At 39.5% G+C, this 60,948-nt stretch overlaps 1 protein-coding gene across 1 annotated transcript; it reads right to left on the reverse strand.

Annotated features, from left to right (window-relative positions):
- Nucleotides 1-8,236: 8,236 nt before the first annotated feature.
- COX16 (cytochrome c oxidase assembly factor COX16) lies at nt 8,237-60,676 on the reverse strand (the record flags this gene model as incomplete). Its single annotated transcript, XM_082000836.1, has 4 exons — nt 8,237-8,353; nt 22,332-22,394; nt 46,398-46,475; nt 60,617-60,676. The coding sequence occupies 4 exons, from the start codon at nt 60,674-60,676 to the stop codon at nt 8,237-8,239; spliced, it is 318 nt and encodes a 105-aa protein (XP_081856962.1).
- Between the last annotated feature and the right edge of the window lie 272 nt (nt 60,677-60,948).

The following is a 60,948-nucleotide window of genomic DNA, read 5'->3' on the forward strand; positions in this document are numbered from 1 at the left end:
GAGGGGCAGAATCACCTCCCTTGACCTGCTGGCCACGCTGCTTTTGATGCAGCCCAGGATATGGTTGGCCTTCTGGGCTGTGAGCACATATTGCCGGCTCATGTCCAGCCTTTCTTCCACCAGTACCCCCAAGTCCTTCTGGGCATGGCTGCTCTCAATCCCTTCATTCCCCAGCCAGTACTGATACTGGGGGTTGCCCCAACCCAGGTGCAGGACCTTGCACTTGGCCTTGTTGAATCTCATGAGGTTCACATGGGCCCATTCCTTGAGCTTGTCCAGGTCCCTCTGGATGGCATCCTGTCCCTCAGGCATGTCATCCACACAACTCAGCGTGGTGTCTTCTGCAAACTTGCTGAGGATGCACTCGATCCCACTGTCTACGTCACTGATGAAGATATTAAAGAGTACTGATTTGTTTTTTTATTTCTCATTACTTACTCCAATTTGATTGGTAATAAATTAAACTAATTTCCCCAAGTCGAGTCTGTTTTGCCTGTGGGTGATCTCTCCCTGCCCTTATCTCGACCCACGAGCCTTTTGTTGTATTTTTTCTATCCTGTCCAGATGAGGCGGTGAGTGACAGAGAGGCTTTGGTGGGCACCTGGTGTCCAGCCAGGGTCAACCTACCACCAACCTACTGGGTTGATTGACATTTTGCAGCCTGTTCATTGAGAGAGATCTATTCTGATAGATCTTTACTCTTACTGAGAACACTTTTTGTGAAAAATTTTGGAAACTGTTGAAACATTTTGTGCTGACAGTCTTTTAAGTGAAAAACACGCTTTTAAGATTGGTGGTGGTTTTTCATTTCCAGAGTTAAGCTACCTGAGGAAAAATAATCAAGAGTGGAAAAACATGAAAAGCAAACTAAAACATTGCAGTTCACCCAAATAAAAGTATTTCTAAAACCACTAGCTTGCAAAATATTATACTTGACTTTTCATTCTGACTTGAGTATGTTTTAAACTAAAAAGTTTTTCCTGAGACAGAAACAATTTTCCTTCCTACTCTATCCAGAGGGACCAGTCAGAAAGAACACTTTGTTTTCTACTACTATTTTTGTCCCTAAACCTTTTTCTTTCCACATTTGTTCTTTTATTTTATTTCCTTTTTTTCTACTTTCATTTTCTTTCCTTTTCTTTCTTAAAATGCCCTCTCTATTGCAAAAGAGAAGAAACTTGAGCCTGGAACCCAAGACTCTCTGCTTTTCCTCTCCTCTTTTCCTCTGTTTATTCAGAAGGAGTATGAAATGAGCTATATTAAGCTGAAATTTTATTCTGCTGTCCTCTGTTCAACAAAAGATAGTCCACTAAAGCCACTAAATCACAGATAACACTTTTCTGGGCAACATTATTAGGAACTGACATCTGGTGATGGATAAAGATCTCATCTTTTAAAGAAAAAAGTACATTTAATTTCCTTTGTACATAAAATAGAGAGAACAGCATTGTGTATCTAAAGATAAAAAGAGACCCATTGTATGCTGGGTGCCATACTTAAGGGGGTATAATACTGGTTCTGTGATTCTGAGCTTACACTTTACAGGACATCTTCAAATTAATTCAGAAACCGCTATTCTTCAATTCTTGGTAGAAAATGAACTTTAAAAAAAGATGGTGACATTTTACAGCCAGCTCCATTAGAAAACAGCAGCTCAGAGACTGAGATGATACTTTTTAGGAAGAACACTGGAAGACGGGACAGAAAGAGAAGAATGGATTTGTAGGGCAGAGAGATGCGTTTAACCGCTGATCCTGCCTGGGATTAAGCCATACTCCTGGGAGCCACCAGGCCTCCTTGAGCTTGATACCATAATGGATTTGGTACTGAACATGCACAATGGTGTTGGCATTGAACATCACGGATCTCATCAACCCCCTTGAAAAAGACATGCTAAATAAATATGGTCATTTTTCCATCAACTGAAGCACACCAAGCCAGACTCGAGGTATGGTACCTGAATTTCTTCTAGAGTGGCACTGGCAATACACAGGACTCCCTTATTTCTGGCTTTTGTGTGTTTTTTTTGTTTTGTTTCACAAATGACCTGTGACTACAACACATACTCTACTTTTCACATTTGCAATGTATAACCATATTTTACATGCCCTTTCTGCAGCACTACTGGCTGCTGCTTTGGTTGAATTTAACACACCTGCCAAGCAGCACGGAGATGGTGAAGGTGAAATTTTAATTGCCTGTCTGTGTCAAGCAAGACAGTTAAACATGCAGTTAAAGCACATGTTCAACAAGAAAATATGGTCAGTCTGATTCCAGTGGTATGAAAGACTGCTTTAGTCTCCTGGGCTGAGGAAAAGTTTAAGAAAAACATCTGCATGGAGTTTTTGTTTCTAAGTTCTAGAGACTATTTGTGCCTTGGCTGAGCCTGGATGTAAGTCTTCATAGGAAAAGAAGGCCTAACAGTGAGCAATTATCTTCCTTTCATTAAAACCTTCTAGTTAGCTAGTCTAAAATAGAGTGGAAATATTTTTGTGAACCTTATTCCACTGAAGGATGAAAAGAGGTTTTCCACTGAAAACACAGAACAAAAACCAGCCTTTTTAAACATAAAAGTTTATGGAATATTCTGTGACCATCTTCATGTAAAAATAGTTATTCTGCTTTCCCTACAACTTCAGATCATTCCCTTCTTCTCTGTGTTTTGTAGCAAAGGACAATATTAGGCTTTCCCCATTTCTTACAGAAAGAAAAGCCTCTGGAAAGCACAAGATATAAAAATGAAACTTGTCCTGGACTTGTGCTGGAAATTCAAACACAGCAACTCAGAGCAAATGCAAGATCATCACAAACTTGATCTATGTAGTTATTTCAGAAGGTGAAACCCATTGTTTTAAGTTTCACCTATACACCTCCACAATACAGTTAAACAAAAAGTGTCCATGTAAAACATCTGATGAACAACTGACATTTAAATCACTCCAAGCTGCTGTTTCTCTGTGAAGAAATGGATTTCTCCCTCTGCTTTTTGGGACTGGTCCCCAGCTGATGGGGGGTATGTTTGAGTTGTTTTTCAGAAGTTTCTGCATTCTATATTCTGGCCTAAAACTCCCATCACTCATCTCTCATTACAACATAACCTACCTTTTTTGGGTACCTGGAGCCACTTTCAAAACCTTGGAGGATCACTATTGGCAAGATTGTTCTCTCCATCTTGATTCTGTAAGTCTTTAACACCCAGCTGCTCATCCAGATGTTTTTAGGAGCTTTGAAATTCAACTGCTATGCTATTGAGCAGGTCTTCAAACCTTTTTTTGGATCACAGTAGCTACAGCTTTTGCTATAAGCCTCTCCTTCATCTGTGTTACAGCTGAACTAAGATAACGAGCATTTTCTATTTTGGGTCATCCATGAACTTGCAAATTCAAAGTGCTATAGGAGAAACACACTCAATAAGCAGGATCCACAGGGCTGATCTCATACAAAGATCTGGTTAGCATTTTGGGCTGCAGATAGCTGCCTCTGGGAACCATCCACTTGGACACCCACTGGTGCTACACTGAGCACTCCCTATCCCTGGAGACAGGTGCCCCAGACTCCCTCCATGTTTATGACCTACTGCTTTTTTGTTATGGAAGACCCCAGAGACCAACCTTGCCACAGTTTCTTTCAGAGATGAACACTCTCCTTTACAGAAAAAACAGGGATTTTGAAACTGATTTTTCAGTCTACATACACACAGACACCTAGCTAGACTTCTTTCTCTTATTTCTAATTTCAGCAACACTGACTAGAATACCTGGCTTCTTCAGTCCTGTCTTTCACCCCTTTAAAACTTCACACCTCTCACTAAAGCCTTGTTTTCCTTCCCCTAAGACTGGTATGTGCCAGTTACCAAAGAGGATGCAAAAACGTCAATCAGTGTCTCAGACCGACAATTGCATTTAATTACCTCTGACCCCCCCCCAGTCACTGATGTTTAGAATAACAATTCAGGAATTCAACAAGGCTGTTCTCACATGCCTTAGAGATAACCAGAAGTGCTGTGACACGGATTTCAAAAGGATAGTTCAAATAAGCAGCCAAACTAAGCATGAGTCCTGAACCAATCAAAGTTTGCCTCTCTTGCTAGCATTGTGAACTGTAATTCTCCACATTTCTGGAGTGCCTTCTACTTCAGGATGCACGACAACTTAAGAGACTTTAATTGACTCTCAACATGCCTTTTGTAAGTATTATTTCCAATTCACTGGCTAAGAAAAGCACAGCATAAAACATGAAGCCATTGACCAAGTGCATGGCAATAAAGAGAAATTGCTGAAATAGCTCTCCCGATTCTATGAAAAGTACTCTTATGCACCTCCCAAAAGTTATTGTTAGGTTGGTTTTTTTTTAATCCATAAATGAGTCAACAGAAAAAAAAAAGTGGGAATTTTTTTTAGTTGACTATCAATACATATGGGCTATCTCTTAAAAGGGAAGTTGAAGAGAAGGGCAAGTTGGAAAGTTTTCCAACTGCATGTCAGTGTTTCTCAGAGATGCTAAGATAAATCCATCACTTTCCAGAGATGCCACTTCAAAGGTAGTTACAAACATGCCCTCAGAAACTACAGGAAATTCAGTGCCTCTAAAAAAGGGAGCTATGGGGGGACCCCACAACCAGCAAGTGACCAACTAAAACTGGGTCCTAAGTTCTGACAAATAAAGTGTTCTCAATAGACGTAATTATTTACAACTACTTTCCAGACCTGCTGAAATAAGATGACCATTCCCAAAATAGTCTTTGCGGGATATCAAATTACTAAAAATACATAGGATATTTCAGTGAGTGTTTTGTTCCTCAAGAAAACTGATAAACCTAAGGGCTTCATGAAAGAGAAATATCCTCCTGGCAGAAGGGGTAGCTTTTCCTGCACATGTTGTTCCTAGAAAGCTAAGCGTGTATTTCAGGAGTAGTGCTGGTCCATGTTGTGAGCCAACGTTGCAAGACTGGGAGCTGATCATGCCTTGACATATGCAAAGCAATGGCAACCTCCCCTCTCCTTCAGTCAAGGGTGGGAAAAGGAAGGTGTGTATCCTCTGGAAGAGACACAGTGAATTTGCAGAGTCCACACAAGATGAGTCTATACCAGAGAATGTAAAGAAACATTTCCAGTAGTCCAGCTAATACCGTAACAGTAGCAGTGATGCTGCAGGGGCCTTGACTCAGAGAATACTCTGTCAGTGTAGTCAATACATCGATGTCCTTTGAGCAATCAGTCTTGCTGCTGTCAGTGGAACTGCACCACAATTTGAATTTAAGAGTTGAAAAAATGCTTAACAAGGTACATAGTTTTAATTACTCTTTATTTGTCCTATTTTATAGCTTATTTGCCAAAGAATGTTGTTTTATCTTTTAGTAAAACTAATGACAAAACAATTAAACCAATTTCCTTCTTGTCTAGGTGTAGTACAGCTTAATGCCTCCATATTCTAGTTTTTCAGTTGTTTCCCTATAGCATTTATGATTACCTCACTCCTGTATTGCTCCTCTTGTTCCTCTCCTGGCTGGTTTAATTTGCTAGTATATTTATTTAGAACCAAATATATATATCACACACAGAATCACTAAGGTTGGAAGGGACCTTCAAGATCATCAAGTCCAACCATTAATCCAGCGCCACCATGCCCTGAAGCGCCACATCCACACGTTTTTTGAACCCTTCCAGAGATGGCGACTCCACCACCTCCCTGGGCAGCCTGTTCCAATGTTTGACCACTCTCTCAGTAAAGAAATTTTTCCTAATATCCAATCTAAGCCTCCCCTGGAGCAACTTGAGGCCATTTTCTCTCATCCTATCACTAGTTACTTGGGAGAAGAGACCAACACCCTCGTCGCCACAACCCCCTTTCAGGTAGTTGTAGAGAGCGGTAAGGTCTCCCCTCAGCCTCCTCTTCTCCAGACTAAACAACCCCAGTTCCCTCAGCCGCTCCTCATAAGACTTGTGCTCCAGACCCCTCACCAGCTTCGTTGCCCTTCTCTGGACATGCTCCAGCACCTCAGCACCCTTCCTGTAGTGAGGGGCCCAAAACTGAACACAGTATTCAAGCTGCAGCCTCACCAGTGCCGAGTACAGGGGCACGATCACTTCCCTGCTCCTGCTGGCCACACTATTTCGGATACAAACCAGGACGCTGTTGGCCTTCTTGGCCACCTGGGCACACTGCCGGCTCATGTTCAGCCGGCTGTCAACCAGCACCCCCAGGTCCTTTTCTGCCAGGCAGCTCTCCAGCCACTCCTCCCCAAGCCTGTAGCGTTGCATGGGGTTGTTGTGGCCAAAGTACAGGACCCTGCACTTGGCCTTATTAAACCTCATACAGTTGACCTCTGCCCATCGATCCAGCCTGTCCAGATCCCTCTGCAGAGCCCTCCTACCCTCCAGCAGATCAACACTCCCACCCAACTTGGTGTCATCTGCAAACTTACTGAGGGAGCACTCGATCCCCTCATCCAGATCATCAATAAAGATATTAAACAAGATCGGCCCCAGAACCGAGCCCTGGGGAACACCGCTTGTGACCGGCCGCCAGCCGGATTGAACGGCATTCACCACAACCCTCTGGGCTCGGCCATCCAGCCAGTTCCTCACCCAGCGAAGAGTAAACCCGTCTAAGCCTCGAGCCGCCAGTTTCTCCAGGAGAATGCTGTGGGAGATGCTGTCAAAGGCTTTACTAAAGTCCAGGTAGACAATGTCCACAGTCTTTCCCTCATCCACTAGGTGGGTCACCTGGTCATAGAAGGAAATCAGGTTGGTCAAGCAGGACCTGCCTTTCATGAACACATGCTGGCTGGGCCTGATCCCTTGGTTGTCCTATGATACTGAACAGGGAAACACATGGCTCCAACCTTGTTCCAGATAACATGCAACACTTTCTGATGGTCTTCGCAACTCTATCAGAAGAAAACGTGTGCAAAACATGAACAAGATATTTCATGTAGTGCTTTATGGATTGCTTTACAACTCTCTAAAAATCAGTGTTGATTCTTCTTCCTGAGAGAAAGACTGGACCTCATCACTGAGAGACTGAAGAAAGTAAGTGCTGAAGGAAGATTTACATGAGGACAAGGAAGCTACCCTAAATAAAAGGACATTTAAATTGCATTTGACATATCTTGCAGAGAGGAATAAGACCACACCTCTCCCAAAGACAGTTCCAAAAGGATTTACATATAGGTGTAATGCTTTGAATCTAAAATCTACTGTTAATCTGTGATCTACTACTCCATTCCCCTGAAGAGGAGTTTTACAAGTCTGTTGTAACACCTTATCAAATGCTTCATTTCAACTGAAAAATTGACTAGATGATTCTTCATTGAACTGTCTCAGCAGAAGGGTCCTGAATGTTGGCATGGTTTCCTCTAAACAGAAACATTTAGCACAAAAAAGACAAATATAAAGAGACAAGCATTTCAGAAGAATTCATCAAAATTAAAAACTTCTGTGCATGAGCACAAATATACATGTAATAATACATGTAAGATGAGCTATATAGTGGTTCAAGAAGATTCTGCTGCAATGCTTGCTCACAGGGAAACAGCACACCTCTTAGTGAGGAAGAATTCTTCCAACTTAAACTGAGAAGTTCCCGTGCAAAGGTCCTGCCTGCACGAAGGTATCAATAAACTAATCACAAAAGTCTAACCACAGCTAAACAAATGTTATTTGACCAATGTACACTCTGTACATGCCGCTGTACAGTCCAGTTCCTGGAAATGAAACACAAGAATATTATTTAGCCAAAAATGGACTCACTGTTCTGAACAGCTCATATGCCTGTGGAGTCCCTTCCAAGCTTAAGAGCTTGAAGTCATACAGGAGCTCCCTGAAGTAGCATTTATCCGGTCACACACATCTAGATGACAGCACTGTTGTTCTCATTACAACAACTTCTGGTGCTGACAAGCGACTCCAGAAATGTTATTCCTTGCTGAAGCATCTCAGTTTTGAACAATAGAGACTGAAAAACAATGGGATATTCTCAGTAGAATGATCAGCTATTTTTTTAATTGAGAATTCATATATACAGCTTGTGGAACTCTGTGCAAATGGATGCAAACAAAGAGCTTCATATAATACAGTGCCTTTTGGATCGATCTCACAGTTACTTATATATACACTGGCATGAATTGCTCAGTGCAATCCCCCCCTCCCATGTCTGTTCCCAACACTGGATTAAAAAATAAAAGTCCAGCCTGAGACATTTTTTTTTGCAGAGGCACCAAAGTAGGCTTGCTCAGTCACTCTGTCTTGAGACGGGCAGCCTCCCGACGTTGCTTCTGAACAGTCCTGGAATCTTCCCACAGACTGGGTCCTCTGATGTTCTCCCAGTTATCTAAGTCAGACTTTTCCAGCTTCTGCAGATAAACAGCAAAAATAACAGTGTCACCTTGACAGCCCCATGATTTAAAGTATGTATTATTCTAAGTTGTTTTATTTTTGCAAAAGAAACTCAGTATCACTATTGCGTTGATGAACTTTCATCTACCCTGCAAGAGAAGTTCAACAAGGAAAAAAAAAACTTAGGAGTTATCCACATAGCTACGTAAATGACTACGGTGGGCATTATTGCATCTGCTTATCAAAGGAAAAATAACATGTAGGACAGGAAGCATCTGAACACGACTGAAGATATCTTGTATTCACTTTTTCTTTCTTGTCTCACCGTGTTTTCCAGATCTGTTCTTCAACTGCAGGTCTGCCAAGTACTGAAGTAGTAGGAGTGATAAGCATTGGTATAGCTCAAACAGAAGATTAGTAATTAGTGACCTGAAGTATCCTGTCAGCACAGATATAAATCATACTGGAAAAGATGAATTATCTAACACAAATTGTTACGGTAACAGTGCAATCCCCTTCAACGCATGTAGTTTTAGCATGAGAGAGTTACGTGATGTTTTCTGCTGCCTAGTTTCTCATGGCACCCAATCATCACAGATAGGTCTCTCACGAAGTCATAACACGAGATACGCTAACTGGCCAAACTGTTACATACTTAAAAACTATGTAGATTTTAATTACCTCTTTGCCTGCTCCTATCATCCCCACTCAGAAGTGCCAATGACTGTAGTATTTATCCAGCCTTAGAGGTGCACAAAATTGAAGAACAGGCACCCTCCTGACCTCACCTACCAAGTGCTGCAATTGAAGACGGCAAACATATCTTCACAGCCTGCATCTTCACAGCCCTACTGGCAGAGACAAGGAAGTCCCTTCCCAGCAGACACAGACCTCAAGTCTCACATACCAGCCTGCAGTCTGGACGGTACATCAGACACAATGGAGCTCTGACAGCAGGAGATTGAGGAGGGGGTCTGCACCACTGCCAGAAACTGGGTTATTCTACATGCTACTGAAGAGGACAATACTGCATACCATTAATGATACATACTGCAGTGGGATTTAAACCTCTGATTTGTGATCAGAGCCTTGTGTCAGTAAATGCTGTAAAAATACACCAAAAAATACTTAACCCTGCCCTGAGCCTGTGGTCTAATTTGCCTGCCATCAATCATCCAAATAAATGGCAAATACGGGGATTTGAGGGACTTGAATAATAAGTCGCAGAATAATTCAACAGCTAGAACAGAACAGACCTGCTGCTATTAGTTCATATTATGTAAAAGTTTTCTGCCACTTCTACAGTTGAGGAAATTGCAATGAGGTTAGTCAGATATCAAAAGAAATTAGGCAACGTTCAACAAAAGATATATGAGAACACATGCACGAACACAGCAGACTTTCACAAGGTAGAAGCACCTGAATTTTTTATATAGTGGAGTTGGCATAGGTCTTTCTGAAGAATTTTCTTCGCTACTTTATACATCTTATGATTAGCTGGTACTTCATTTCAACTGGAAGGGATCTGAGCTGACACAGAAGGAGGGAGAAGGGGGGAAGGTACCCATCATCCCACACAGCAGTGACTATCCACTCTGATTGCAAATTTGGAATTTAACATCTGATTCTAATGGAAGCTTCAAGGAAACTACACTGAAAATAACCTTGTGCTTTAACAGAAGGGACGCATGATGATTTTATTAAGCACAAATGTACCACACAACTGAAAAAGGATCAACATTTAAAATACATACAACAAGACTTGTAGTATCTAAAGATAGGCTACATAAAGAAGTCTATCAAGAGACATGCATACTGGGGATCTTTAACCAAAGTTCATATTAATCTGTCCCTGAAATTTCACACAGGTTTTTCAGAGAGGAGGTTTGTCCGAAACAGAACATATTTCAAAACAAGTTAAACAACCCAGTACAAGAAAGTATTTGGCAGGTTCCAATAAAAAGCATAAAGGTACCTGGAAAACACACTGTGATATACTGACAATAAAAACCCCAAGGGTTATGTACAGTAAATGGAATTGCCTCAAACTACAGAAGAGATGAGATCTGTTGACAGAATTTTTTTTTTCAATTAAAATATAAAGAATTAAAGATTCTAATGAATACATAGACTCTATTGTTATTTTTAATTCTCATTATATTTAGCGAGATCATTAACATTTTGTGTTATGTATAAAGATTGCGTTTGATACCTTTCTGCAATTCAAGAAGAAAGCACCTTCCTTACTGGCACATGACAGTATCTGCAAAAATTAGTAGTTTACAGGACAGATACATGTTCAGTCATCAGAAGGCAGCATGATTAGACAATTCAATTTTCTAAACCGATGTTATCAGGTTTTGAAAGATTAGAGGACTCCTGTTGCATGTGGATAAGCATAAGAAGGAGAATCACTGGTGAAAGGGGACCCGAAAATCTGTTCTGCAATGTTTTCCTACTGTATAGCTATTTTTACATGTATCTACCTGTGCTGGTTTTGGCTGGGATTGAGTTAATTTTCTTCATAGTAGCTAGTATGGAGCTATGTTTTGGATTTGTGATGAAAACAGTGTTGATAATAAAGGGATGTTTTCATTATTGCTGAGCAGTGCTTACACAGAGTCAAGGCCTCTTCTGCTTCTCACACCACCCCACCAGTGAATAGGCTGGGGGTGCACAAGAAGTTGGGAGGGGACACAGCTGGGACCCCAACTGACCAAAGGGATATTCCATACCATGTGACATCATGCTCAACATATAAAGCTGGGGGAAGAAGGAGGAAGGGGGGGGGGGTGTCTTTGCGAGTTATGGCATTTGCCTTCCCAAGTAACCATTACGCGTGATGGAGCCCTGCTTCCCTGGAGATGGCTGAACACCCACCTGCCGGTGGGAAGCGGTGAATGAATTCCTTGTTTTGCTTTGCTTGTGTGTGCAGCCTTTGCTTTATCTATTAAACTGTCTTTATTTCAACTCATGAGTTTTCCCACTTTTACCCTTTGGATCCTCTCCCCCATCCCACCGCGGGGGAGTGAGCAAGCTTCCGTGTGGTGCTTCGTTGCTGTCTGGGGTTAAACCACAACAATACCTGACATACAACTAAATAAAACCTAACCTTTTCGCTTGGTCACTGACATGAAAATTCTTACAACAGTATCACCCCAGAATGGCTACATTAGATATAGGCCAAAGATGCATACATAGCTACATTTTAAATTAATCTTAGTGCCGAGAATAAGACCAAACTGGCAGTCCTTCTATTGATTAAGTGCAGCACAAGCTGCAAAGTTACACAGCTCCTTCAGATTGCCTGAGCTGTACAGTGAGAATTCAGGCAAGCGGCTAGTTCTGCTCCTCGGTGAAGTCAACCTCTTTCATTCAAACTGGTTGGGTCTTTTTAATTTCTTATTTTATTTCTATTTTTCTTTTTAGCCACATGGACTCTGCCCACCTAACTTCATGGAGACATCACATAAAGATGGTAAACTACTTCCAGGCTTTACTAAATTGAAATCCACCTGGACTGGCAGTCTAAAAGCAAAAAAGCTTTTTCTCCCAATTCAAGTGTACTAAACAGTCACTCACTGGAGACTACAATGAAATGTAATCAGATCAGACCAATACCACTATTCCTGCTCGTCTCAAATAGCCCAAAGGATATTGAAAGTTAGCTGTTTAAAGTAAGATCAGTGTAGTCCATTAAATCTACTGATTCACTTCCTAAATCAACTAAACTGCCTCTTAAAAGTACGGGATTGGCAGAAGCTGTAAATTCAAGAAAAAAAATGCAGCTATGCAGACAGGCACAGTGAAAAAAACCCAACATTAAACTGTTTGCCACACACTTGACTTTTAAGACTTCTGTTAAACATCTTGCCTGGCACAAAAGTACCATTAAGGATGTAGAGAGACCTTCACTTAATTGCTGGTTCAAATGCCTGGCTTGATATTACGTAAAAGCCATAATCCTCTGTCAGCCTTAAAATAAAATAAAATTTAAAAAAAGAGTTTGAATTCTGCTCTTGCAGGATAGTCTTCATACCACAATAAACAAGGTGAAACCTGCAGAAATTCATTTAGAGCTATTGGTGCTCAGGCGGAGTTAATTCAGGGTGGTCACTTGCAAAAAACATTTGGCTTTAGTCTCAGTTTCCCACATGTGAAAGGAGGGATAAGAAAATCCTGTTTAAATTGCAGCCTGATGTAGTAGGTTCTGTGATGAGCACTGCAGAAAGAAATTACTCTAATTCAGAGAGACAATTATTTCCCATCATTATAGTAAGCAAACCCATTTGCAGAGAAAAGATGAGCCAGGGAAGAATATCCTCATGGCTCTAAGATGCAGTGAAAGAAATGCATTAAACCAGTCTCTTTTTGCAAGGGTGTCAAAACAGCTTGAAAAGCATAAAAGATATATTGAGGAACTCTGTGATGACATATAGATGCACAGGTACAAAATTAAGGCTAACACTGAATCTGCTGTCTTGTGCATGACTGAAAATCTTAAACCTTATCATCACACTGATATGGCCTTTTGACATCTCATTTTCTTAATATAAACTTGGTGTTACTTCCTTTGTTTAGGACATGACATAATTTAATATCTGTGATTAGTGATTTAATAATCTGTGATTTAGTAGCCCATGATCAGTGATTTAATTCTCAGATTAAAAAGAAGTATTTTTTCCAACTAGAGAATTTTTACTTTTTATGTTTTTAGTATACAAGCAAGTCAGCAAGCTGCACACTATGGCCAGAGTAAGGGGATTTTTTTCATGAAGGGAAAAAATTGGTGGTTTTTTGCATGTAAGCATCCAGAGCGCTGCTTCTCTTTTTGGCTTTGCCAAAGACTGGCAAAAACCATAATGATGAAACCAACAGAGGTTTTGTTGCTACCTTCAGTGGGATCCAATACCATTCATTTATGGCACAATTAAAATTAACCTATGGTGAAGTGGTTTAAGAGACTCCGTCCCCATATGTTATTTTCCCTTAAATTATGCCAATTCAGCACTATGTGGGGCTGTGCCCCAGTCACAAAAATGACATAGATTAGGAAAACAAATACATATTGTTTATGAATGAATCCTACTTAAGTATAAGACTATGCCAACACTGGAACTGGGACAGCTGAAGGAATCATTGGGCAGAGAGAGAACAGAATCATCTTCAGGTAGCTACGTTGTAAAAGGTGTGTATCAAAGAACTGCACCACCAATTTGTCTGTGCATCACTTTCCCCAATTTGAGGAACAAGAACGGGGCTTGCCTCCACCTCAGAGGTATCATAGAGTTTAATTAATGTTCGCAGAGTGCGCTCATAGTTTTGTGTGAGGATGCTACAGTGATACAAATTACTCAGTAAACCAAACAATTACAGCACTCAGTTAAAACTACATGATTACAGAGTCTGGAATTTTTAAAATAACAGAAAATAACATTAGGCACATAGACTTCCATCTAGGAATTAGGGTTTGCCATCATTTCCTCACAACAGACAAGCAGTTTCCATTCTTAAAATGAAGACCGTCTTAAAAACCACATCAAATCTCAGAGGATAACCCAGTGCCATTTATGCATTACACCTGCAGATCACCCAAAATGGACTTCTTGGTTCAAAGGATTCACAAGGTCTATGGGTACAATCAAGAGAACTCATGCATGGGTCATTTACTTTCAGCTTAGCTTCTTTTCTCGAGCAAAAATGAAACTCTGAAACATCCAATGTAAAGAATAGCGCAAGTGCAATTGTATGCCGTCAAGATCAAACATCCAAAATTCAGCAAATTCCACTTTCAATTAAGCAATGAAGTACATTTAGGATAGTTTTTATTTCCCTTGTATATGGAAGTTTTATCAAGTTATGGTTAATGTGCCCCAGAAAGAGAAGTGCTGCTTATTAAGGTTTATTTCTGAATTTACAGCTTGGGAGACTTAGCCAAGTTAATAGAACCAAGGAATTTCCCCACTTTGAGTGTTTGATCTTGCCAACTTTGTATCATATTAAACTCTGTAAAGGTACGTCCCAGTTACTGCAGCAGAACCCTCTAAAAGAGGAGCAGCCAGGGACTGACTTTTAGGATGTTTTCAGGCTCTTTTTCAACTATATAAAGGTGAGCCTGGCTGAAGGGGGTACATGCATCTTTTACAGTGCAGGAGTGCAGTAACAGTGAAAAATGACAGTTCTGTGGCTGGTAGGAAGAGCCGCAGCATGATTTCCACAGCATGACCCTACCTGAAGCACACAAAAGACTCCTGACACCACAGAGACGGTTTATTTCAAACATCTTTCTAGGACTATGAATACTTGGAAGTGTGGACAATTTGCGTCTATCCTGGCCCCTGTTAGTTCAGGTAACATTCATACAGAGTTAGTGTAGTTTAGGACTTTTGTTTCTTATCTACACTTTTCCTGCTGGTTTTCCACTCATCTCTCTTCCAGAACTTGCTCATCAATTTATATACTGAAACAGAATGCTTTTCTCTGTGTAGAAACTATGGTTTTGGCTAAATGTTAACAGAGCAACTTCAATCCTCTCAGACATAGTTTTTTTCAGTCACATCAATGGCTACTGTTTGATTTGTGCTGTTGGGAAGATTTCTCAATAGGAAAAAGAAATCCTCCTGTTTCTTCCCTGTGGCTAACATCCCCTGTCTATTTGATGAGGATAGTAACATGAGTGTTAGTCCCCCAGTATATTGCCGGTGACAGTAAAGCTACTTCTCAGCAATCCTGCTAAATGTACAGTACACAAATAACCTGCAAATAAATCTACCTTTCATTCTATCAGAACCAAAAGGTCTTCAAAATCAAATCAGAAAGACTTCTATCTGAGAAGAATCAAGACACCCTACCTAAACTCTTACAAGAATGAAGAAGAAGTTTTAGAAGGTAAAGTCTGGGGTCTTCCTATGGTTGGGAAGTTATTTTGAAGTGCATCATGCTTAAAGACTCTTTCTTTATTTTCACGTTAGAGCTGTAAGATGGTACAGCGGGATACTGATTCTCCAATGACTTGCTGGAAACATGCCATGAACAAGACAGAGTATTACATATTGAATTGCCAACAGCATTTCTCTCAGCCTCTGAACATCTCACTGATGTCTCCCAGCTTTATTTGAGCAAAACTCAAGCCTTAGCAGATGTATGATGGAATTGGGGGTTGAAATAGGGAACTTTTCCATTCAATTTTTAAAAGTTTGATTATTTAGTTAAAAAGTGTGCAAACTCCATCGTCAGTCTCCACCCTCATCTCGCCTCTCATTTTTTGATCAGTAAGCCTCTTTTAAGAACACACAGTGGCACACTCTCTGACAGTAACTTGCTACTGCAGAGTACATTTGTACAGTATAGTTGGAGCATTAAAGAAAGATAGGTAACAATAATTTGAGAAGCAAAGAACACGTGAGAACTGTGTAACAACTTTTTCAAGTATTTCAGATTTAGCCTGAGTGTCCATGTGGGCATCATCTGGAAGTATGCTGGCAGTCACAGAATATTCCAGCTAGATGGAACTGCCCCCCAAAAAAGAAAAAAGCTAAGCAAAACAAACAGGAGGATATTGTTGCAAAAAGCCACTTTGCCTGGTTGCTGAGACAAAAGCTTCCTTCAAAACTGTTTTGCTGTATCCTCTTCAGAGGCAGTCAATGAGAGGAATGCATACAGCCTCAGCTGTGTAGCGAAATGCTGATACACTATACAAAAGTTACTTCAGAGATATTTCACACCAAACATCTAGCAATTCCCCACTAATATGACAGAAGTGCTTAACATTTCCACCTAGTCAGCTGCGTAAGAAAATGTTCCCAATACTACCTGGTAGAAGCTAGCACCATCCCTTAGGATAATAAATTAAAGAATTCAGCCATGCTGTGTGGATGCCACTTTCCCTACTCAAACTTTTTTTTTTTTTGGTGACTGTGGCAACACAGAGCGTTGGCCCTAACATGGTAAGAGTTGGTCAGTTCCTCTGGCATTAAAAAAAAAGAGTACAGGGAGCACAAGCAGGTACAAAGGATTCTATTTTGGAGCGAGGTGAAAGAGTGAGGAGAAGAGATTATTTATAACAGGCATTTGTACGTTCTGACCATCCTGGCTGTCCAGTTGCACTGTTAACTGCCTCACTTCGTTTTCTGTCTGCGAGAAATATGTATCTTCTTAGGGGATAAGAGAAGTGCAAATGCAACACACAGGAAAGAAAGAGCTCACTGTCAAGGAAAATCCTATGCAAAGAGATATGTTATAAACATGACCAGCAAAGAATTTACAGGACTATTTAATAGAGATAAATTCCAGAAATAAGATCAGTAAAAAGCAAGACCCTGTGAACTTTCCTCTGGAGGCTAAATATCCATCTTCCTGCAAGAAGGCTTTTCCACCAGAACTCTTCCTGTGCCATACCCATCACCAAATTCCACCTTCTTGTGTTTCTTTGATCACATTTTGAACTATGGCACACAAGACTCTTGAGATGTCAATAAGAAAAGTGGCAAACTATAGCTTCGTTATGGACCGTACATCCACTCAGAATAAAATGGCTAGCACAAACTATTTTAATAAAATTCTTTCGCTGTCTTACACATGGCAGTTTCCATTAATGCTAAACTAACATCACTTTGTCCTTCTCTACAAAACATTAAGTGATGAAGAGTCATAGTGAGATACAAAATCTCAAGACCATTTTACATGTGAATAAACTGAAATGCAAGAAACTCCACTCTTCTCAGACACAACCTAGAGGACAGTTGGAATCTCAGGGATTCCATGGCTGGACCACACACCGACCAAGAAGAGAGCATGGAAGGGCCAGAGTGATTAAAGGGGGAAAGAAGACTATCTCAACCTCATTTAGTGTCACAACAGTCGCTAAGGAGAGACTTTTTTCCCCAACATCTTTGTCATCCCTCAGGCAGCTCAAGGTATTTAGCCACTAATATCTTCACAGACACTGAAGTAAATCAATTCAATACCCTAATCTGTTAATTCTTAAACAACAACAAAATGGGTAATCATCTGGTACTGATAATGGCAGCAACAACACACTTGCAGATTTCAACTACTGGCATTCAGGAATTACCTTCCTTATAGAGTAGTCCTCATGTCCACACACTTTGATGCATCGATTTAATACTAATTAATTACTATGTTACTACACTGTCGCTTCCTGAAAAAAATGTTTCATCCATTCTGCTGGCACTACAATCCCCGAAGTTAAGTCAAATGAGCATTAAGTGGCTTGAATCTTTTTTAGAAGAACTTATTCAAATTCTTCTTTTAAGACAATAAATATACAAGGCCACCTCTCCATATATTTGCTTTTACTTTTTGAACTGTCCTGAATGAACATTTTAGTAGTGCAAGTACAATACTTTTTCTGTAATTCTCAGGACAGTTACACAGCTTTTGTCCACAGCTAATGTTGATCTTTTGTGATTTATCAAATTATGAGGAACAAAACCTGCTTGATATTCATACCCTTAAGCCAAGAAAGCAGTGTTCTCTAAACTGACTATTTGCAGGCCAGTGTATTCCCTCACTTATCCCATTCTGAGTTCAATAGTTTGCAACCAGTTGAAGGAAAACTTTAAAAAGTTTTACAGTTTTGATATTCTGAAAGACAGAGCGCCCCTTTTTCTTGCTGTTGTGTTCAAATGATGTTCCCATCTATGAATAATGGACCTTATTTCTAATTTTAGTATCTTCGCTGCAATAAAAGTCTTCAATAGCTAGCACTTTCTTCTTATGAAGGTATTTATATATAACTAACATTCTTTTTGGCACCTTTAAAAAGATTTAAATCTTTAAGTTGCTTTTAAGAAGAGTCCTAAATTAATATATTCAGCCTCTTCTGCAAGCTAGCTCATTTTTAAAGCCCTCTGCAAAATGTGGACAGCAGAAGCAGATCCAGTATTTCAGTACTAACCTCATCAGTGCCACACTCTGAAGTAAAATCACCTCTTCCTACCATCTACCATTCCTGTTTATATTCATAAAGACTGAATTAGCTCTTTGTGGAACAGCATCACAGTAGATCAATCTGAGTTATTTATTCACTGACCCCTAAATCTTTTCCAGAGTTGCTGCTTTCCATAACACAGTCAACTCTGGCCTGCATTTCCAGTTTTTTAAACAAGTAACTTTGGCTACTTTAAAAGGCACTTTGCTCATTTAATGGGCCCAGCTTATCAAGTAATATGAACAGCTCTCTGTCCCTGCCTTGCCATACTTCTACTGTTTCAATACTTGTGTGTCACTCGCACATCAGTAATGATTTTACAATTTCTTCCATATCACTGAAAAAAGTACTCAGTATTGCCCAGATATGTCCCAAATCTCACAGAACACTTAAAAATGCCACCTTCCTGCCCAGCAATGATTCCCAGATTGAGATTTTGAACTGCCTTTGAAGTCTTCCAAGCATTTTTATTGGCTATAAACCATCAGAGCCTAATAGATATTAAAAACCTCTTGTTTGGTTATTAAGAGGTTCGGAAGTACATCCTTTGCCTCTTCTGATTTGAATACAAAGGACTTTTTTCTCTAAAAGAAATACTAACATATTTTTTGAATATTGCTACTTTGCCAATGAGGTTACTCATGATTTTACATCCTCATTATTTTATTCTTAGTTTGCTGCAACACCATCCTCTTACCCGTATCCCTGTCAGCTTACTTATCAGACAACTCTCTGATGTCCTCAGGGTCTTATCAATCTTCTCTGCTTTATAACTTCTCATTTACTGTTTCCATAGCAATGCTTCACACTTTTTATTTATTGTGATATTTTTTTCCTGTGCTTTCAGTTGCCACTGGATATCACATATTTGATTCAAACTTAGCTGATTTTTCCATTGTAAAACATTAATAAATTCTTCTTAAAGATGTTTTTCTTTGCTTGAAAAACACTAAACAACAATTCTTTATTTTGAGGTCTGATGTAACTGACTGAGGCCAGATTTTTTAGTGTGTACTAGACCACTAATTTCACAGAAGTACAGAAACCAAGTGCTAGAATAAGGAATGTTATTCTGAGATTGCATTTAAACCAATGAAAAGGAATGTACTGTGATTGAAAAACATCCATAAGAATGTTTTTCACTCATCACATTAATCATTTTTTTACTCCCTCTTTCAAACAATATTTGTGTGCTTTCAAATAAAATACTCTAGGCTTTTGTCACAGGTCAAAACTTGACATTTTTTACAGTGTGTTCTACAAGACCCAGCTCAGCAGTAGAACTACATTCACATTAGTACCAGTGTCACTAGCGGACAGAGGCATGATTTATTAGGCAAAGGGGAGCAGCAAGGACTAATGGGCCATATGAGGACACAGAAGTGTGTGAGAGGAATGCATAAACAATGGAGAACACATACAAAGGTAGCTTCGTCCTTTGTGGCATGTCCCAAGGCACAAGATAAACGGCATTATTAACAGATCTGAGAGATAAGAAATGCAGTACAAATTACACACGCAAATTCTTTCTTCCTCAAAATAGTATCCTGGTCAGAAATTCTCCTCTATGAAATAAAATTAATTTTGTGTAGTTTGAGAAGATATAATTTAGTAAACTAGAAGATAAGAAAATATCTTTATGTTAATTTCCTCACAGTACATTTATTAAATCTATGATTACAACTTTTTTCATCACTACCACCACCACCACCACATTGGAGAAAAAATGCAGACTTCAACATGTTTGAACTATTGGAAATGTCTTTATCTTTTGCAATATGCCCATAAAGCTGTATGCTTATAGCAGAAATTATGACATTCTAAAGAATTCAGTATGTATTCCATATGTACATTTCTGTAAGGACAATAAAATATTTTTTAAAAGTCTTAAGGAGGGCCAATAGACATTTGCATGCATCAGGCAACCATGCTTCAAAAGAGCTGGCTTGGTATCCTCAGTAACAGCTGCAGATATAATGCTAATAATATTGTAAAATAAGGCTTTACATATGAAACCAGCAATTTTTTTTAACTGTCCTTGATCTCTTATCATACCGTATTTAGTAACAGCCACCAGTGTAATCCTCCAATGTGACCTATATATAGAATTAGAAGACGTTCTTAAGAGCTGTACTTTGAACAAGTAAAAAAAAATAAAGGGGGAAAAAAACCACCAAACCCCCCTAGCCTGGAACACATGGGGTCCACAGAAAACTACTCTCCTATATGTCAGTTGTAACTCAGTGATTGGTTAGATTTTTTCCACCACAATCTAGAGGTAACATTGACTAAAAGTGTCACACACTCACTGCAAAGCCTGCGAAGTATGTGTATGACTGCTGGTAATTCCACACGTGTCACTGAAGCAAGAAATTAATGGGCCTAGTGCTTCCAAGTTGGTGCCCATAGTAAAGCATACATTGAGATTAGAGTTCAAAACAATAGTCTGAATCTATTTTCATCATGTGGAAATGCAAATCCATGTTTTGCTGAGCTGGTGTACTCTCTACAACACCCAAAACACTACTACTATTTTTTTTATTTTTTTTTTTTTAACATACTAGAAGAATTTCAGCATGGGAGTTCTGTGCAGTTTAGATTAAGAAAAAAATAAGATTGCTTCTGTGACTTCTGTCCATCAAGAAGGAGCCTCATTACCCAAGTAGGCTTGTAATATGTTGTTGCCAGTTGTATTTTATTACCATTGATTTATCCATAAAGCTAATGCAATTATGGCCATTTAAATATTATCCTTCAACTATTTACTTACCTTCTGGAGAGAAAGCAAGGCAGATCTGAATACAGAACAGTTGATTCTGAGGTTAGGAAGTGAGTTAAACAGAGAGATGTGGTTGTTTTTACTGCTTGTGGTTCTTCCACATAAATAAATTAGAGCAGCCTTACAGTATATTCTATGGAAGTCAGAGACACAACAATCCCAGAGGCAATCAGAACTTAATGGATTTGGATGTTTTGAGTTTCCATTGGAGCTTTCCATATGTACTCTGGGATCAAATCTTTTTACTCTCTACAGCATAAAACACAGTTCTTTGTAGAAGCAGGACAGCCCAAAACTGTTTGCAATAACAGTAAAACACTATCACAAACCTGGCAGGTAGGCAGATGTTCTGTGAAATTAGGCATGTAATAATATGAAAAGTTTTATTTTTATTTCAGACAAATCACAGAAGAGTAATATAATAGGAAGGCTTTATTAGCAAGACCATGTACTGCCATTTGGACACCTAAGTATGAGAGCTATGGGTGCAATCAAGTTCTTCAAAGGCTTGTGACAGGAATGTAGTATGGGAAGAAAAAGAAAACCTGTGTTCAGCATAGAGACCACAGAGACAGATAAAGTGTTAGCTGGACATTTTAGTAATTTTAAAACATTAAAAATTATCTTAAATAGCTTTATCATTTGTTTCTAGATACAGGGAGGCTTTTTCCAGTTTTCCTAACATGGCTTTTTGGAGGCCTGAAGATTTATGAAACCTTGGATATTAAACTGGCCAAAACAGCCATTTTGGAGCTCAGTAATGTTTGAAGAAAATGCGTTGTTGAAGAAAGTGAAATACTTCTTTATGAAATTTTCTGAAATAGTGAAAAGAAACCAGCAGTTGTTTGAAAGATACACATAAGTTTCAGAAGCAAGAAATAACAGAAAGCATGTCAAGCACATTGTTCTGTAATTTGGTCTAAAGATCATCAAAACTCATGCAGTAGAAGTTCTGACAAATATTTATATACATTCCGTCTAAGGTCAACATTAGCTCTACATTTATAGACTAGGTTAACCACAGAAACAGTGCTATTTGTACCACTGTAGTTGGCACTTGGACATCAAAGTAAAGCTGTGTTCAGAAAGAAGCACTGCATGTTCAAAAACCTTTCTTTACATAAAACCTTGTTTTTATTGGACATCAGTGAGTCAAAGGCAGATGGCTGATCTAATTTTAGTTAGGGACACATACAACCCACCAGCGGCGAGGGTAATCAAGGGTAACGAAGGTTATGAGCCCCAAGCAATGAATTTATTTTACCTCGTATTCAGATTCCAGTGTCACAGTATTCTGTTTTAATTTTTCTTTCAAAGATGGATCAACCTGCAAGACAAACAAGAACACAACAAAAATGTTTGCTTTTAAGAATTTTTTTAAAGAAATCTTAACCTTAAATAAACTAAATATTGGTACATGCAAGCCCTCCACTCCTCTAAATGAGTGTATTCAGATAATTTTTGATAATCTGTTTGTTCAGATACCAGGGTGATGAACACAGTACAAGAACTGGGCTAAAAAGAGACAAGTCTACAGCAAAACTTTTCAAATCAAAAAGGAAGCACATTTGTAACTATCCCTGCACTTGCATTACCTTAGATATTTAAATCTGTAACTGTTCAGTTTGAAACTGTCAAACTAAACAAAGCCTTAAACAAATGAAACATGACCAAGAAAAAGAAATTTGTGATCACATTACATATTTTACTCCTGAATGTTGTGTTCAGTTAACAGGTATACAATATATTCTGGTTTTCAAAATCTAAGCATCAAACTTCCAATTTTCTGGTTGCACACACAGCTCTTTCCTAGTTTTGATTCTGTACCGACACTGCTGGCAATTCCTGACACCTTTCAGAGAAGTTTGTTCAAAGAACAAATCTAAGAACAGCAATGTCAGTGAACCACAGCAGATGTGTTCCACGTTTTAATTTCTTCTGAGCCCAGAAGAAGTTATGTTCATCCCTCCTTTTGCTAAGTAACATCTGTCTCCCACAGGCCTAAGAGTAGCAAAGGGGAAAAGGGTAATTAGCATTCTTCATGCTTAGTGAAAGCATTTTATGTTCTCCTCAAACAGACATCAGCCACATATGCAGCATTCAGACACAGTCTTTAGGCTAATCAATTAAAACATCAAATAAACCTATAATGAGAAAACATTCTCATTTTTAGACCCTAAATACAGCCAGTGTTAAACAAACCAGATGTGTAAGGAGACTGGTAATGTGTTTAGTTCTATATCCATAGTACAGCAGTCCAACTATGACTAGTTCAGTAAAGAAAAGTTGTTATTCTTCATTTGCTGCTTCTTGATCTGAACGAAAGGGGCTCAGTTACCCTTGTCACAACCAACCTCAAATGTCTATAAGCAGTCTAAAAAGAAAAAGGAGGGAATACAAGTTATAGAATTTGCCTGGTCGATGAAAAGATCTGCCCCTACGCAAGCTCCTGATCCTCAGAGGTACTTAAAATACACACCTATGTATCTGTATTGATGGGAATTGCTCTGAGGAATTTCCCTAGGCCATAATGTTCCCTTGATTACAGACACTGCCTGCTAGTTAGTATGCAGCCTGTGAGACCTCAGTTCCTACGGATGCTCAGACAGACAAGCCTAACACCATCTGTGCATGGCCAGAGGTTTGATTTCCCTGTCTGATCAGAGATCTGACCATAGAAATACATGCATTTGCAACCTTCAGACTCGCTACACTTGGGAACTAAGCCAAAACGTCTAAAGTGGTTAAAGTTTGTACAGGATACAGCTCCCACCTTCTTTGTAATAAAAAAAAAAACCAAACCCCACCCTGTAAAACAAGGTACTGTCTCTGTACTGGCCCTCTACAGCAAATAAAAAATGAAATGCTACATCTCTGCCTTAGCATTCAAGGCCTCCATAGAACTGCCCCTCATGAAGATGGATTGCCTCTCTCCTTCTCTGACCACAACCTCCAACACCAGCCATGCTTCCTTAGAACAACGAACCCATCCATCACATGTGTAGAAATACAAACTCTTTGGGCAGCCAGACAGGCTTTGGAGCTTGCTTTCACAAAGGTAAGAGTGATTGTGGACCTCACTGTATTCAGAACTAAATGCAAACACTATTTGTTATGCTTGGTGTTCTTGCAATACACATATGGACAAGGGGAAATAAATGCTCCAGCAAGTAAAGAAGTAAGAGAGTTTTATTTCCTCCTATCATTTCCCTTTGTTTAATAATAAGGCACCCAAGATAACACGGTTGGAGCAGCATTTTTACTTAATTAACCACAGCCAGAATTTAACTTACAAAGACAGCTCAATATCCCCATTATCAAGTTTTATTTTAGCAATTTTTAGTGTGTCTGTTTAATGCGTGGTGTTTGCATGGCCACATTTGTGTAAGGTAAAGGGAAACAAGCAGTGAAGTTGCTGCTGTGTCTCCTCCCTTCCAGGCCCTTCTGTCCTCAGACTTGCTCGTGTATTCACTCTCCTCTGCCTGCACAAGGGGAGAAGAATAGCTAAAACTGAGACACAGCATCCCAATACTCATTCCAGCTGTTTGATGCTGTAGCTTTAACGTTGACAAAAATGCAGAAATGAAGGAGGCTAGTTGAAATTTCTCAGGAAAGTTATCCTTTAAATGAGAAATGGAGAGAAACTGTTTCTTCCTCAGAAGCAGGAATTTTATTCAGCAAATTAACTTACCAAAAAAGAGTAGTTAAACCCTGTTTTGAGGGCAAACCATACACACATCTTGGCAAGCTCTTAATATTTAATATATAGGCACATGAAAGACTTAAGCCTACTCTGCAGGTCATGTTATTTTGCTTGAAATTCCACCAAAAAAAAAAAAAAAAAAGGCAGAGGGTGAAAAGTATGTATTTCCTCTTATCTTTACCTTTTTGTTCTCTATATACTTAGTCATGTAGAATAATTTAAACACACTTGACTGCACAGAAATTGAGGCCTGCACATTCTAAAGCCTTGGTTGCAAACCTCTACTTTTCAGTTGCCAAATGGAGATAGACAGTTACAAACTGTTTTCAGAACCAATATGGCAGTTGAGAAAAAGTATATTATAAAGTTCTATTTCCACAGTGTTTGTACCATGCTGCACTCTCTGCAACATCAAAAGAAGAAAAAAAGGAAAACAGAATGGTGCTATTTTCATTCTGAAAAGGCAGATAAACACAAATATGAGCCATGATCACAGATCATAACCAGGGAACACTTAAAATGTGGGCAAAGCCAGGGAAGTGCCCATGCCAAAGGGGTACCTTCTTTATATTACACATCTGCCACAAGATCCAAATACAAGCACATACATTTTGTTTCCATGATGACTGCTATGCCAACACACATACTGCCAAATGAGCTAGAAGTATTCAGCTACATACTGGAAAATGAATCATCAGCTAAATTATGAATACAAATCTCTATTAGTAAATATGATGGGGGTAGCAGGCAAAGCCCAAATACTGTAACAGCCTGGCAGTGTCCTCTGCACCGTTATTGGGGAGGCAGGAAGGAACAGAAAACAATATCCCTTTACACTAGAGGACTCCTTGTCAGGCAAAATCTCAGATGCTCCTTTAAGATCCATTTAAATTCAAACTTTGTCTCTAAATAAGGAATTCAAAGATGTGTGGACTTACAATTACAGCATAACTTCATATTAAATTCTTACTGAAAAACTACTGAAATACTCGATGCAAGTATTCAGACAGCTTTCATGAGATGCTGTCTGCAAGGCTTCGAAAACAATGCTGTGAACCTCATTTTTCAAGGCTTTACTTTTTTTTCCTGGGGTGGAGGGTTTTTGGGTTTGTTTTTTTTCCCCCCCCCTATGTAGCACTTGCAGCAAAAATGAATGAAACATTCTCAGAGTCTTTTGCACTACACAGGCTTATTTCATATTACATCAATTGGAAGTGCAAAGGCAGGTATACAGACAAATCTCAAATAAGATTGAAAGAACAAAGTTTTCAAATTAGAAATTTGTCCCATTTCACATTCCACTGTTCCTTCAGATTTACCCTTGCTGAACTTCAAAAGGTTCCCATAGATACAGACTTTAAAAAAATTCTTAGGTGGCTAAAAGTAATAGGGGTTAAGCACAAAAATATACTTAAGAAATCTTAGTAGGCAGCTATTTGAGGCTGTAAGTACCTAAAACCCTTTTAAAATGTGGCTGCCACTTCTCATTTTAAGGCTAACATTTCCATTTTTCAATTAGAACCTGGACAGAATTTCTAGGTGGAGAAAAAGGTGCACTTCACGGTGCAGAAAAGGGACATCAGAGTAAAGCAGGAATACCTGGTGCTTGCAGCCCCTACCAAACCAGGGACTCCTGCAGTGCACTGTGATAAACTGTTGGCCTCTCTACACTCATTTCAGTAAAGGGAAATTTTTGTTTGTGACACAAATATTCCTGGTACAGTTATAAACCTAAATGTGCTGCTACTAAAAAAATTCTCTAGCTAACAATTTTGCGCTGATCCTCAGTGACCACAGTTCATTTCAGTTCAGAAGCAAAAAATACAGACAGAGAGCAACTGTGAAATTTGTGAATGTCACTAACTTTACCTCCAGGATATGGGAAGGATAGCTCTTCCACAAAGGAACCCAAAGAACACCATCACTACCCCCTTTTGATGTTCAGAGGGATGGAACACCTCTCTTATGAGTGACAGGTTGAGAGAGTTGAGGTGGTTCGCCCTGGAGAAGCCTCCAGGGAAACCTGACTGCAGCCTTCCAGTACCTAAAGGAGGGTTCATAAGAAAGATGGGGACAGACTTTTTAGCAGGGCCTGCTGTGACAGGACAAGGGGTAACGGTTTTAAACTAAAAGAGGGTAGATTTACACTAAATCTAAGGAAGAATTTTACAATGAGGATGGTGAACCACTGGCACAGGTTGTCCAGAGAGGACAACATTCCAGGTCAGGTTGGATGGGGCTCTGAGCAACCTGGTCTAGTTGAAGATGTCCCTGCTCATCGCAGGGGGAAGGATGGACTAGATGACCTTTAAAGGTCCCTTCCAATGCAAACTACTCTATGATTCTGTGAAACACAGGAATACAAAGCAGATTAGCAGTGTCACTCCTGTTCAGCATTCAGAGAGGAGCAGCAAGTTAATTCACATTCTAAATTTCAGGGTAGCATCCCAGTCATCCACAATACACGTATGCCTGGACCTGTAATTTAAATAGCCCACTTTCACAAGTAGTCTCTCTCTCAGATATAACCATTATTATTTATTTGTCCACTTACTATTTGTGGACATGGGTTTTAGCTCAAACGAAGTCTCAAATATATTACATCTTCTAAAATTAAGGGTTCAATTACTACACAAGGAAGCTGTCAGGAGACAACCATGTCATGAGAAGAGGACTGTGTTTTAACAGTCTCCTCTCACACAAGTCAGTGCAATAAGCCATATACTTGTGTTCAAAGACTGGCATGTACTGACCAAATATTTGTATGCCAAAGTCTTACAAAACTTTCCTTGCAGCAAGCATTTCCAGAAGGTGGTAGAAGATGTTCTACCCTAAAACTAACCATTTATTTTTACTAAAACATGAGTATTCTTTCCTACCCTATCCTCCACAAAATAATATCTCACTGAGAAATATTTCAGCTTTTACTTTGGAAATGGGGAAGGACGATGGCTTGGATGCAATGAACATGAATTAAGCTTTTTTTTTTTCCCCTCCATCTTCTCAGACCAGCATAAATAGATGGGACACAAGTCTCCTGCAATATCCACAACACACAGAGCCCAGAAAATAACTGTTTATATGAAATTCTTCACTTTGTTCTTCCCACCCATTTTTTAAACTTAGAATAAACCAGAACCACCAGTCTGGCTGCCCCAACAGAATATAGTCTTTGAAAACATTTCAAATATGCCTAACTACTCTAAGTGGAAAATCAGCAATCTTGCATGGATCAGTCAACTTTAATCTGCCTCGAGAAGAAAAGACTCCCATAAATTGTTACAAAAGTCTATGTCATAAATATTCCAAATTGTGGTTTTTGAGCAGAGTGAGAAGCTGCAGACAAGAGAGGATAAATCCCAGAACTCAAGAAATGCAGTGTAAACTACAGACAAGCTGAGCGCCATTCTATTTAAGGAATTAAAGGAACAAAGCTTGTAAAGGTTGTAAAGTACAACAAACGCTGTACTTATGCCAAACCCTTTGGCATATAGTCTTTGGTAACAGAGAAGGGCAGGGCAAAACATACCATTTCATGCAACTTCATTCACAACATCCTTTAACTACGTTATTTATAATATTTAATACAGGAAAAACACTTAGGTAAGGCTACTGCGTATGCTTGGATAGGAACACTTTTGAATACTGGGGAGACAGCTGAGACTAGATGCAAAACCTGGCTTTGTGTCCTTTGACTCTTTCCTAAGATCTGCATAGAACACAGTTAAACAATAAAATATTTCATCCAGTCTCTGACAGAAATCAATGCCGACATTTCCAAAGGAGCAATATAAAAATCTTATTACAGCAGCAGTTCCCAGAGTTACAGTACATGGTGCACCAGTGATCTGTCAAAATCCAAATCTTCTACTTGCTTCCAGATGGATCAAAAAGACCTACAATCCTGAACTCTGGACCATACACATGATAATGCCATGGGGAATGCAAGTTATCTTGTTAAGTTAAAGGCTAATATGATGATCAAACCATACCATACTTCAGCAAGCACTTAAGCATATCTAGATTTCTCATATATAAGGTCATCAAAACTAACAAGGGTTTCAGTTCTGAGGAGAACATACTCAAGCATATAATCAATGATTTGTATGCTTTCACATCCAGCTTGATATGCAGATGCACATTTATTTATTTGATTTATAAAACATAAATTAGTGCCTTAAACCTTGGCTCTGAATATGCTAGCATAAATTTCACTTCACAGTAAAATTCAGTGCAAAAACTGTTCTGTCTGGTATAAAATAAAGAAAAAAAACCCCACATCTCTGGAACTAACAGCAAGACCCTTCCTGTTTTTGAAAGGTTCCTGCAAGGAAAAGCAAATTTTGCTGCCTACATAAAGATGGACCATCATGAAGTATAGACCCAATCACACCTCGGACCTTAAAGTCTGAATGGCAGAGCTCTCCAATACAGGATCTCAAAGCTGGCATTCCCAGGTTTTGCTGCATCTTGTTTTCCCTGAAACCCAATAGTACAAAGGGAGGAACTTGCTATGTATTATGTGTAGTTCTTCCCAGATCTCCTTTTTTATTTTCTTCCAAACAAGAAGCAAAAGTGTTAGACCTCCCAGGTGAACTGGACAGAACATGCTGAAGATCTGTGGTATAAACTATGCAAGAAAGGCAGGAGTGGTTTAGCCTGATGTACTATCACAGAATTTAATGCATTTATTTATCATCACAGAAAGGGATGTAAAGTAAGGCAATAACACATTCTCTCCTGTGGGCCAAAATGTGGACCACTGGTTACAAAAAAGATTCTTAGCCTGGAACAAGAGTTGCAGAATTTGCCGAGTCAGCCATCACAAAACATTGACAGATAAAACAGCAAGAGGAATAAGATACCCGTTTTAAAAACATCAGAAGACAATTTCTCAAGGTGCCTTTGTAAAGCCTCATTAGTATGCTATACCTGTCTTGCTACAGCCACTTAAACTTCATGATGTACAGCACATAAACTAAACACCTTTAAGATATCAGTTCAGAAAAAGGAAATGTTATATAACGCGGTACTTAAAAATTCCTTTTCTTCTCCTCAAAGTGTAGGTATAATTTATGAAAAATTAATGAACTCTACTAAAAGATTTTAAGTTCTTAAATATGTGCTTCAACATCCCTTAACTTATATGCCTGCTCTTTGCAGTGTTTTAACAAACCTCTCAAAATTCCTTAAAATGAGTCTGCTGTTAATATGTTTGACATCTACATTTTAAATGCATAAAACAATGCATACAAATGTGTTTTCTACATATTTCAGTTAACCCATCACCATGTTATTTCAGTACTATTAGTACAGCATTAACCAATATACGCAAAAGGTAAGTCCAATTCTAATATGAAAAACATCAAACTCCTGCATTCAGAATCATGCGATCTCTACTAGCAAAAGCAAAAGTTTGTACTTTGAATAAAAGTGGCACAAATAAAGAAGGAACTTTAATAAGAGTTCTTGAATATTTACTAACAAATGATTTGCTATATCCAAATTATAGGGTTAACTGGTTCCATCTGTGCCAACTTTCTCAGAGTAATGGACACACTACTGAAAGCATACCTAGGGCGTGTGTAAGGACTCACATAGAGTGTCACCTTGTGATGCCAGTATTTAGGGAATATTAGGGAACTTTTTGCCTCTAAATGGAAAATACTTAACAGCTGGAAATAAATAAAGGCAAAATATAACTTTTGGATTCAACTCCTGCAGAGTCAACTTTTTTTATCATATTTTTAGAAGATTGCTTTTGAATGCCTTATGTGCCCACTATACAAGTTGGAAAAATAGTGCACATATGGTTTAAGCTTTTCCCTATCGCTTTCTTAGTCATATCCTAACCCTGGACAGATCAACCTCTTTGTGGTAACTCCAAAAAACCAGAAAGGCCACTTAAGTTTCTGTTAAAAAAGCAAGTAACTTCAAGAAAGAAATAATTAATTGGCAGTTGAAGCCAGCACACAAGCAGTCTATGTTCCTCTCATCTTAAATCTTTTCATTCCTGTACTAGCAATCAGAGCAGGATTGGAGATGGTGTCCTCTTTAGTTCTGTACTTCAGCAAAAATAACTGTGTTCAGGTGTTCACTGACTGTGCAGTTAGGCTCATCCTGGTAAACTAGTCCTGGTAGCAGCTTGCTTTAACAATATAGCAAACCAAAGGCACCATACAATATCTAAACCACTGGATCTTTCACTTGGTGTATCAGTTCAGAAACACAAAGGAATTAATTTAAAGGAAGAAGTGTACCTACCTCACAGGAGACGAAACCTTAAAGCTTCAATAAAAGTACTGAAGCTTCAATAAAATAACACCACTCCCCAAAAAACACCCAAACCCCCAAAACCCCAACCAACCTTCTCATGCAGGAACAGAAATAGTCTGATTCTTCAAATGTCATAGAAACACATAATACAGTTAAAAGAATGCACAAGCACACTTACAGATTAGGAATGCTTTCCTTAATCAAACTTAAACATATATAAATTTAAATGCATTTTTTTCTTTTCTAAATGCATAAGTTACTGCCTAAGTCCTGTCTTGAGCCAAATGAAAATATACTTGCTACCCTCATACAAACAAATCTAGCTTTCACAAACCAGAAAGAAAATAGATGTTAAAATTTTTGCTGACTCAAAATAATCAACAATAAAAAACAAACCTAAAAAGTCTGCTGTTTTTTAACCCTAAAAAAAGTTTGTAATTATGTTTTAAAATGTCTTTTTTATTTATAATACAAATCTCAAAACTTTCTATAAGTACTGAAACAAATTTTCACTTTTTTACATCTATTTGAACAGAAACAATTTTCAGAATTCAGTGTGAACTTATCAACATTGCTTTGGTTGTCCCGAAACTGAGTTCTGCAAATAAATTATGTATTGAGAACCCCGCAACTACCAAATTCTAGCAAGTGTCATCCTAATTCTGCATGTGTTAAAGAAATGAGCACTTCTCATTCTACAGTTCACACAGCATTTATGCAAAAATACTTTCCACACTGACATCTAGTGAAGTTTTACAGTAAGAAGAAAAAGCCTATGCTAACACTGTGCACTTACAGAAAGATTTATCTTCCAAGTTACCTATATTTTAGATTATTAGAATTTGCAACACATTTGCATATCTTGCACTATTTTGTTTTGAAAGATATTTTGCTACTATTTTTAATAAATAACACATTTACCTGCCAAAGACTCAGACATTCTGTTGGGTACATTACAGAAAGTTATAATGATAAGATCTGCTGTAATTAAATTTAAAATATGAGTAGCAAAATTACTGTTTTCCTGTTATGCCAGATGGGGGCTAAACATCCAACATTAACAAAACAGTTCTACTACAATCAGTGAGAATTATGAATGACAAATATTTTAATTTGTACATTTTAGACATGAATAAGACAAGTTGTCTCTCTTCTCTATGCAGTATCCAGAAAGCTTGTATTCCTACATTCTCTCTGTAATCATGAGGAAAAGAGAGGTTCCTCTGGGAATATCTAGATTAGTCTCCTGCTCTGAATCATCCCAAAGCTTATGCCTGGTAGGCTTTATGAACAGCACATAGTCTTTGAGCGTGTAGAAGTGGAAGGACTGTTAGGGAGAGCTTGTGAATTTCTTGACCCCATAGCTGCCCGTCTACTTGGACGGAGACAAGAGTCTCAGATATTTTCTGCCCTCCTTGAGTTGCGTTCCAGGGAGGCAAGACATGATGTTGTACCAGCTACAACATTTATTTTCAGCACTCATTACAGTTCTAAAGGCAAAGTCTCATTTTTGTGCCTCATCAAAAAAAGGCAGTTAAGCGCTGCCTGACACAACATACAAGAGGTTCTGTGCTGACTCCAGGGAAAATGTATCACCTATTGAATCACAAACCTATAAATGCTTTCTGCAGTGACAGATATTTGAAGAGAAACAGATTACACATTTTCCCCTCTCATTAGTGGTTGCACTCCAGATATGAGTTTGGGCTCTGCTTTTTCAGACTGCACCATAGCTGTAGTTTGCAACAGAACCAACTGACTTGAGTCTTTCTAGCCTCAAAACACAACAGAGAAGAAAGGGAAGGTCCACTGAGACAGAGATTGCACTTAAAACGGAAACACGCTTGGCAAAGAGTTTTCAACACTTTCTTGGTAAAAACTGTAGTGATCTACAAGTCAAGCAGTGCAGAAAATCCTGGTCTAGGGACTGGGACCCCAGTACTTCTGTTTGAGCTTGAGTCTGCTGACACCATGGCTATTGGCTTCACAAGATGAGTCTGGAAAGCTAGATGTCTTCTCGTGCTTGAGGGAGGTGAGGGGAAAAACAGATGGATATTAAATTATGTTTTGGCTAAAAGCTGCCTGAAGCTAAATTACACACTTGTAATCACTTCAATTGCAAGGCAAAAATACTAGTAATTAATTGTGGCAATGTGACAGGATTTAAAGCAACCAAACCAAATTCTTGGTAATATGTAAAATAAAATGTAAAAATCCGAAATCTATCAACATTTTGTGTACTGAAATTAGTTCCACTTGCAATGGCATCAGAATAAGATTCTCCAGTTAATAACCTCTTCATCTGAATCTAATCTTGACAACAGAAACACCATCAAGAGTTATGAAATGGAAAAATGGCTTTTCTTTAAAATACGGAACTCTTCATACTTGCACTCTATTTTGTATTTCATCACAGAGAAACTCAATAATCTGAGGTAAAGCTGCCAGATGTCCCGGTTTCTCCAGACACAGCCCTTTTTTCCACACAGAAATTCTGTTCAGGCAACAAAAAGACAAATTTGGCCATTTGCCTGGAATTTCCAGATGCATAGTCAGGTGGTAGCTCTAATATGGCTGCTTGATGCTTGGGAATCCTCGACAATTAATATCCACTGGGACTTTTGTGCATCCAAACAGAGAGTTACCTTGTGTGTAAAACATACCTAGTATGCTCCCTTTACTGAGTTGTTGTGGGCTTCTCCATGGCCACACGCTTTGAGGTGCTCCAGCATGACCTTATGCATAGCCACTGATGCTTCAAGGTATACCTGCTGCAGCACGGACTTATCCAGAGTTGTTGTGGGCTTCTCCATGGCCACACGCTTTGAGGTGCTCCAGCATGACCTTATGCATAGCCACTGATGCTTCAAGGTATACCTGCTGCAGCACGGACTTATCCAGAGCCACAGATACTTCAAGGTGTACCTTCTACAGTGTGAACTTATCCTTGGGCCACAATCCCTTCAGAGGTATACCTGCTGCGGCATGGACAAAAACACGACGACAGACTCTTTGAGATACACCTGCTCTGGCAGGTATATATATCTTCAATGTGTCCTGCTCCCACATGGACTCATCCACAGGTCACAGTCCCTTTGACTCAAGTTCACGCTGGAGTTCCAGCCTGTCCAACAGAAACAGCAGTGATGCCCTGGCCATCTGCCAGCGCAGGAGCATTGCCATTGCTGTTACCAAAATGTTCCCAGGCACAGGAGAGTAAGATGATAAGCAGTAGAGCAGTGCAGCAAGCAGCAAAAGCAAAAAGCAGCCACTGACAAGCACTAGACTCTAGTATACAGTAAGGAAAGCAAGCCCCATGGCAAGCACAGCAGCCTGTTAATTAATAGCTAAACAGCAATAACAACTATAAATTCAATCTAGCACATTCCAATCAAACCGGTCATTATCTTGAACCCTTCAAGTCCCATGATGGGCACCAAAAAGGACTGTCGTGGTTTAACCCCAGTCGGCAACTAAGCACACAGCTCACTCCCCTGCAGTGGGATGGGGGAGAGAATCAGAAGGGTTCCCTGTCTTCCAGCTCAGGGAGCTGAATACCCTGAGGATACTTGGTCTAGCTATCAAAGCCTGAGGCAAAAAAGGCACTAAGTACCTCAGCCTTTTCCTCACCCTTGGTGACAACGTTCCCCCTCACACCCAATACGGGATGCAGATTCTCCTTGGCTCTCTTTGTTGTTAATATATTTGTAAAAACATTTTTTGTTATCCCTTATGAATGTGGCCAGATTGAGTTATAGCTGGGCTTTTTTTTCATGTCCAGCTTTTCATCCACCAGCACCCTCAGGTCCTTCTGGGCAGGGCTGCTCTCAATCCCTTCATTCCCCAGCCAGTACTGATACTGGGGGTTGCCCCAAGCCAGGTGCAGGACCCTGCACTTGGCCTTGTTGAACCTCATGAGGTTCACATGGGCCCATTCCTCGAGCTTGTCCAGGTCCCTCTGGATGGCATCCCATCCCTCAGGCAGGGCATCAACCGCACCACTCAGCTTGGTGTTGTCTACAAACTTGCTGAGGGTGCACTCAATCCCACTACGTCATTGACGAAGATACTAAACAGTATTGGTCCCAATACGGACCCTTGAGGGATGCCTTTCGTCACTGATGTCCATCTGGACACTGAAGCCATTAACCACGACCCTCTGGATGCAACCATCAAACCAATTCTTCATTCACCAAATAGTCAACCCATCAAATCCATACCTCTCCAATCCAGAGAAAAGGATATTGTGGGGGTCCCCCCACAACCCTCCTTCCTTCTTCTTCCCTTCAGCTTTTATTGCTGAGCATGACATCATATGGTATGGAATATCCCTTTGGTCAGCTGGGGTCATCTGCCCCAGCTGTGTCCCTTCCCAGCTCCTTGTACACCCCCAGGCTGCTCGCGGGTGGGCTGGTGTGAGAAGCAGAAAAGACCTTAACGCTCTGTAAGCCCTGCTCAGCAATGACTAAACCATCCTGTATTATCAACACTGTTTTCATCACAAATCTAAAACATAGCCCCATACTAGCTACTAGGGAGAAAATTAACTACCACAGCCAAAAGCAGCACACAAGTACTCCCAAGTAAGACATACCAGATAGGGTCCAAATTCTGTCCTAAATTTCCTGGACATGAATATGAAGCCCTCACATGAAGCACTCTAAGGAAGTGTTCTAAGTGCATTCACAACTTGCATAGGCATATGAGAAAGTTGGAACAATGCATAGGGCCAGCAAGGCATTTACTAGTTCAAGGCAGGTAAATAGCAATGGGCACATATGTGTTAGTACACACATCTGAAGATTCAGAACTAGATTTACAGGGACCTAGCATCTGGCTGCATAGCAAAATCCACAGCCTGAATTAGACTTCTGGAATAAATTAAAAAAAAAAAAAAGGCAAGAGAAGATTTAGATGATTAGAAAGGGCATACACACTAGGCAGCAATTAGAGCAGCAGTAACTACAGACAGACAAGAGGAAAGGCTGAAGAGTTTTGTCTTCATCCCACATCTCTAAGTACTGGACAACTTATCCTGAGGTTTGAGAAGATACCTCCTTCCAGTTAGGATTCATATTCTTTAGCCACCCCAGAGTGAGGTGAACCAGGTTTTGTTTGGTTTTGGGTGTGGTTTTTTGTTTGTTTGTTTGTTTTTAAGAACAACAACAAACTCTTCATTTCAGAGAAAAAACAATCCCCTGAAAAAAGGGGGCCCAGCTTCAAGTTGTTTAATATTGAATACTCATTTGATAAAGATACAGAAATTCTAAACGGCATAGAAATTAAAAACCAGGTTTCCCCTACTTCACATATATAATCTAACCACTAGGTCACAATAATTTTCTTCCTCATTCTTCCAATTTCTTAACTATTCCATACAGAGAGGAGTTTTAAAAGGTAAAGCTGGTAACGCCAGCAGCTCCAGGCATCTAAAAATTTAGGGTTACTGCATGTTTCCCCAGAGAAAGGAGATGTGCCTTGAAACCCTCATCCACATCTGGGGTACCTGACTTCCAGCTGAACCAGCAGGTCACAGGAAGCAGCATCGCTACTTCTACAGCCATTTTGTATGATGCCTCACAAGTTGTACTCAACAGCTCACTTAGCGGCACTCACATCTCTGCTAACACAGATTGAGGAACATCTATTTAATGGAACCTATAAGATTTTCTATATTTTTAATAGATGCCAAGCTATGCAGCTCCATGAAAACTATGGTAGTAGAGAGCTTGGCTGAAAGCAGAGTTTTAGGTACATAAAGGATCTTCAGTCTGAAAGTGATACACATCCAGGCAGCTGCAGAATGGAAGTTTTAAAAATCAAAACTTTATATCTAGACAGATTATTAAGGCCCTGAAACTTTAAGGCAATTTTTCCAAGCTTTATAAAAGGCACAAGACCTCTCTGCCTCTTGGGGACATGCCGTTTTTGATTCAATTACGTTTATTGATCCATCCTTACACACAGGATATAGCATGACATCCTAGTGTGGATGGCAGAGAAATCTTGCAATTTATACAGTAGTAGTAACCACTGCATATATGGAAACAGATAGGTAAGGGCTTTTCTTCGTTAAAAAAAAAAGTTATAAAAAAAAATCTTGACAAAGATTCAGTGAAACATTTTATCATGGAAACCCTGAATGCTATTATTTAGGGTCTCTGGCCAAGCTCAGTATCATTAACAATACTTTCTCATATTCATTGCCAAAAAATTATGCTGGCACAATATTACAAGATTGAAACTAAAGATTCATTTCAAAACCAGATTATTTCAAAGTTAGAAATTAATACAGCTTTAATTCTCGATCAGTGAACACAAATATTACCAAAATAATCTCTGTATTACTATTATTAACATAATCACATCCAGATTTAATGAGACTGTCCCAACTTCTAACAACCATATTGTGATTCTGAGAGCCCATACCTGTTCAGGTTATTAACAGAAGTCTTCTGGTACTGACAAGTGTCCTGGTTTCATCAGAACAGGCTAGACAGCTTTGGTCTCATTTCAACTCGATACAAGATGCTATGAAAGGGCAGGTATAGGCAATACCTTATCTCCAGGTTGTCCTACAGTGCTTTAAGCTGTTTGTGGTGACAATAAGCAGTGGGTCTAAGCAGATTCCATCACTGGAAACCATTCAAAATCATACACACAGTGTCAGCCTCAGAATGCAGCAACAAAAATCTTACTGAACCCCAGACCGACTCTGTATTTGCCTTTTATAGAAAAATGGTTGCTAACATGCTAAACTGAAAGGATGTCTGAAAAATGAAAACATAAACCTCTGTCTGGTATCATAGCAAATTCAGGAAGCAGCTGTTTTAGAGACAAAGTGTGGAAGTCATCTGAGATCAAGCAAAAAGGATTAGTTTTTGCTGAAATTAGTGCAAAAGCATGAACCCAACACTAGCAGCTGAACCTCAAAATCTTCAAGAACAGCATGGATAAAGAGCTCATTTCCATACAGTCCCTCTGGACTGAACTGAAACAAGAGAGAAAACTGACATCTGAACATCTGGTACCACCACAATACAGAGCATGAAAAGCTCTACTACCCTTTCATTTCTGTGCCATATTGCAGGACTGAAATTACTACCTTGGATGATTCTGAACCATGGTCAAAAAATATAATAAGTTCCAAATTCCCCCTGCCAACAGAAACAAAGACGCTATACGGGTGCTGCCTTAGCCGTCAATCAGGAGCCAGGCTGCCTCACTTAACATCCAATTCCAAAACCTCCACTAAGCAGGCCATGCTTGAAAGCAAGGTCTGCTTTAATTTAGCAAAATGCACTTCATTACGTAAAGATAAATGACTGACAAAGATTTTTTTTCCCCCCGATAAGCAACCATAAATGTATGCCTCTCACATTCTCTAAAGCACCAAACAACATTTCAGTGTATTATTTTCCAACTTTTTGGAGGACCTAGGGCCAAGCTTGCCAATTAATTCAGTCTTTGAAAATCAACTAAATCTACTTACACAAGAAAACTAGACAAAGTTTGTCTTCATTAGACTTGAGACTCAGGCCAACCTGGCCTGCTAAGGAAAAAAAGAAGAAAACAATAATCACCAACATCAATCCCTTGCCACACGGCGCTTGTGTAATTAGTTTACTAAAACCAATTAAATGCGTGAAGATGTATTTATAAATAAAGAAATGCTAAAAGGCTAGCAAAAGAGAAGACTTAATTATTCTCCCAAGTTCAGTGACAGATGCTAAAATGATCCCACATTCCCTTGATGACAAGTTTAGAAAGGGTACCTTTCCCATCCAAAAAATTCTGCCAGACACCAATATTTTGATTTGTTTTGTTCATACTCAAATCAAACAGGATCTTTTTAATACAACCTCCTATGAAACCATGGAGGAAACTCTCCAGAATCACATAATACTTCAGACACAAACAACCCGTTAAATAAGAATTCCTCTACCTTCAAGCCACCAGCTAGTTTGCCAAGGAAGTTCCAGGGAAAGAATATTTATGACGGGCTTAATCTCACGTGCTTTTAGCCATCTAAACTTTTTACTTGAAGCATGAAGTCTCTATTTAGGGTCCTCCTACAGTCAGCTGAATAGAGATGGGCATTTCTAGAGAAAATAAACCTCACTTTAAGATATGCGTCCAAAAACCTAACTCATCTGCACCTGAAGTTAGGCAGAGGTTTATCTTACCTAGAATTCCCTGGTCAAATTAAATGTAAATATATTCATACACTAAGGATGGCAGGCATCTCACTGAAATGTAGTAATAATAAAGTGCTGAGCTCAATCTCTCTACTTTTCCATTGGTCAAAAGAGAACAATATCTTTCTCAAGCATCTATTTTAAAATTGAATGAAGCATGGGGGCATTTCTCACTCAAAACCCTCTGTATGGGTTGCCTAGATACCCATCTCAAACCAGGCATTTCATTTAAGACAATGGAAACATGAGCAAGATGAATCCCTGACAGCACACAGCACCACAAACATACATCTAAGTTTAGCTGAGCAGATACCGAGTGTTTAAATTTCACTTCCTTAACTCTATAATACAAATACCCTATTTAGAATATTTTCAGTAATAACAGTGTTAATTGAAATTGACCTTAGCATTGGAAGAGGGTGTTGGCACACCAGAAAGTCTATAGGATGAGTCTAAATCCATTTGGAAAAAAAATCAAACAGAAAACCTGCAGAACACAGAAGATGAGCACATGGAACAAGCTGGGCTGGCAGCAAGAGTGTTAAGTCCATTTGCTGCCATTAGAACAAAATACACAACCACAGGCTTGCCAGTCCAGTCCAATCACAATGACTTGGCCTATCCAGATTATTCCTTGAAATGGTGAAGTCAGTCAAGTTTTGGTCAGACTTACGATCTTTGAGAACACCAGGGTGTAATGTATCTTAATGGATGCTTATCCATTAAGAACTGCAATAAAAATACCTTGCAATTTTCAGCCAGTTGAACAATTTGGGGGAAGTGAAAACACACGTCTACCCAGCTACGATACTGTTTGCGAGCTCAGTTAAATTCTTAGTATCTTTGTGTCATGGTTAACTTTGATAGTTTTGCAGATAGAAGAAATACTGTTTTCTAACACAGATACAGGTCCTCAAATAAGATAAACAAGACAGCTTGCAGTAAAGCAGCTGTTTCTAGCACTAGTAGCTCACAATACGTTTAATGATGGGGACAATCTGCTGACATTCCATAACTATTAGTGAAAAATAGCATTATTTGTGTAATTTTAAATGCTATAAACATATTCAGAAGTTTAGGTGATTCTGTCTTAAAATCTTCACCTCATATGAAAAATATTATTTAAAGGAAGAAAATGATGTGACGCATAGAAGCATGACAAATTGTTCAGAAACCATACTAACTTTACAATAACCTTTTAAATTACATTTAATTGTTAAGCTTCTTTTTCAGAAAAAAAAAAAAACAAAAACACAACAAACCAAAAAAACAAGCCAAACTTCTGCTGAGTTACAGAAATCCTATCCAGGTGGAGTTCATAGGGAGGCAAAATAGAAGCAATAACCAACAGACAATTTTAGTTGTAATACTTCAGGGCCTGCCTACGTGTGCAACTCCTGTAGACATGCCTGAGCTAGTTTACATAATAACAGCAATATGAATGTACCAGCCAGCAACAGAGCATAGTCCTGTCCAGTCACTCACAAATTCATTCCCCTTTTTGGGTGGTTGTTGCAACCTCATTTAAAAACTGTGCTGCTGCAGTTGTCACTATCTCAACTGAACGGTTTGAAACAAACCACAGTATGCCTGTGACCCAGAGTAATGTTTTGACTGCAACACAAAAGCATTCTAATAGGCAGATACCAGGTACTTCTCATTATTATAAGTGGGTAGTCGAGAAAATGCTGGACCTTTCTGAGGCAAATGCCAGTTATGGTCTCCCCTGATATAAAGGCCTCATGGAAACTGGTCAGTTCTCTGCTCCTGTTTCCTCCTAAACTATTTCACCATGACCCAAAACACTTAAATTAATTGATCTCACCTGAGGAAATATTTTTTTAAATACTGATTTGAATTTAAATAATTCCTTCTTTTGAATTAATTAACTTTCCTGTTCCCTATGTAAAGTAGGGCAGCATTAATTATCTCCCTTTTACAGAGGGAGAAAGTGAGACTCACTATAATGCAGTGACTTCCTCATAGGCAGAGAGGATGTCTGTGGTAGAGGAGGGAACTGAAGCAAGAACCTGATGAACATGGAAATAAAATTTCCAATCAGATCAGTGGAAGCTATTTACACCGCATGCTGCTGTGCATCCCCTGACACCCATTCATAAACTTCAAGACACGATGTTAAAGTACAACACTAGGGACCCACCAACAACATTCTAAAACTGAGTAATACTGAGTATAACCAACCAGACAGTCAACACACTTAAATCACTATCAAGCCCAATTATGAGAACAGCTATAAACCAGTAAAATGTCAGAATGTCATAAGTCATCGTATTAGTCTTCCACTCCTCATAAGGATAATCCTCTATGCACCATATGTGCTCTTCTTCCCAGCTCTGAGGTCTAGGGTTATGAAATGAAAGCTGAAATCCTCACAGTTATATCATTTCATGAGTTGGAACTTCAAGACACCAAGTAAATGCAGTAAATGAGAACTGACAATGGCAACACTAACACCTTCCAGGTGTCTTACGAGCAACATCTCAGGTAATTACATGCCAGTCAATTGGTCAAAAAGATTAGCTAAGGAGCTCAAAACTCTGCCATTCCCTTTACAGAAATTTTAAAGACAATCTACTCAGTCTGCATAAAGTAAGTTTTGCGCTCCTAGCGTGCTTACTAATGAGTATGCTTCATACCACCACCATTGCTCCTTTTATACTCTTTCCCAGTTTGCAGTTTATTGCTCATAGAGAATGGCATTCTGAAAGAACAGGTCATGTATTTTCATTTTCAGTTGGAGTAACTCTGGAATGCCATGCAATGACCACATACATTTTAATGCACAACATCTGACTCAAGGGTAAAACTCATGTAGGAGAAAAGATTGAACTTCTGCCATTTTGACTCTTGACTGCCTCTACTTTCTGCCTCAGTAAGACAGAAAACATTATTCTTCTCATTTCTTAGCATTCTACTTTTGAGGTGCATTCACTTTGCATAGGACAAAGGAAAAGTGAACAGGATCTATATAGTTTGTAAATACTAAAGAGGCCAGTGTAGCAACATTGTCATACATAATCCACAGCATGAACTATCTGCAGACTTCAAAGGCTAATCAATGTTTTGTTTCCTGACAAAATGACTTAGAGATTCTAGGTTTCCTAGAAGTGCTTCTTCCACATGCTACCCTGGAGGAACTTGCTTAGTCCTATACCCTCCCCGTGCTCTGAGAACCTGCCTCGCCATAATACTTCTTCAACAAAGCAGTTTTGGTGCTTACAAACTCTATTTTATGGTCTAAATGGTTTTCCTGATGGCCTAAAAGCCTAGATTTTCCCAGGTAGTTAATATGTTGCTTCTCTTCAACCCTCTACAATAACTATCAGCCAATAGTACAGACCGCTCCACATGTCTAAGATTCTTATATCCAAAATTAGATCTGAATCAGCACGTCTCTACCCTGCCTTGAACGACAACAGGCACACAGTAAATAAAAACAACTTATTATAATACACTTGAATGGAAAAATTTTCTGTATATTTAATAGAAGTCACATTTTTTGTAAAAAAAACTCCTTAAATAAGTATCTCTATTCAATTACATACCCAACAAGAAGACAAAAAAAAGAGTCTAGTTTTCTATTTGAGAATAAAGGCATTTGCAATGATGCCTACAGAAACATACTCATTTCTTCTCCATTAATTACACATGGTTTTCCCCTAAGCATACCTGGTGTTCTATATCCAATGTTGATTTGCATAAATTCTTTCCAGAAAAGAAAGAATTGCCTAACCTAATGATTTTTCCATTAATGGTCATTTTGGCAACAATAGATAATGGACAAATCCTTGATTAGTTTCAGGAGAATTCTCACTAGCATAAACAGGCATTTACATCAATAAGAGTCTCAGCATAAGTTCAACCGCAGCTCTAAGCTCTGTCTCTCTGTCCTACACATCAGCTGAGCCTTAGCCCAAGATCCCAAGACACAGCCCAAATGAACAAGAGGACAGAATTCCTTTTGCAGCCCCTTCTCAGCCACACTCCAGCTACAGCTCTAGGCTCTGTCTCTCTCCCAACCCTAATCCTAGACCCAGACCAATGCATCACCACCAAACCATACTCCCCACAAAGTCCAAACCACCATTTTCTCTTGAATTCTAATTCCTTTATCAAGAAACGTTCTTCAAAAGCCAGTTTGACATTAATACATAGGCATTATCACTAATGCAGCTTTTGCTCATTAAGCCACAAGAATACAAAAAGAAAGTGACAGTTAACCCCGTAGTCACCGAAACACAAGACACTAGTTCTACTATAATGCTTCCTTCGAAATATCACTGTCAACTGAGCACTTGCCTACTAACATGGTTTCCCTCTCAGCATGATGAGAATGGTTAGACTGAAAACGGAAAAGGACAAATACTTTTGAAGGGAAAGGAGCATAGTTTCGCATCTGAAATGTAGTAGAGATATACCACAAAAGGATCATCTAAGTCCTGTCTATCTAGCAGCTGAATTAGCAAGAAAACAAATTTAGGAGTCATGCTTGCAAAAGGGGGCATACTACAGATTTCACATCCTTAAAACATGATCAAAAAAGATAGGCACTCACTTAACTTTTTTAAACCTCCATTTTTTCACCAGTAAAATGGAAATAATAATCCTGCCTTTTCTGACAGTATGGCTATGAAGCCTAAGTAATTTAAATTCTGTAAAAGTCTTTTAGTCCCCTGTATGAAAAGTGTTATTTAATTAAACAGTGTTATTATTCCAAAGGAGTGACTGTAACAAAAAAAAAATTCCTATTTATTTTATTGCCTATCTCAATTTGCATATAACTGCACAACCCACGAAAAGGATCACTTGTCCCTGTTCTGATAAGGACTTACACTGGTCAAAGTGTGCTACATGAGAAAAGTATATTCTTGTCCAACACAAAAACATTTTAACCAATGAAAAATTAAACAGAACTTAAACTATTAAAAATCATGATGGTTATAAGTTTTTAAATTACGTAGATTATTGTTCTTTTCCTGAGTTTCACGTACATTTTAAACGAGGTTTGTTTCTCTTTATCAGTTTAAATTTACATCTCTACAATGAAGAAAGGCTGAGAGAGTTGGGGTTGTTCAGCCTGGAGAAGAGAAGACTCCAGGGAGACCTGACTGCAGCCTTCCAGTACTTAAACAGAGCTTATAAGAAAGATGGGGACAGACTTTTTAGCAGGGCCTATTGTGACAGGACAAGGGGTAATGGTTTTAAACTAAAAGAGGGTACATTTAGACTAGACATAAGGAAGAAATATTTTACAATGAGGGTATGAAGCCCTGGCACAGGTTGCCCAGAGAGGTGGCAGATGCCCTATCCCTGGAAACATTCCAGGTCAGGCTGGACGAAGCTCTGAGCAACCTGGTCTAGTTGAAGATGCCCCTGCTCGTTGCAGGGGGAAGATAAACTAGAAGACCTTTAAAGGTCCCTTACAACTCAAACTATTCTATGAGTCTATATTCTGATCTCTTTTGATGTCTTATTTAATGAACTAGGATGGTTCTTAACTATTTATATGGACATAGAAACAGAAACCAATGAACACATTGCTTTGCTTTGTCTACAAATGAGCCCAAAGTTGGTGTTGCTAGTTCTCAGACAATACTGCATTGTTCTTTATTTAAATTTCATCTATTTCGAAATAAAATCCTAATGAAAAGGAAAAGAAAACACAAAAGAGATGCTGCAGCCTTAAGTAATACCGGTTAGAGCAGAATCCAGATGTCCTCTTTTAGCTTTTCAGAGCTTTAAGAACTCCAGCGTGCAGTAGCTTCCCCTCAGAGCTTTCATGTACTACTGTCTAATTCCATGATGCTTCACTTGATTATAAATGCTGGGACAAAGAGCCTCATATATCTGAATGAGCACAACTGTTTTTTTCCCCTGGGCTGCAGTCACAGTGCAGATCATGGAGGCCAAATGTAATTCACCGAGTATGAATCTGACCAAAAAACTGACAAAACCAAAACAGGCAAATTCTTGCCTCTGTTGTAATCCCCATCCGGTTGGAGAAAAGATTCAAGGCTCCAACTGGTCCTAAAATCCCAGACCAACAGAAAATAACTACCCAGAAGACAGCACTGGAGAAAAGATTTGTAAGATTCTCTCCCCTGTCCGTGGGCTATGTCAAATATAGGACTGAGCAGGAGTGGGACACATGGTGCTTCAAAGGCTGCAGCTGGGTATGCAACAGAAGGAACAATGAGGAATGATTAAAGTAATTTAGGTGGCCCACAACAAGAGTCTACGACAAAACAAGGGAGTCTCCAAACTCTCAACAGCTCAGAATCTCAAAGATTTGAACACAGTAGAAAGCCACAGGGTCCAGAGTGTTGCACTAATATTTTTTATATAAAGTGCCATAAAGTCTTTTAAAAAGCTTCATGCCACCTGCAATTCAGCAGCACTGAGACCAGAAAGCCTCTCTGCATTGCAATGGCAGACCTGCATATTACAAAGTTACAAAGCCAATATTACTTTCTGCTGAACTGACATGCTCCTTTCAGATCATTTCCTATACAATTTGGAACTTACACCTTGAAGGTGTAAGTAGCACTAGTAAGCAAGCCATTTTCCTCATTCAGAAGGTTTCCAGTTCATTTAAGAAAGGCTTCTTCCATACAGTACATTCCAACATACTGAGTAAAGACTAGCTCCTGTTTCTTTCACAGAGCTTGAAGAACAAGGTGTAGCATGTTAATGGTATTTACTTATCTCAGTCAATGCAAAACCAAGCCCCAAAAACCATCTAACATCATATACTCAACACCAAGTATTGTCCAAAAACAGAACCTTTTAAAATACCAGTTTTCTTAGTCTAAATCAGATACAGTATCTACGTAATAACCTCCTTCTAGATGTGCTACGCTTCCTTCTCGGGATCCAGAATTGCCACTTATAATCAACTAAAGGAACAAAATTTTTCTATTACTTATGTTGATCCATTTCACAGACAATAAAAGGATTCATCATCATGTCAGCCCCTTTATTCTTACCTACATTACTCACTGCCTAAGCAGAGGCAGCAGGGCCCAGTGGTGAAAGGCAAATCCCCAATACCAATAGTTCGCTTGTCCTAACAATCCTTTAGAAGACAGTACATATGCAAAATGACGTGAAAAGGAAAAGTAAAGAAAACCACCTTGCCATGTAGTTTGTGGACATCGTATCTTATTTGAGCAAATTCACGGAGTCCAAAAGATCCTCCAACAAGATACAGCTGAAAAACAACAAAATGAAAACAGATGTGTTAGGACTACTATGAAAAAGAACACTTTGCATACTTACAAAGAACACTTTACATACTGACCCAATTCATTTACCAAGGGACGCTACTATTCTTCCAACAGAAACACCAGGGACTGAAGAAAATAATCATTTGGAAGATACGTATAGGAGAAGAGGGAGTATATATAAAATCAGAGCCTCCCTCCATTCTCTGGGCCTGGATTTCACAAATTTCCTCCTTCATACAAAGACAGCTGCTTCATGTCTCACATTTTCTAGGGACCTCCTCTCCTCTTACCCCTTCTTTTCCCTTCCCATACGGCTTCCCGACATAACTGCAGCAAAGGAACCTTTACCTCACCACCACAGGACTTATTCTCATCACTTTCAAACTCTATGGGGAAGTAACAATGCCACATTGACTTGCTCTGATGTCTGTGGGTAAGAGATCTAATTAAGCTTCTGAACAGACTAGCTGACTGGAGCTGTAGTTCAATGATACATTATCACATAGGCTAAGAAATCATATCCAGCACACCTGCACTTTTATTATTGCCTCTTTAGTTGTCTTGCAATTCCCTCCACACCTGTGAAGATTATGAACGAGAATAATAAAGGGAGAAGTGGGGGAGAAAAAACGCTTCATAGCCACATAAAGAAATCGTTAAATTATTCCTCCTTATGACAGAGGGATATCATAAAACTGTCTGTGTATTTTTACGATTGAAAATGAACAGACCAACCAAACGATGAAGTATTATTAACAAACACCATTAAGGACTTGAAAATTAGCTTAGAAATCTAGATACTTTGTGGAAGGATGAGGCTTCTTGCTCCTGCTCTGACCTGACAGACTCCGTCTGCTGTTCTCCATTAAGGCATATGCACAGGAGGCCAAAAGGCTTCACATCTAGAGACACACATCAAAGGAAGTTGTAAGCATGAGGAAGCTCTAAAGACCTCAGCGGGGGGAAAAAAAAAAAAAAGCCCAAACCCACCCTATTTTATCACACCACATTGCTGTTACAGTCCTTCATTACAGGCTGTTGCTGCACTGGTAGCTGTTTTCTACACAATGATGTCTGATTTCTTGCTGCATATTAGGTTTGTAGCAATGGCCTGTGTCCAAGACTTGTTATAATTATGCTGCACAGGTAGTCAAAACGTATGTTCTTTCCAAAAAGTATGCTCTCCGAAGTTCAGGTCACTGTGGCCACAAAGCCATATTAATTCAATTTAAAAGAACAAGAGAAAAAAAAAAAAGCCTTTACATTTATTCCTTCTAAAAACTGCAGGACCATGTGATTTCCCATCAAGCAGGTAAAATTATTAACAATGATGTGAACGCACCCCACACACATACTTAAGACACTGGTATGTTACAGACTGGGGAATTAATTTGTTAGTTACCAGGAACTAATGTGCTCTGCTCACAGAACGGGGAACACTTCACCAATAGCCAGGAGTACGGGGCCCCACAGTCTCTTTCAGGCCCGACCCTCTCGATAAGCCTAAGAATCTAGCTGATAATTAGACACAAATAGACTAAAATTTTGTGATACAAACATCCAGCTGCTAGGCCACAGAACTCCGACTTCAAAAAGCCAATCGGAAAATCATCACACGGTAGCAAGTTAACTTTCAGCGACTAGAAATTTGACCTACAAAAAATTAGATGGCCCCATACTTGTCTCATAACTGTTCAAGGAATTAATGATGCTCTTGCAAATATTGAATCATCAAAAGACACAATGGAAAAAAGGTATTAATATAAAGGGGAAAAACGTCTTCCTCATGTGTCAGTGTTTTGGTAAGAAAGAACAACAGGAAACAGAAAACAAAGTATTCAAAATAGTTAAAAAGAACCTGAAAATTATTCAAGATTTATTCAAGCAAAGCAGAAGATTTGTCAGCTGAAGATATGGTAATACATAATGCTGAAAGTCTCAAGGATCAGACTATAATGGAATTTTAATATCACAGAATCACAGAATCACTAGGTTGGAAAGGACCTTCAAGATCATCAAGTCCAACCATTAATCCAGCGCCACCATGTCCCCTAAAACATGTCTTGAGGTGCCACATCCACACGTTTTTTGAACACTTCCAGAGATGGCGACTCCACCACCTCCCTGGGCAGCCTGTTCCAATGCTTGACCACCCTCTTGGTAAAGAAATTTTTCCTAATATCCAATCTAAGACTCCCCTGGAGCAACTTGAGGCCATTTCCTCTCATCCTATCGCTGGTTACTTGGGAGAAGAGACCAACATCCTCGTCGCCACAACCCCCTTTCAGGTAGTTGTAGAGAGCGATAAGGTCTCCCCTCAGCCTCCTCTTCTCCAGACTAAACAACCCCAGCTCCCTCAGCTGCTCCTCATAAGACTTGTGCTCTAGACCCCTCACTAACTTCGTTGCCCTTCTCTGGACACGCTCCAGCACCTCAGCACCCTTCTTGTAGTGAGGGGCCCAAAACTGAACACAGTATTCAAGCTGCGGCCTCACCAGTGCCGAGTACAGGGGCACGATCACTTCCCTACTCCTGCTGGCCACACTATTTCGGATACAAACCAGGACGCTGTTGGCCTTCTTGGCCACCTGGCCACCACTCATGTTCAGCCGGCTGTCAACCAGCACCCCCAGGTCCCTTTCTGCTGTGCTGCTCTCCAGCCACTCCTCCCCAAGCCTGTAGCGTTGCATGAGGTTGTTGTGACTCAAGTGCAGGACCCGGCACTTGGCCTTATTAAACCTCATACAGTTGACCTCTGCCCATTGATCCAGCCTGTCCAGATCCCTCTGCAGAGCCCTCCTACCCTCCAGCAGATCAACACTCCCACCCAACTTGGTGTCATCTGCAAACTTACTGAGGGAGCACTCGATCCCCTCATCCAGGTCATCAATAAAGATATTGAACAAGACCGGCCCCAGAACCGAGCCCTGGGGAACACCGCTTGTGACCGGCCGCCAGCCGGATTGAACGCCGTTCACCACAACTCTCTGGGCTCGGCCATCCAGCCAGTTCCTCACCCAGCGAAGAGTAAACCTGTCTAAGCCACGAGCTGCCAGTTTCTCGAGGAGAATGCTGTGGGAGATGCTGTCAAAGGCTTTACTAAAGTCCAGGTAGACAACATCCACAGTCTTTCCTTCATCCACTAGGCAGGTCAGCTGGTCATAGAAGGAGATCAGGTTGGTCAAGCAGGACTATGGTTGACACCTCAGCGTAAGTTTTCATTAACTGATCTTCTTTGACTCCTAACAAGTATTATGTTAATTAACAGCCAATCAGTTAACTTAAACTTTGGCTCATAATAAACAGGAATCAGAAGTGCTATCACCAAGTTTATGGCTGTTACAAACTATACCTTACCGCCTTTGTGTAAATTAGCATGTTGTCAAAGAGTGGCTATGGCGGGGTAAAAGCAACTTGTTCAGTATACAATTGTTAAACTAGGCAGAAAGTAGCAATTACTTGTGACATCAATTAAAAATTAGTTTGCCCAACAACAAATTTGCATGAAGTATATACTGTTATGAGATGCAATATGAAGCAGTGGAAGACCTTTCAGTGGCCTGTTCTTCATAACCCAACTATTATTTAACACAATGAAAAGGTACACGGTGGCTTACAAAGCCATGTTCAAAGCTTAAAAAGATACATTACATTCTTTAGCTTTGATCATTTAAAACTATGTACACTGTAAATAAGAGAAATCAAGTAGAAGGTTGTTGTATGAAATAAGTCATGTGCTGCTCATTTTGTCTCATTGCATCCTGTCACTTGTTTGACAGCAACCATCTATTATACAGCTCATTTGACATTTGCAGCTATACACAGGATAAAGAAGTTGATACACACACCCCTCTCAGTTCCTTTAGGCAGGTTTTGGCCTGAGACTGTAATTTTACTCACATCACCTTTATACTACCAAAGGGAAAAACCCCGGTTGGTTTCTGATGTACTTTTGCTCTTCATACAGCATAAGCAGTACAATTTAGCCTGGCAAGGTGGCACATTTCGCTTACCAGGCATGATCAGTATAGTTGCCTTTACACTTCCAATACTGCAATGGTTGATTTATCTTATGATGAAACATCAGGTAGGCTGTGTCACAGTCAACGCACATTGATGCTGTAAGAAACTACAAATGCTACTGAAATATTGCACAGCATAGTGCTGAAAAGTTAGGATTACGATTAAATAATTTTCAAAAGCACATAATACACACAAAAATATAAATAACATGTTTACAACTTTACTTGACCAATGTTCTAAAGAACCAAACACGATGTCTAAGACTTCACTGTGAAACCAGGCCAGAATCAGTCATATTCAGCACTTACTGAATCAACTAACAGCATATCAATACAGTTAGCTGACAACCCTGACCATGAATTGCCTTCATTGACACAAGCCAAAGCAGCAACGGACAGCTATTCAGTCAATTAGATTTTTGAAAACTGTGTTTGAAGTACAATAAAAGAAGGTATAAATGAATTTATGTAACTATGACAGCATTAAAGGTAGTAAAGGACTCCGAGACTGACAATGCATTGAGTGGAAATATTAGTCTTGGTTTAAGTGTCTCCTTTGTCTTTTTTGCATTATGGAGAAGATGTCCTCACTACCTTCATTTTACTTAAGTGTATTTTCCCTTAACTGTAAGGGAAGAATGCATACATACAAACAACAATGAAGCATCAAGAGTCACCAGTCAAAATAATTAGAAGTGAGGTAAGACTCAAGTTAAAAATTCCAGCAACATTATCAGCTTGTTGGCATTGCACATTCTGTATGTCTCACATACGTTTCCCAATTTGTAAAATAGAGATAATCTCTACATTTCTTGCAAAACACTCTTCAGTTAAAGAACTACAAATGGATGAATTTTCTCAATGTAAGCCAAGGGCAACAGCGAAGTCCAGTATGTTCCATCTACTAGTCCAGACATAAAAGAAACAGTAGAAGCTATTCAGGATGCCATATAAATCAAATAGTTAGGCTGGCAATATTCTAATGAAGTCATGTTCAAGTTCACTCTCCAGGTAACTGAAAGGGGAAAAGTAATGCCACATATAATGAAAATTAAGATATATTTTTTGTCATTCCAATTTTAGAATCATAACGATACTTAACTGACACTATAAAATGTTACGGTATTGGCATCTGAAGACTACTCAAGCTGGAAAGTTCAAACATACCTGCATTCTATCATTGTGAGGGAACTATTCGTTTTATATGCTTCGGAATGTGGAGCAAAAAGAGTTCTTACGTACTGAACATCATCTCTCTAGTTACTTGAATACATTCACAGATTGATTAAACTATAATAACATCTCACTTTTTCCTTTACACCTCAAGTTTACCTTAAGAAGGCAAAAATCATAAAACATACTAGTTAGCCAGCACTTAACACCAAAGCAAACAGCTTAACAGCGCTTCTAGCACAACCTCCCATTGAAGATCTTACATCGGATTATTCCTTCATGTTTCAGTGAGTACACAAAAAACCCCTACAATGTTGTAATGCAATTATGCATGCATGGAAGACTTGCATGTTGCAAAACAAAATGAAAGATAGGATGTGACATAAGAGCACCATCTGTCACATACACTCAGCAACCTCAGTAAATGTTTTATGTGAAAAAATAACACAAAATTCTTTTTAATAACATTCTATTTGTTCACTTCTCCATTGGGAATTGTGTTATGCAATCAGTTATGGATGGTATCAGACTGATCCCTTGAACTGCATCTTAGGATGGGAAATATTTGTATTTATCACTAACTACATTAAGATGTTCACTGAGGACTCATAACAACAGAAGAACCTGGGATCCCTACTTTTTTAGTTTGCTGCATAATCTAAAGCAGCCATCTTGAGTTCCTTGGGTTAACAAAACAACAAGAAACTATTTCTCTAGCAGCACCAGCAATTTGCCGTATTACAGGCATCCCTGTTGTTAGAGAAAGCTATTCCTGCTATAGTACCAATTGTGAAAGCCAGATTACACTTGTCATAAATCCCTAAATTAACCAAATCACAGTATTTAGCGCTGGCAACACAGATTATGCAGTGGTGGAAAACATTATGATGCATATCACTGGAGCAGGAACATGATAATTTTCTAACCTCTTCTTCCAGACTGCTGCTGCAAAACCCTCCAGCTATTCATCAGGAGCTTTGAAAGTAGAACAGTCATGTGAATGACTTTATTTTAGTTTGCAGTGATCACAGTAAAAAGGGGTTTGGGGTTTCTTTTTTAAAGAACAGTCGTACGTGAAGCGCAAGGCCGGTGAACACTGGCAATTTAACAGCCCAGAAGACTGAAGTCTCTTATTTGTTCCCTAAATAAAGTAGCAGGGCAGACTGCCAGTCCCAGAAAAGACCCAGGCAAGTCATCTTAACCTGAAGCGCCCCCCTCTGCCAGCTCTAACTCTCAAGAACTTATTTCATTTCCCACAGCCATTCCAGCACTTGGCTCCAAGCTGAAAATGCTGAGAAAAAAAAGAAAACAGCGCAGAAGTTTCTGAGAATAAACTTACTAAGTCCTCTCCCCACCCTCGATGGGAGCAGAAGAGGGTCTACTTTTTCTTCTTGTCTGCAACAAATGGAAATCACTTTCAGTTCAGATCAGAGGCCTTCTTTGGGGAAAATCAGAAACCAAACTATGTATCCCTTAATAGTTATTTCATTCAAAAGCACAACAAAGAAAGAGAATGCACTGGCCTAACACATATACTAGAATTCCCAAATTGTAGAAGGACTGAACTGCATTACATTCAAAAATGAATGAAACACACCAGCAGATGACCACATGGATACTGTGCTGGCAACCCGGGACAGCAGCTGGTATAAACTGGAGCCAATCGTAACTGACTGATAAAGCAGAGTGTAGATTTCACAGCACGTAGAGCTTTGTGCAGAATATTAAGCTTGCCCCAAGGTGTCAGGTTAATTGGCTCAGTATAAGTATGCTCAAAGCAATGATTTTAAAGATTGCAAATATCAATGGCTACAGGCCAGCGCACAACAAAAAATGTCCCTAACTTTTCCACGCTACTATTGGATGTCTTAGGAAGAAAACAAAACCTTTGTTTATTAAAATGTCCATTTCATAACAAACAGGTTGGAAAGCCCAGAAAATTGATTTAATAGAAACCAGTCTAAAAACAATGCAGAAACCCATATATTCCTCAGCATGAGCATTAGTGAAAAAGGGCATTTGCAGCCACAGCATTGTCATTTTGCATTACACACATTGCTTGGGCTGGTCAGATGACAAGGGAATTTCACTCAGCAGCTGCAGCTCTTTGAAAGGCCAAGTCTGTCATGGTGGTCAAGCTGCAGTTTCTGAACACCACCTTCTCTTTCTTCATAAGCTTCTGAAAGCCAAAATTTCAGTTCCTTATTAAAATTATCATTCCCATTAATCACAGGTTCAAATCTAGCACAAGGTACACTACAATGACAAACTATTTACTATCTCATGGCAACCTGGTGTTCTCATGCTCTAAACAGCAATAAACTGAAACCTGCATTAAAGAACATAAAAAGGAAACACTACTAGTCAAGTAATACTTCCCTATTGACAATGCTGGACAGGGAATGAAGACGAAATGTACTACAAAAAGAGTATTAATCTTACATCATTACCTTTACCAACTGTTGAAGAAGGTGGAGACTTAGAGGAGGATTAAACACACAAAGTGAAAACAGGGAAGTCTGTACTTATGTTCCTGTTCTGAGTCTCAACACAGAACCTCAGTGTCCCTGAGTGCCAGAGAAGTCCAATCTAACAACATTAAATAATGCAAATACACTCTTGATGTTTTAAAATGAAACAGAGGAGATATATGGAGTACTAAAGAGTGTCTACTTGTTTGTCTAACATTTATCTGGAAAATAGTACTCAAAGATTAAGAATCAAAAGAAAAGCTTAAGGCGTTGATTCAAATGATGAGCTCATAAATTTTAAGGCCTGACAGTCCGCTGAAGATGGAAGCCAGCTAATTCAGACTACACAAACTGGAGTCCACAGAAGCCCGTTCAGCTTGAACATGCTGGCTTCCACTCTGGCACAAACAGTTCCAGGGGGTGGTTTTGTCTGGAACAGCTCCATTCCCCACTGCGGATTCAAACACACACAAATGAACAGGAGATGCAAAGCTGAAGTGCAGCCGAAGTCAAAGACATATCTCATCATAAGCTCAGAGACCCAATATTTATAATACAAGTCATTGAAGCATAAAAGCAACACTCTGTGATTCACTGATTGGGAGCAACCATTTCAAAAATTCTAAAAACAGTTTTGTATTTATTGCTTTTCTAGGCTACAAATGTAATACTTGTGACTTTTACAGGCAATCACAATTTATCTACAAATATTAGAAGTCAGAACTCTCATGTGTAAATGCTAACTTCGTATTTATATGCTCTCAAAAGCATATTAACATTTAAATCAACTGTTCTGCCTATGTCAGATTTTATTATAAAGTTACATGAAGTAATAGATAATAATAAAAGTCCTGCAATTCAATATTATGAATTGTTCAAGACAATAATGTGAATGATGTTAACACTGACATATCTAAAAGTGAAAAATGCGGACTGTAGTAATCCTTTTTCAAACAATATCTGAAGATAATGTACTAACAGTTTCTACACATAGACACGGATGGCAACAATAGATCTCAGAAATGTGATTACACCCAAGAAGAATTTTCCCTATTTCTCAGCATTCATACAATTTTTTATGGGCAGCGCCTCCAGAATCCGTGGGAAAAAGCGTGCCTTGTATTCAGCATACTCCAAGACTCAGAATTCAGCAGCTTTTCATGAAATAAAGTAGGAATGTTGTATTTAAAGAAATCTTTGGAAAGTTAGTTATTTAAATACGTTTAAATGAAAAAAACGTAGTTTCCTTATCCATTAACCCTGTAAAACATGTGCTTTCAGTGACTCACAGCACAATAAAATGCCATTTCACGGTATTTGCAAAACATTTCTGAGTGTCAGTCATGGCTTCCAGATGATCCTGACTTCACCAGTGAACAAAACTAAACCTGTAATTTCACGTTCTGATGTCTGGGAAAGGTGTTTTGTTTTGGTTTGGTTTTCCTTGTCAAAAAAGGTTGAGAGACAACTGGTTCTTTAACAAAGCCCTGAGATGCCACTGACCTTCTCTAATAGTGCCTGGAAGCACTAACCACATTGCTGCAGCACTGTTAGGGACTCTGTCTAATCTGACCTTTTTTCTTGTCTTCTACATGATGTGCATTGTTGGTGTCTCTTGATGAAGTGTTTATCACAGTAAACTTGCACTGTTCAATTTAGCAATGTAGATGGCATTGTAGTACAGTCTGTGTGCATAAACACTGACAGAAATAGATTTTAGAAACATGTTTATTCACAGAAAAATCTTTCGCCATTCCAAGCTACTCCCATCTTCTCTTTTGGCAACATTAGGCACAGCATGTAAAACACCAAAGACAAGATCCAGAAGGGGAGGCAAAGTACTTGTAAAAGTACAGTCACTACAGGATGAGGAAAAAAACCCAGAAAAATGAAAAGAAGTCAAAATCTACAGCTATAGGTGCTGATAGCTTTGCAACATACTTCAAATTTGAAACCTGCAGCACTACATACATAATGCACTATACTTATTTTAGGTGTGCAATAAATAGCCAAATGAGCCACACACTGTATTTTCTGTCTGCTCAGATGCCACTTCAGACCCTCAGAATTTCATTTTTCCCTTGTAGCATGTTGACAGCAGAACTGGAGCTGCATCTATACATTCATTTTGCAATACAGAGACAATGAAAGATCCTGTCTAGATTTGGACAGAGACAGAACCACAAGCACAAGTTTTGGAAACTGGTGCGATCATACAAAAGAATGGGTTTTTACCATGTGTTTTAAAACTATTACTGCTTTGCAATTTTGAAATCCAGACATGTTTTCCTCAATGATCTAGAATCACTATTTATACTTGTCTGAAAAAATAACTTCCAGCAACCTTCAGACATTCTAACTGCACTAGAGAAGTAACCTGACATGTTCAGTGTCTCATAAGAAAGGTATGACACTGGATCCACTAGCTGTAATACCAAAGAGCCTTGTTCTCTCAAGATCTTAAAAGAAGCATCACAGCAGCAATAGGACATTGATAGACACATCCCTTTTGGTCAGATAGTTGATTGTGGAATAAAAAGCACCAGTGACTAAAGCTCTTCTTCTGTAATGGAACCAAGTATCCTGAAGACTTGTAAGTTAAGCTTCATATGATAAGGAAAGACTTCCCATTATCATGATAGGAAATGGAGATGTCAGTATAGCTGACAAAGATGTTTAAGTTACCACAGAGGTGGCACAGCCCTCCATCATAACAGCAAATTTTACAGATACATCTGTAAAGTTGGCGGCATTCATCCCAACATCTACACAGATGTTACCATCTTTACTAATGCTTTAGGACTACTCACCCTGTAGCACTCAAGCTGTTAAGATATTCCATGCCAGGCTACATCACTCTCTCCTGCATGCTTAATGTTTTATGCCATGCAGAGATATCTTATCTGTGAAGTTTACAGAGTTAAAGGAAAGATTCACAAATCAACGTTTCCTGCAGGTTTAATTCCTACCCCCTACAGTCTTGTTGCTTACAAAGAAACACTCTCATCTTCTGAGAAAGTATGACTGAAAACTGTGATTTACACATCTTGCTCTGAAAGCTGTTGTCAGTTTGAGGTGTAAAGATTAGACAAGAAAATTCCTTCTGCACTGAAATATTCTAACAGCCCCAAGCCCCAAAGAACAAAGAAAAAAAGATCAAGATAATTTACACTAAAAAGTAAGAAATCTTTTTAACACATATTTGCGCACGCGTGTGTATAATGAGATACTCACCTGTCTTTGAATTATGACCTCTTTAACGTTGAAGCCTTTAGAAAAAGTGGCACAGGGATTTTTCATTCAAATACGCAGTGTAAGAAGGGAAGGTACGAAAGCTGTTTGATTCTGGGCCGCCGCCCCTCCCCCCCCGCCCCCGGCAAAAAAAAAAAGCAAATATGGTACTGATGAAAAGTTCAGCGGTAGTAAAGAATAAAGTCCTGTAGCTGTCTGGTGAAAAAAATGAGGTACAGGATGCAAGAATCTAACAGAAACATTTGGTTTCAGTATTATCAACAAATTCAGCAGAATTTAAGGGGTTACAAAGGCATGCTCCTTCTGTTTCAGTGTCTTTTTTGCTGTAATTGATCTTTTAGCACAATTCTGTTCAGCTTCAGACATGCTTTCAGAGTTCAATAGACAGCTGGGGAACCGACAAGAACTGCATGAATTTTCCTTTTTCTTACTCCTTGGGAAGCCTTTGGGCAGCAACACAGAAACATTCTGAAGTATTCACAGGGGAGAATAATTTTAAGATAGGGAGACAGGAAACCCTAGAAAGAAATATAATAGAATATTTCTCTATATAACACTGTCTCTGAAAGAAAGAAGCTCTGCAGTTACAGAAATTGAATGAAATTAGGCAGGACAAAGTCAAAGAAACAAGTCTCAAACATTTCTGCTATGACCTATGGCAAATCATGCAAAAAAACTGGGAGGGCCAAAAGGACAACCACAGGTCTACTTTGGCCTGGGAAGCTGAAGTTCTAGCTCCAGCACTGAAGCAGAACTGAGAAAACCTATGCCATTGCTGCCAGATGGTTGTTCAACCTTTCCTTAAAAACCCTAAGTATGTCTCACAAGTGCTCTTTCCTAATAAAGAGTAATAATTTCCTAACATCTGATCTAAAGCTCATTTATTTTGGTACTTCTTTCCCAAGCTATGAAAACCAATCACCACTCTCAATATATGATGTACAGAACTTCTCAGACTTTTCTAAAATAAACTAAGTCAGTTCCCTCAAGCATTCCTTAAAGGTGGAATGTCTGCTGTACCTTTTAAGTCATTCTCCTCTAGACTTTAGTTTGTCTTCATCATCTCTACAATGGCACCACAAAGCAAGAAAATTACTCCAGCTGAGGACTTTGAGTAGACTGAAAGAGTCCTGTTCCATGTTTTACCTTACTTTTAACAAGTATAATGTCTTATAATGACCTTTCTGTTTCTTCACAATATTTCTGCAGGACCCAGCCCACCTAAGACACCTTTCAATCTAGAAGACACCTGATAACTACATTCTATAATATTTTTTTCAGTCTTCTGAGAACACAAATGATAAGCATATCTTTGCCATATTTTCACTGAAGTGCAGTTCTCACAGGGAAGGTAATGATAAACTTTATCAACATCAACATCTTGTGTATTAGTTGCATCTTCTCACATACTATCCAGCTAACCTATCAAATATCAAATCTGATATATTTATTATTGAAAAGCAACCGTGACTTTTTTCTCCACCAGGTCATCACCTCTACGTATCTATAATTTAATCATGTAGTATTTTCCCCAAACCTTTTATGTAGTTAAAATTGAGATGGAGAATAATAAACTGCCTGGTTTCTCCTCATTTTGAAAGAAAAGTAGGAAACCTCAAATAATTATATATACAATAGGACTGTGACCTAAAACTATATCCAACCTTAAACATCTAAGAAAGGTGTTATTAAACTAAAGAATAATGTCAGAGCACTCAAAAATGACATGAAAAATTAGAAAACAAAATAAATTCAGTCTAAGCATGAAAGCAGCAAAGTTCTGGACACCCTGTTAGGTATACATGCATGTAGCAGGATATCTAAACAGCTGTAACACTATGCTTGATCACTTTACTGAAGTTGATATATGAAGAGGTTGTCTGCAATATCAGGGAGTGGAGCTGCTGATGCAAATGATTCATACAGTTGTGGTATTATCATACTGGTTTGTTGGTTTGTTTGGGTTTTTTTAAAATCTGTCTTAATTTCTCACAAATGTCTTCATCAATATTTTCAGAAAAGATACTTCAGTGAATTCAAATGCATGAATATTTACACTTAAAGTCCTTACTCTAGAACCTCCATAATATCCCTTTAAAATAAGTGGCCCTAAACTTTTTTAACTCTAACAAGTGTCACTGTCCTTCTTCGGACGACTCCATTTTTCTGAGGCATGCTGCTGAATATTTGAGGAGTACGACACTAATTTCTCTAGTAGTATTATAAAAATGTTGGAATTAACCTTTGTCCTACTCTTTATCCCCCTTGAAATTTGCTTACTTTTTCTAAACCAATTGTATATATGGAAAATGAGACATGAATTGCATAAACACAAACCACACTGTCCTGGCTGCTGCTTTTATCTTCATTCCTGAGTTTTCATCTACAAGTACTTCCAAGCTGTTTAATTTTTCCTCTAATGTGCACAGGTACTTAGGATAGGCAACACAATCTATCATGCTGCCTGTCTTATATTTTACTTTTGACTTTACTGACCTTTTCTAACCCCAACTATTCTAAGTAGTTATGCCTCACCTACCACTTTGAGCACAACTGTAACTATCAACCTATCAACTCATTTAACTCAAATTCTTTCCATTTATTTAGATGTAAAAATTCCCAGACTGCTGTTGCGGTTTAAACCCCGCTGAAAAGCTAAAGAAGAGTCAGGCAAACACGCAAGCTTTAAAGAAAAAACACCATGATGCATTTCCCTCACCTTTTAGTTAGGAACACCTTTAAGAGTATGCTCTGTAAACCCTGCCCTGGCTTCAAGGCCCACCCTGCGGGCAGAGCAGGGCACACGGCTCAGGCCCTCCCTTCACCTCCTCCCCGGGCACACACCAGTCCCCCACAGCTCCCGACGGCCGCGGGAGACAGAAGCACCGTCCACCAGCTAACACACATCCCTCTCCTCCCTGCCACCATGGGCTCATCCGCCCTTTTCCCCTCGACACCAGCAGAGACCTCTCCGCGCTGTGCACCGCAGTGCACGGCAGGACTCCGCCGCGCGCACGGCCCGGGCCGTGCCCTCAGGGGGACAGACACCGCCCCGCCCCCCCGGTCCCTCAGGCAGCGGCGGGACCGTGGCATCCCCGGCGCCAGCTCGCCCACAGGGGTGCCGCCGGGGTGGGGCCTGGCGTCGCACCGGCCCCCTCCCAGGCCGCGCCTCCTCCCCGGTACCGCTGCCCCCGCCGCGGTGCTCACCAACAGGGGGACCCCGAAGGTCATCGTGCGGCCCCTCCACAGCTTCCGGAGCCTCTCCATGCCCCTCCCTTCCCATAGGCCCGGGCGGCTCCCTCCCGCCTCCCGCCCGGCCTCAGCGCTTCCGGTGGGACGCGGGTCCGTTCGCCACAGCGACCCCCTCCGCCGCGGCAACGCGCCCGGAAAAACTGGGTTCCGCTGTTCTGTCCGCGTCTGGCGCTCTCTCCTGTGCGGCCGGGGCGTCCTTAGCCGAACGAGCTGGTCCGGGCAGAGCCCACCTCGGCATCCAGCCAGCTGCCGCCTGTGCAGCGACCTCGTACCCCCGCTTCTCCAGA

Source organism: Phaethon aethereus, assembly GCF_964289735.1.
Source record: "Phaethon aethereus genome assembly, chromosome: 5".
NCBI classification, from domain to species: domain Eukaryota; kingdom Metazoa; phylum Chordata; class Aves; order Phaethontiformes; family Phaethontidae; genus Phaethon; species Phaethon aethereus.